The following is a 55982-nucleotide window of genomic DNA, read 5'->3' on the forward strand; positions in this document are numbered from 1 at the left end:
ACAAACACAAAAGAAATTAGCCTGGTAGCTTACCAGTTGCCACCATATTACCACAGTATATCGTGTATACATACTTTAACATATACATACATACATACATAGTTTCACATATGTCCATCCATACTGACAGACCAATGATCTCCTAGTATCCTACACATAAAAGGGTGAATGGCTATCTGTGTGTAGGGATGGTTGTTTTAGCCTCTGTAGATGTGTTTGTTTGGAGGAATGTGTCTTGCACCATCTCCGCTCATGATGATTGATGGAGTAGAGTTAGTGCTAATGGAAAACCTGCAGCCCTGTAGTTTGTGGTGCGGAAGCATTCTCTCATTAATCTCCAGCCTTTCTCTCGCCCTTTCCCTTATTTCCTGGAGCTTGTGTTCTTTTAAAAAACATAAATCAAGGGCAGCTACATTGATCGGGTCAGAGAGTAATGCGTCAAATAAGAATCCAATACACCTTCTCTCTATTGACAGTGTATTCTTGTGTGTGTGTGTGTGTGTGTGTGTAATTTACAGTGTACAGATGTTTATTTGGTATGTGTCAATAAATTCATATCTGTGTGTGTGTGAGTGAGAGTGTGTGAGAGTGTGAGTGTGTGTGTGTGTGTGTGTGTGTGTGTGTGTGTGTGTGTGTGTGTGTGTGTGTGTGTGTGTGTGTTTGTGTGTGTGTGTGTGCGCGCATGTGTGTGTGCGTGTGCATGTGTGTGCGTGCATTTTGCAGAAGTTGTTCAATATTTGTTCTTTGCAATGTAATTGCCCCCCAGCCACCACACCAGTTCTCTCCTTCCTCTGACATTTGGGTCCTCCTCTATCCCATCAGCACCTGGACCCTTGGAAGCTGTACGCCACTGTGGGCATTCTGTTGGTCATCGACATCACGTCCCTCATGATCTGGCAGATAGTTGATCCCCTGCACATCACTGTGGAGGTAATGCTTACCCCCACCACACACACACACACACACACACACACACACACACACACACACACACACACACACACACACACACACACACACACACACACACACACATACACACTCACTCACCACATATGCACCTTTTTATATCTCTGCTTCCTGTATAAACATCTATCTTCCTGTTGTGCAATTGCCTGACTTCCTGTGTGAACTACTGTGGTGGGAGATGGTGATGGTGTCATAATCGGGTGCACCTGCTCTACTCTGTCATTAGTATTTAATTTGTGAATTTGTAGTTTCTGGGAACAATTGGGAGTAATTTACATGTGCTTCACACCTGAATAACAACCCATGGTGTGAATAATGGTATATAGATCATATAGATGATAAGAGATAGATCATAGATCATAACATAGATCGTCAAAATGAGGCCTAACAGGCCTAACATGTTTGGGTGTGTGTGTGTCTGTGTGTGACTCCCCGTTGTGTTGGGTGTGTGTGTCTGTGTGTGACTCCTCGTTGTGTTGGGTGTGTGTGTGTCTGTGTGTGACTCCCTGTTGTGTTGGGTGTGTGTGTCTGTGTGTGACTCCTCGTTGTGTTGGGTGTGTGTGTGTCTGTGTGTGACTCCCCGTTGTGTTGAGCAGAAGTTCACCCGTGAGGCTCCTAAAGGGGATCTGGACGTCTTGATTGAACCCCTACTGGAGCACTGCAGCTCAGAGAAGATGAACACCTGGCTAGGTGAGTCTCACTCACACACACGGAAATCATATGAAGGAAACACACGCGCACACACACACACACGCACACACACACACGTACGCACGCGCACACACACACACACACACACACACATGCAAACACATACACGCGCGCATACACACACACACACACACACACACACACACACATATACATACATACACACACACTACTTGTCTACTTGTCCGAATTCCCAGCCAAATCAGCATTTGTCTGTTTTATACCCCTCATAACGAATTGAAACCATTATCTTACTGATTGAAAATGTCACTATGGAATTGTTGTGTCCCCCAGTTATTGGAAAGGATGGTTGTACTGCGTGGCTAGATGTTTCACTTGCAGCATTACTGCAATGTGGTCATTTCTGTATGGTGCGAAAGCAGCCAGCCAATCAAAGCTACTCCTCAATGTGTTTATTGGGAAGATGTGGGTGTTGTGACATATTTGTTTCCTCGCATTATGTGTTTCATTGCACGGAGCTTCTCTAAAGCGCTTCGCTCAGAACTTACTGTGCACACACAGATGCAAGCGCTGGAGCCAGAGTTGCTCGTGGCTTCGCTTGGGGACTGTGGCGTTTCTGATTGGCCACTCCGCATATTAGCTGTCAGCATCCAATGACTTCAACTACAAATGGCGTCTTCTACAGAGACTTTAAAGGCTGACTGTGTAGTATTTTGTAAAGGCTTTCTAGAGTGATAAATCAGATGTGTTTAGGCTACAGTGGAATGCTTTGTTACTTTATTTTTTCTACGCCGGAGGCATTTTAGCCACTTTATTCAGCACCATGAAAAATTGCAGAAATACTGTCTTGTCATAATAATGAAAACAGAAAAATATTGTATTATATTAAAATGATGTTATTAATAATCATGACCTGAACAATTGGTTGTGGAAGAGTGAATAAAAATAACACATTAGACATAAAATTGAAGTTTGCAAGAATTATAGTAACAATTTTCTTGTACTATATGCTTTTATAATACCATTATCAGAACTACATGCCCATTTTAAACAAATAAGAGAAATAGACTGACAATAATTGGCAGTTTTGTAGTGCTGCATTGTAGTGCAGCCCATAGAATTCCCCCTGTATATGAGACGTGTCATGTAAGTAAACTTGTATTGTGTTCCCTTAATGACCAAGTCACCTGCTAATGAGGGGATGGCCAAGTATGCTTTCATCAAAGCACAATTTATGCTGTTTAAGACTATTTGTTTGGTCACTTATTGGTAAGCCACAAGGGCTGACTAATATTCACTTTTCTCATCCTGTTTTCCCCCATTGTTCACTAAATTATACTTCTGTTCTCCATAATGAAAAATCTTTTTATATTTATCTATAAACATGGATAAAATTGACCCTTGACAATGGACCATATTTATTATGAGAACTAACAGATAATTAGGATTAACAAGGACTTTGATATTACTTGCTAACTGTGTAAAACCAAGGAGCTCAGTGGATGGACTTGTGAATGTGTTATGTGGCTCATGGAGTGCATTGTGTGTGTGTGTATGTGTGTGTTTCTGATCTAAGATCTTCAGTATGCGTTCGGTGTATTGCTGGTGTGGTGAAAATGAGAACCTGCAAACAGCTTGACCATGTGTGCAAATTGCCCACCCTTGATTGCAGGATTAAGGGATAGGGCTATATTATGGCCAGCGTTGCTTCCTGATTCCGTAGTAGTTGTCCTTAAACATTCCCAGAGTCAGAAGGTCAAAGCTTGTGAAAGTGCTGCGTTGGCCAAGACTTTCCCATCCTGCTTCGAGGAAGAAGTCTTGACTCAGGAGTAATTACGAATTCTGTGCAGACTGTGGCAAGATAATCACCGTCTTTCCAAGAACACATCCCCTTTTAAGATTCTGTCGGAGTCTAATCTTGCTGAACTTTCAGATACTTTCACTGCTTTTAAGTCAAGTGAATCATCAGATCTTGCGTTCTATTACTGTGTGTTTTATCATTTTAATTTAACTATAATTTAATTCATTCTGAGTATAGACATTTTTGGCTGTTCTGTGGAGAAATGGTTAGCTGTGATTTAAAGCACTGTTGCACAGAAGCTATTGCGATGTATTTCTGTTACAGCAGGAGATCAATTCAAGCTATCTCTCTGTGTGTGTGTGTCTCTCTCTCTCTCTCTCTGTGTGTGTGTGTGTGTGTGTGTGTGTGTGTGTGTGTGTGTGTGTGTGTGTGTGTGAATGTGTGTGTTTTTCACCTGCAGGAGTGGTGTATGGATATAAAGGGCTGCTGCTTCTCTTGGGCATCTTCTTGGCCTATGAGACCAAATCTGTCTCTACAGAGAAGATCAACGATCACAGGGCTGTGGGAATGGCTATCTACAATGTTTCTGTAAGTTTGTGTGTGTGTGTGTGTGTGTGTGTGTGTGTGTGTGTGTGTGTGTGTGTGTGTGTGTGTGTGTGTGTGTGTGTGTGTGTGTGTGTGTGTGTGTGTGTGTGTGTGTGTGTGTGTGTGTGTGTGTGTGTGTGCGTGCGTGCGTGCGTGCGTGTGTGTATTTTTGTGACAAAGTATATGATTTCCTGTCATGGTAGGCATACAGAAGATTCATTACAATAAATACTAGCTCACATGTCTATAGGCCATAGCCCAATTTTGTACTCTATGAACATACCAGATGTACTCTTAAGTCATGTTAACAAAAGCCAAACGCAATAGAGGAGCTAGACTTTGCCCCTTTTTTGGAACCATTTTTCATATGCACAAATGTCCATGCAAATTCATTCCCATTGTCCGTCCTCTGGCTTGAACTCTGCTGTGGGGAGAGAGCATGTGTGTGGCATTTGTAGGGGGGTGTTTGACATTCTGAAGGGTGTGTGTGTGTGTGTGTGTGTGTGTGTGTGTGTGTGTGTGTGTGTGTGTGTGTGTCTGTGTGTCTGTGTGTGTCTCTGTGTGTGTGAGATTCCGAAAGCCACATGGTTCTCTTGCCCGAAGTGCTTTTCCAGGAACCTCACTTTGCTTCCCTCTCCTCTGGTCCACCACCATGCTCGGGGGGGGGGGGGGGGGATTTGTCGGCCCTCTCCTGGTTAAATGATCTGGCAGCAGAGATGCCGCTGTTTTGATGAGCTCTAATTCACTTGGCTGCAGCTGAAAGAGCCCGGCTCAGCTGGCCAGCCCTGGACTTAAAGGCCATTTCTGTGATTGGTTGGACACACAAAGCATCGGCGGCTCTGATGTCCCATAAAAGGGTCTTTTAATCACCACCAAGTCTGCAGTGGGGTGTATCAGTCTTTCAGCGTAATTGAAAAAAATGAACTTTTATCTGAATGATTTTATGGTATTATAATTTTGTGCAAGCTTTGGAAATCTATTGTGTAACCGTAGTGAATGCTGAACTTCAACTGTTTGAATTGAATTGTTGAATTAGAGGAATGTCTCATGTCACTCTTTGTGAGTCTTGCTCTTTGTAGGAGAGTGCTCTCTCCTCCTATGGTGCCGTCTATGACCTTTCTTTCTTTCCCCTTCTCTCTCTCTCCCTCTCTCTCTCTCCCTCTCTCTCTTTACTTCTGTAGGTTTTGTGTATGATCACTGCTCCGGTCACCATGATCTTGTCGTCCAAGCAGGATGCCTCCTTTGCTTTCGCTTCCCTGGCCATCGTCTTTTCTGTCTACATCACTCTAGTGGTGCTGTTTGTCCCAAAGGTAAGCACAGACACACACACACACACACACACACACACACACACACACACACACACACACACACACACTACAGTGTTAGCGTCAAGTGAAAAAAAAAAACATTTCCATTTTTGGCACTGCTGCAAGTCGACCGTTAGCTGAGCCTATTTCTTGGTATCGGCTTATCTGCAGTTGCATTATGCGGTAGATATCTGCCCTGTAGCCTTCACACAAGCACGTAGATTGATTCCGGAGAGATTTTCAACAGTTTCAACACACATCCAATTACACTTTTTGTGATTGCATTCCTTCGAGAATAAAACTGATTTCTCAAATCACTGCTCTTGTATTACTACACACACTGAATACAAATCACCATACATACAGTATGCTGCTGAAACTACATGGGAAATTATCTTTTTATTTGTGTTTTGCATCACAAGCCTCACGTGTTCCTTCTGTGTATAAGGCAATTACGCCTTTGTATTTTTGGTGTAAGGCTTATACTGTACAGTGCTCGTCCAAAATACTGCACTTCATAATGTTGTCTAGTCATATTGTATGCCCTGTGCATCTTTACTGTACTTACATTGCACCATACAATGAGTGAATTGTCTTCTGGTAAGAATCATATGTCATATGAAGTGTATTGAACACAAATACATTTTGGGCAGGAATGAAGATATGCATACTGTGTTTTTCACATAATGTTTTAAATTGCTTGTGTTGCACAAATTGCTTGTGTTGCACAAATGCCTGTATTGTCCTTTACAAAATAGACTACTTAAAGAAATGACTATACACAGCTTCCTATATGTGGGTGATCAGACCAATGCATTTCTTCCATTACAACTAGTAAAGTAGACCATTTTGAATGTCAGTGTGAGGTTTTAAACTGTACACATAGTGGCCTTTTGCATCAAAAGGTTAAATTATATTAACATTGTCACACAACCTTTTGCATCACCAATAGTCATTTCGCCTCTAAAAGCTGAATTACGTTAACATTCCAAGGTGCCTCGTTGCTAGTCTCTTGCAATCAGAATGTGGCTATATGTATTGAATTGTGTTTGTGTTTCTTTAAACAGAGTTATAGAATTGCAAAGCAGGAAATGTACTTGCAGCTTTGCAGCTGTGGCTTAAGGTTTTGTGAGTTGCTGGTTCCAGTAATTGGACCTTGTGTTTCAATGTGTAAACAACTTTGGTAAACAGTAATGATTTGTTATCGACACACAGGCCACATTAACTGCTATGCAATGCTCATTATTTCTTTAGTGAAGTAACTAGAGCCTCAGATCTCTGCGGGGAAGTTGTTTACGAGTTGACGCACAGTATGTCATTAATATCCTCCTCCTGCTCCAATATAAAAAGTCTTTAAGGCTGGGGTTGATATGTCACTGCATAGGAGACACAAATTAGAACACCGGCTATTGGAGATCATAGAAGGACAGAATGAATAACAAACCATTTGAAATCTCAGTCACAGAAGCATTTATCTTTCACTATTAACAACGGTCGTGTGCTTGGAAGCCCATTTGTTTTCCCCTTGGAGATGTCGAGTCGCTGATGAGCGGTTCCGGCACAGCAGTGCTGCCCACTGGTGTGTGATGAGAGAGTGTGCATGTGAGTGCCCGGCGGAGATGGACACTCTCTCCACCCACGTCCACCCACCCAGCCTGCTCTCAAACAGAGAGGAGTGCCGTGTTAATAGCTACCCATTTCAGCTTATAGACATTTGTCATGTTGTCTGGGGCTGGGCTGTATGCTGAGGCAGTCATGCAGTATGGAACAGACTGTGCTTGAGTTGAAGTGAGATGTCGAGTGCCACGATATAATGATCCCCTCATTCACACCCACAAAAGCAAGCCCCTTGGTCAGTGTGAGTGTTAGAAAAGATCCACAAGAAAAGACATCAGGCTCATGGAGTGCAACGTGTGTGTGTGTGTGTGTGTGTGTGTGTGTGTGTGTGTGTGTGCCAGATGCGGAGGCTGATTACTCGTGGCGAGTGGCAGTCGGACCAGCAGGAGACGATGAAGACGGGCTCCTCCACTAACAACAATGACGAGGAGAAGAGCCGACAGCTGGAGCGAGAGAACAAAGAGCTACAGAGGATCATCCAGGAGGTATACACACACACACACACACACACACACACACACACACACACACACACACACACACACACACATACACACACACGCACACACATACACACACACACAGACACACACACACACACACACACACATACACACACAGACACACACACACACACACACACACACACACACACACACACACACACACACACACACACACACATACACACACACGCACACACATACACACACACACACAGACACACACACACACACACACACATACATACACACACAGACACACACACACACACACACACACACACACACACACACACACACACCACACATACACACACACGCACACACATACACACACACACACAGACACACACACACACCACACACACATACACACTACTGATGCACTTAGTCACACTAAGTGCACCAGTGCCCACATGCATTCTTTCCCGTTACATGTCTGAAGATGGGCATACAGGATGTGTATTTTTGGTATGGGAACTTGACTTTGTTAAGATTCACAGATTAAACAGGAAAAGGGTGTGTGACTAATATATAGTCCATGGTGCAATGGACTATGACCTTTAGAAAGCCAAAAGAATCTGATTGTGTGTATGTATGTAATCTGACTTGTGTGTGTGTCTGTGTGTGTGTGTGTCTGTGTCTGTGTGTGTGTGTGTGTGTGTGTGTGTGTGTGTGTCTGTGTGTGTGTGTGTGTGTGTGTGTGTGTGTGTGTGTGTGTGTGTGTGTGTGTGTGTGTGTGTGTGTGTGTCTGTGTGTGTGTCTGTGTGTGTGTGTGTCTGTGTGTGTGTGTGTGTGTCTGTGTCTGTGTGTGTGTGTGTGTGTGTGTGTGTGTGTGTGTGTTTTGTGTGTTCGCTCTGCAGAAGGAGGAGAGGGTGTCCGACCTGCGGAACCAGCTGTCCGAGAGGCAGGCTCTCCGCTCTCGCCGGCGTCCCTCCTCGGCCAATCAGAACCACAGCACGCCGCCCGTGTCTGCCCCACAGGGCGACCCCAAGGCCCTGCTGCCCCCTCCGGGCTATCCGCTGCCCTCGTCCGACAACCAAGCGCTGCCCCCGTCCTTCTCCAACTCCTCCAACCTCTACCAGCCCGACGGCAAGATCAGCCGCAACCACTGCCACACCAGCCGCCTGCCCCTGCTCTACAAGTGAGAGGAGATCAGGGAGGAGCAGAGGAGGAGAAGAGGAGACCAGAGAGGAGCATAGGAGGAGAAGAGGAGGCGTCAGGAGCAGAGGAGAAGAGGAGATCAGAGAGGAGCAGAGGAGGAGAAGAGGAGATCAGGGAGGAGCAGAGGAGGAGAAGAGGAGATCAGAGAGGAGCAGCGGAGGAGAAGAGGAGACAGAGTACGGGGGATTTGAAAGGGAGGACAAATGTAAATTTCTCTCTCTTTCTCTCTCTCTTTCCCTCTCTTTGTGCAGGATGAGACAGAGTACAAGAAACTTGAAGGGGAGGACAAACATGCATTTCTCTCTCTCTCTTTCTCCCCCTCTTTCTCTCTTTCTCTTTCTCTCTTTCTCTTTCCCTATCTTTGTGCAGGATGAGACAGAGTACAAGGAACTTGAAGTGGAGGACAAACGTGCATTTCTCTCTCTCTCTCTCTTTCTCCCCCTCTTTCTCTCTTTCTCTTACCCTCTCTTTGTGCAGCCTGTGAGGGGGTGGATGTGCCATTTTGGTTTTGATGGGGTGGAGGTTTGTGTTTGTTGTTCTGTTAGCAGGAAATCAAACCACATTCACAGTGAGATGACACAGATCAGACCAGAGGGGGAGACTTAAGGTGGGGGTGAACAGTTGAGTCATTACAAAAGGCTGAGTGATTTTCCATGAAACAAAAAAAAATCCATCTGATGCACTCTACCTGAAAACTCATAGGAGAACCTTTATCTCCCCCTTCTCACCTCACCACACCACACTACACCACGCTACACCAATGACCTCTCTGGAGGTCTGATGGGCTTTCACAACAGATGGTAAACATGATACAGATGAAGATTCAGTATACTGACTTGACTTATCTGACATAAAGTGCAGGAAAACCAATGTTGACTAATGTGTGTGTGTGTGTGTGTGTGTGTGTGTGTGTGTGTGTGTGTGTGTGTGTGTGTGTGTGTGTGTTTTGTGTTTAGAAAGGCATAAGTTAACAATCTGGAACGATTTGATGAGTGATTCCATGAAATATGGGCGAAACAGAAAAACATATCTGAACCCTCACCTTAGGTGAACCCTTCCTTTCCCCCAACCTGTGTCACTCATTGCTCATCCACTGACAGATCTGGAGGGCTGCATGGTTAGAGCCTGTCAGCAGCGCTCTTCTCCTGCTGTGCACCAGGCTCACCAGCTCCCTCTACTGGTGCAGAGCCAAGCAGCCGGGCAAGCATCGCTGAGGTCATATTTTAACACTATGAAAGCGGCACGTTTGAATGTGTCTGAATGTGAAATACAGTACTGTGCAAACGTTCTAGGCACTTGTGAAAAACTGTAATGTGAGGATGCTTTAAAAAATAATTACATAAAAAAATGCAAAAGTACAATATAACAAACTTATTTTAATATTTGAATATTTGGAGCAACCTCTCTGTTTTGAAAAACATCAGTTGAGGTACACCTGTACAAGCTATTTGGCAGGTAGGTTTTTCTCAAGCATTTTGGAGATATTATCACAGCTCATTAGTTTATTTAGTCTTGATTCTTTCTCTATATAATTCCAAATTACTCTAATTTCTGCCAGTGGCTGATGGCCTGTAGTTGTTCAATCTGCAACGTAGTTTGTGTTGATATTTTTCTTACTTTTGGACGTAACGTAACGTACTCACTGGAAAACTCAATTGGATGTTTAAAAAATATAAAATACACTAATACATTAAAATACACTAATACATTAAAATACAAAATACATTGGCGCACTAGTGCTATAATAACGACAGAAAACATCAGCTGAAGTTGTTTTGTGAAAATAAAAATGAAGTGCCCACTACCTTTGCACAGTACTGCCTGTCCAGTTCAATTGATTCTGCTGATTTCAGTTTACCTTATAGTTCTTGGAAAAGGGTGTGTGATGAGTGTGTATTTCTATCTGAATCTCTCTCGCACTCACACCTACACAAATACACAGACACACACACACATACACACCGGAAAGTGGTGCAGTGCAACAGCATTCCGTTGCATAGCGATCCCCTTTCTCATGGCTTTTCCTGCCTCCGATCGAAACTTTCTAAATGAAATCATTGCACCGTAGTGTCACTTTCAGTGTTCAAACCGCCGTGGCTTGCGTCTTCCATGTCTGTGTGCAAGGATGCGTAGATGTCAGTGTTATCTACTGAATATAGGACACAGCGCACAGCAAGCCATTTACCGCAAAAATGGCTTTATTTTATTTTACATTATTGTGATACTGTGTGAATCAACCTGCCAGATACTGTTCAGGTGTCACGTATAACAGCTTCACAGATCCAGCAACTGAACTAGGCAGTGTTTGGTCACTGCTAATTAGAATGAGGTCATAGTCTCGCCTGTGATGGATTTGAGGAACTGAAGGAAATTGTAGGCTGATAAGCAAAGTTTCATAGGAAACACTGAAAGGAAACGAAAGTACTGCCCCCCCCCCACACACACACACACACACACACACACTGCAGGGAAAGATAGACAGACTTTGCTCGTTGATTTTGTCTCCTTTATATAATAGAAAAACATATGACCACCATTCTCAAGGAACAGTGGTTGAACAGTAAACTCGCCTACAATCATTTCAAGGCATTTTAAACTCTTTGTGAATATTGGCTCACACACTTGTCTCTGATGATCTTGTTCCGGTTCCTGTTTCTGTTTCTGTCTGATGATAGATATCATTGATGTTTATATGAATAATGACATGCACAATTGTAAATTATATGTCTGTACATGATATGTATTCTTAAACACAGAAGTATAAATTGTATTCGCACATGCTATTAAAAAAATGATATTTATATTGACTGCTTTAGATGTTTAATCTAGAGACGATGTGAAATGTGGTTATTGTAGTTCTGATTTGGTGAATCAATAAACAAGTTGTTTTTTACTGAGAATTCATCACTACTGAATTGCTTTGAATTGAAATGCTTATTGGATGGACAACTGTGCATTTTGGGGGGTTAATAGTATAAGAGCCCCCTATGGTGGGGTCCTTCCAGTGATGTTTATTTGTTTGTCCATCTGTTATCTTTTTTATGTACATGTGGGAGTTAGGTTGAGTGTGTGTGGGTGATTTGTGGGTGTCGCGGGTGGGGGGTTTGCCCTGAAAAGCCCGAGTATCATAAAGAGGCCAAGCGCAGGAGATGGGACTTCCCCACCTCTCAGCCGACCGCAGGCTGCAGATCTGCCTCGAAGGAAACAGTTCTACAAATGGAAACCATCGCAAGCAGGCGTCAGAGAGAGACAGAGAAGATGAAAAACCCACAGTGGCAGTGTGGTTGCACAGGTCTCCATGGCAGATCCTTGTCCTGGGGGAGCTTCCCTCTGGGGGGGGGGGGCAAAATCAAATGGTGCGTTCATGAGCACCTGGGAACTTGGGAAGTGGGAGAATTCTATAGTTTAGCGGGGATATGTCAAACCTGAAATTGGAACTTCGGGCTTTGAAGTGGGAGCTTTGAGAGAGCCCCCAGGAGAATGTTTTGACGTCACTCAGTAAGAGATAAAAAAAAATGGACTTGTTACATCGCAAATAAGTCACTTCATTGTTTGTTTATGCTATACTCAAAAGCGCAGGCGATTGTGATATTGAAAAATATTGATATTCCCAGAATACCTTTGAATAACTACGGAATGTTAGCCTTCTGGCTAGCTAGCCTATTAACATTAACTACGTCGCCCGTTTGTTGATGTCAAGTGAACGCTGTCAGTTCGGAAGTATGGAGTTCCAAAGTGGGGACCCTCTCCGACCCTCCCTCAGCCACATGAACGCACTACAGTAAAAGTCACATCTAACATCACATGATGCTGTTCATCTCAGAACTACAGGCCAAGCACACATGATGATTGAGTAACATGACTTGAGTAACATGATCTTATGTGTGTGTGTGTGTGTGTGTGTGGTGGGGGGAAGTGTACCTCTGGAGGAGGTGGAGGAACTATACTGGTCATGAGTTTCAATAGGCCCCTGTTCTGCCACTGTATTAATAGGTCTGTGGGTGGGTGGGGGTCCTGTGATTACTTATGAGCAAGACAATGTATTCAGGTCTGGAAAGTTATGCAATTACTTTCTCTCCCAGCTTGCATTAGGGGGAGTCCCTGTTTCCGTGGTCCGACACAGGGTATTCCAATGAGCAAAAATAGTTCTTGCTTAGATTTAGGCCTAGTATACCTCCATGCACTCCAGACTGATGTTGAAGGAAATTATTTGAAAGCAATTTGTCTGATAGACTGACAGGATAGACTTGATGACCTGTTACACAAAGCAGTTGTGAAGGAAGATTGTGTGTGTTTATGTAAGTGTCTGTGTCAGGGTCCTGTTAGCCCTAATATTTATTCCCTTATAATGACTGGCACACAATACATTATTCCTTACTTTCCTTACTATGTGAGTGTCGACAAGTTTAAAAGCATCTGACAAATGCAGTGAAGTTAAATTTCATACATTTTTTATTTAAATAAATAAGTAATTATAAAACCCTTCCAATAAATATAAATATAAATACAATCAGAAATGTGCACAAATACAAATACATAAATAAAATACATAATTAAAATAAATAATAATGTCAGCTCAATAAAAATACATTCATTACAGCTTTGTTTTTTGTTCTTGAAACATTGGCTGTAATCTTATGTAGTGGTCAACAGTGATCACAGACATCACTGCAAATACTGCACAGATACATCAAGATGTATAAGTATACATTTCAAATGAAATAGATCATGATCCAGCATGATCTCAATGTAGAACTCTACAATGGAGATAACATTGTTTTAACATAAAACAAGTGTATTCTTAAAGACAACTTCACACATTGCTCTCCTTCTATTCCCGCCTTAGACATCGTTCAAAAACACATACATTCACACGCACACACACACACACACACACACACTGACTTAGAGAGCAAACACTCCAAAGAAGGTCTTTCCAGCAGATTCTTCCACGAAGGGCATGGGCCCAGTCGTGGTGCTCAAAAGGTCACCCTCCTCCAGGCTAAAGACGGCTCCCAGGTTGATGGCGCCATACCAGTGGTCATTGCTAGCCCCCTGGCAGCTGGAGCGCATTGCATTCAGCAGTGTATGCTCTCCCTCAAACACCTTCGACTTGCGCCGGACCGCGTGGCTCAGGTGCTCATGGTCAGTGGTGCTGCCACAGTCGACGTCGAAGGACACTTGGCTATAGACAAAGTACAAGCCCTTCTTGGGAATGACAATCTCATTGTTCACCAGTTTCAGGCCCCCATGATGGAATGCATGGTCAACGTCGTCCTTCCATTGCACCTCGTTTGCATCTTCACCCGTTTCGAGCTTGATATCTCCTGCAAGAGGAAGAGAGAAGGGATTAGTTTGTATCTTCCTTTACTAAGCAACATCCCAGTAACACCAGTAAACCGTCTTCTCATACCATCCATCCATCTAACCAAGTCTAGTCCTGCTGAGGTTGCAGTGGTAATATTCAAGGTCTCGTGTAGTGGTTAACTGTCTAATTACTGTCTGATCTTCACAGGTCTCCTTGCAGTATTGTCACATTTAGATTTACAAAAGTGAGACCAAATTTGGACATGACGCCAGAGGAGTGACTGTACAGAAACCGTGTTGCCTAGATGCCCTAAGCAGGCCAAACACCACCCTCTACACACCGTTAAAGCACTCACCTTCTAAATGAATGGCAATTTGGCTGGTCCCCGTGCGCCTTTTAGAGAGTTGCCTCAAAGTGTGGCCTAGAACTGTGGAAGAGAGAGAGGGAGACATTTTAGGGACATGGAAGCTGTCCAGAACATAGGGGCAATAGAACACAATGACAGCAGCTTCAAAAAAAAAAACAGGTCAGGAAACCACAGAGGAGAAACACAACTCACCTTCACTTCCCTGTGTGACATTTTGTTTCTGTTTTGACGACAATGTAGAGAAAGAGAGAGAAAGAGAGATCAATTTAAACATCATGCATGGTTGTGTTTATTTCAATTCATCCTGAATTCTATTTGCCCACTTTACGGTACATAAGCATAAGCATAAATACCTACTATCATATTTGTTCCATCATTATTTATTCTACATCATTGTGTCATCACACGTCTTCATGCTCTCAGGCATGTGTGTTTGTATGTTGGGAGGCTCACCTGGTTGTGGATTGTGAAGAAGATAGCGGAGGCAACGCACAGTCCTATGGCCAGTAAAGCCAAACCAATCTTCCAGCCCCCCGAGGGCCGTGAGGCGCCCATCTTCGTCTGCTCCTCCATGGCTTCAACTCCCTGCTGCCCAATTTCAAGATCAGCGCTCTTCCAGTCTTGTGCCATTCTTTCACCGCTGTAGTTTCTTAGCTGGAGCTTGAAGTAGATAATTTATGGTTTGATTGTCAGAGGGCTCTGAGCTGTTCTGGTTGTGGTGTGTCTGCCAGTGTGTTTTATATTCTCTGCCCGGTAGGGGAAACTCCGGTGATGTCACAGAGTCAGTACTGAAGAGTGAGTGAGAAGGCGTAGGGGAAACCATGAAGTTTTCAAGCAGAAACACGCATGCGTGCAGTGCCTTGCACTCACACAGACACAGACACACGGCAACAAATCCTGATCACGCTCATACACGTATTGAACTTCTCCCTTTGACAGAGAGGCACTGATATGGAAAAATTGTCTTGGTTTCCCTTGGGCTTTCCTTTCATTGTTCATCCAAGACTAAAAAGAAAAGTGCAATTTTGGTTTGTTGTTGGGGTTGATGGGGTTTTCTTATTTCAAGTTTCTGAGATCTTATTATAGATTGTGTTTTTTCTGTTTCACTTATTTGACTGTCAACATTTGCTCCCATTTAACCCAATAGTAATGATTATCCATACACCAGACCAGCTCTTGTAGCAGACTTCAAGAGATCATGATAAGTCTTTCAGGAAACATCTTCCAAGTCCATCTGCTTTAAAATGGTTGCCATTCACTTTAGGTGCGTGAATCATTAATCAGGTCCAGATCAATTATACAATATGAAATTTTTGCTCAGATGACGATGATGATATCTTCGCCACATTTTAAAATCCCATATCCAAAATCCCATAACCAAGACCTGCAATATTTTTGCAAGTGACATCACTCCTGGCTCATCCCTCCTGTTTTTTTTTATTTATTTATTTTTATTGTGGTGCTTCCGCCTCCATTCTAAATATAGGCTAAACGAATCATTGCATCACCCATCAATTGGTCACCACTCCTTTCTTTCTTTAAAATGTTTGGAGTTAAAATTATGTTATCAACTGTCTTATCTCAAAATTAATTAGCCTACTAACCATCCATTAATTAGAAACACATGTCATGTTTTACATTGATATGCATTTATAGTTTCACTTTAATGTGACAGCCTCTCTCAAAGGGGACTGGCGGGACAGTAATATCATTACCTGACTCAATGTTGTGGGTTTTGTTGTGTGTTATAGTGTGAATCAGTGTATTGTGAAACTTTTAAACGATGTTGGGCTCTGACAAAGTATGTCCTCATATATGATGTGTTTCTTTTCTCTACAGTATTATTCCACATATCCATGCACTCCTTTTGTCAAACTTCTTCCTTCTCAGTTCCATGGATTTTTATTTAGTCCTTGTTTGTGTTTTTTCAGTTCTCTCTCTCTATCACACACACACACACACACACACACACACACACACACACACACACACACACACACACACACACACACACACACACACACACACACACACACACACACACACAGTACAATTCATTTATTTGGAATGACCAATACTGATTACAACAATACAGCATTCCAAGTATTAATAAAGAGCCCATTTATGTCTCACACAGCATCACAAACACTGTGCAAGTAACGCCTTCTCCATATATGCAGACTGCCTATGATAGCTGACACAGATCAGTATTTGCTTAGATTTCTTCTTGTTAAGTCCAGCGATTTGCAATCCTCTAACACACCACGTGTCTAAGGCTACCATAAATAAGTACAACCAGTTTTGTGCTATAACCACCTGCTGAAAGAGCATGAGTTAATGGCTGGTATTTTAACATTTTTTTTTGAGAAACACAGGTCCATGTACATGTCAAAGCAACAATTCACTTCCAGAATCACTCACACACACACACACACACACACACACACACACACACACACACACACACACACACACACACAATCTCTCACCAAAGCCTGACCTCAGACCAAGTGGTTGCACAATCTAATTGGGGCTGTTTATGACTAATGTATGAATTGCACTAATTCCCTGATGATAAGTCACCATAAAAGGATGCATGCACTGTAATATTGCCATTCCACACTAAATGTTCAGATATGTAAATCTACTCAAGTAATATTCAGAAACTTGACTATGGTGTCCAAAGAGAATGTTGTCTTGCATGTTTGTCAAAAACATACTGCAGACATAGATAATCAATTGAAATCACAATTAGATTATATCAATGTGCAAAAACAGTTGTAAAATATATGAACCATGTTAAGGAAGGTATAGGAAAACCATCGTTGAACCATGGAAGTGCTAGATTCCACTAGTGACCACAGCAAGGAGTTGGTGGAGCAGATGTAGTCTAGCTATGGAAGGCTTTCTCGTGTGGTTAACACTCCTTCTGATTACACGCAGAGGGAAAAAATGAACATTACTCACACTACTTGTGTCACACTACTTGTGTCAGGTCCCCCTCTGTGACTTTTGAATGAATTACTACTAGTACTGCCGCTGGTAGCAGTAATACTAACACTCATGATTAAAAAAGCACCAACAATAAAATATGCATAACTTTTTTTTATGATAACATTAAACTAACTTGTCTTGTGGGCTAACTGTACAACATCATCTTTACATTTTACACAATGATTTACAATGTAGGTAGCAGACCTATCGGTGCACACTCCCTTGTGTGCACATAACCATGACGACCATGATTGTATTCTACTTATTGAACCTACCCGTATTCTGACCATCAGCAATAAAACATATATGTAACAATAACCTTATTAACATGGGATCATGTATGTCCACAGTGCCACTAAAAATGTTTACAATGTCAGTAGACGGTGCCTTTAAATGTTTAGTCAACCTATAGCTCCGCCACTCAGTTTTCCCACGTGCTCTCCTATCCTATACGCTCCTGTCCTATGCTGTACATTATCCGGTTCTGTGTTGCTGTCCAGTTGATGCTCATCTACGTGACGATGACTATACGTAGATATATTCACTATACATCATATCATAGTTTAACTAAATTGTCACTCCTTATACTATCAAACGCTTGCATGTTTGCCCTTTTATTTTTTGGTGATTGTATGGCATATCATTGTATGGCATATCATTGGTCATTGTTTGGCATAAGAGAACAAGAAATGATGTGGACCTTGAATTTAAATAGCAAAAGATCAAAAAGCTTTCCACAACAAGTAATTACATTATTCATGTGCTGTATATTTACACTCATTAATGTATGTTTAGATTAATAATTAAATGTATGTATTTATTTATTTAACATGTATTAATTTATATAGTTGTATCCATATGTATCCATAAATGGCAGCCCTGAATTTCATATAGTGGTATACATGCCACTCATTTCACACTCTTGCCCGTTCCCCTCGCTGCTTAAAATAGCACAGAGAGTAAATGATTAACTCACAATGATTAACTCAGTGAATAAGATTATGAGAAGGGAATCTTTGTGAGACATTTTCGTGGGGTTTATCCACCTACAGTGTGTATGTCTGTGTTTGTGTGTGTGCTTGCGGGTATGTGTGTGTGTGTGTGTGTTTGCATGTGTGTGTGTGTGTGTGTGTGTGTGTGTGTGTGTGTGTGTGTGTGTGTGTGTGTGTGTGTGTGTGTGTGTGTGTGTGTGTGTGTGAGTGTGTGTGTGTGTGTATGTGTGTGTGTGTGCGTGTGTGTATGTGTGTGTGTCTTTGCGTGTGTATGTGTGTGCGTGTGCGTGTGCGTGCGCGTGTGCGTGTGCTTATGTGTCTATGTGCTTGCACAGTTTCATTGTGTATGCCTGTGAGAGATGTGTGCTGAGATTGTAATGGGTTACCGTAACTTTTTTTGTCTCGCACATAAGGGTTGTATTAATGTAACAATATAATTCTTACTATACATTTTTGATATATTTTTTTATTAATCTTGGCACAAGAGTAGTATTCACATTTTACCTATAGGCAATCAAAAAGACATGCTAGATTTGAGGACATAACTTCAAACACATTATAGTCACAACATATAATAGTATAGTAATAATATCTTTCTAATCTTGCCACAACTAATATGATATTTAATGCATCAACAATCTGTTCAAGCAGTAAATAACTACTTAAGTATATATAGATGTATATGTATTAATTGCTTTCAATTTCTGTGATATCGATGTAATGGTATTTAAAAGTATTATTTAATTGCCAGTGGGCTGGGTAAGTGTGTATTGGGTTAAAGGCCCACCGGGGTTTCTATACTCCACCGACGTGTGGCTGGCAGGAAACAATACTCAATACTATAGAAAAGCCAAATATGTCAGTCCAGTTGTTTGGTCTGAGGCTCACCACATGAAACAGAGTAGCGGTGGAAAAAAGACAGCATTTGACATGAAATGAACAAAAGAAGTGAGACCTTAAGTGAAAGTAGGCCGTGAACGAAGATGTGCGTAAAACAAACACACAGGTGGGGGAACCCCCAAACACAGAGATACAGAGGTGTTCTTCTTCTCACATGAGCGACACACTCTCTCCTTTCATTACACTCATAACTAACACTTAGAAGTGGGAATTCTCATCCAAGAAGGTCATGACCTAAGAATGCATTGTTGGAGGATGGGGATCATTTCAGCCTCAACATTAACTCTTCTGTGGGAGTTTTTTGCATACAATGCAAATTTTACTGTCCATAATTTGGTAACCACTTTAGTTTAGGGAACACATATTAAATACATTTATCAGGTCTTTATTGAACAGTTTTTTTTTCTTACTTAATGGGTGATTTATTCTTGGTAAATCCTGAATATGCAAGTTGGTCTTGGTCTAAAGGTTACTGGTATATAGTATAGATGAAATTATACAGCTTTGGAATCCTAATACACAGCCTGAATATGTGACAGAGTGACATACTAGTTACATATTTAGACAATATATTAGAAGGCTGTAAAGTTTCTATTTTGATCCATATATCAATATCAATCACCTTAAATCAAGGTCAACTGCTTATTACAGAATACATCACCTTACAAAGAATAAATCACCTTTTCAGTAAGAATAAGAAACAGTTGAATAAATACCTAAGTTGTAATTACGCTTAATAGAGACGTTATTGAGCACTTATGCATATACACATACGTACACATATGTATTTGTTAGCCATTAGTTATGTATTAATGGCTAACATGTTCCCTAAACTAAAGTGTTACCAATTATTTTCACTTTATATCTCCAAAATGAAAATAGATATATGTCATTGACCATTAACATGTTTGTGACCCGTTCGACATGTTCTATACTAAAAGAAGGTCCCTGACCTTTTGGAAGACGTCTCAGGGACTGTTCAACATGCCAGATAGACAACTGCACTAGCCTACCATATGAACCACTGCTTTCCCATCAACACTTCAGTATGTGACATGTGACACACCATGGCATGATAAGCAGAGTATGTACAACTTGTGATTCCTAGACTGGAGAAATAAATATGTAAGAGGACTAACACGTGATGAAGCCCTGAAAAACAAAAGGGTTGTGGGGTTTGTGAAAGCTGTCACGAGCAGCCTTGGCTGACAGAAGACCAGCTAGCTGATGCCTTTACCGCCCGGGAGAAGCACTTTGAAGTGGAACAGAATGAGAGGGAGTCTGATCAAAGCAGCAAGTCTTACCTACCTCTGCTGGGGATGATAAGAGTTGGAATTTCATGAGGTGAGGAGGGGGGCGGTCCAGAACTCACTGTCAGTCTCCGCTTCTTCCTTAGTGGTCACTCTGGTGGCTCTGGGGCCCACCAAAGAGGAACTGGAGGCATCACTCGTCTGCAGATGAAACCAAAAGTCAGTGTTTAAGTATCTGAGATTTCAGCCCAATGTGAGAGGGATGAAATTTCATTTGTGATGTAAATTTGTCAGATCACAGGTTTAAGAAAGATACCCCATATTTCAAAGCTGCGAATGTTTCGAGGACTTTTGCACACTGACTGAGAGTGGTTAGGCTACTACTAGGCAATGGAGTATCTGCTATCTGTTTATCTTTAACTGTCATTAGCCATATAGCCATTAATAAAACCAATAGTTTGGTTTTATTTAATAAAACCAATACAAGTCTGGAGACAAATCATTCAAATGTTCACATTAAATGATATATACATTTTTAAAAAGTCTACTGTTGTTTTATGTTGTATCCAATTAGAGTGTATGTTTGGATAATTAAAGCCATTAACCAGAAGTGCCTTACAAGTGTCTGTAGCCAGGATGTGTGACACATAGACGTCTATTAGTGGAGATCATTCTAAAATTGGAATACACCTACGCTACAAAAGTAAGATTGTAGTGTGAACATTTACACAATTACCTATTTATGAAAGGGCTGAGTAATAGCCTACTGTATGTGTAAAGCACTCATGAAAACCCGCTGAATCAGTATGTTTGCGGTTTGTTTGAGAAGGGACAAACTGTGCCTTTTGTTTTATGCTTCAGCTCCTAAACACAGACACAGGTGAGGGCAATAGATACTACAACACACCTGGATGAAATATGATGTCATAGGCTTGCAGTGAGACAACGGGCTCCCTTTGTGAGTATTCACTCACTGGAACATGGAATACGGATACGATGCCTGAATAGTAACAATTCTCCCAGATCTTGTTGAGGAAAGAGGAAATGTGTGATCTAGTAGGCCTATGGTTGAGCTACTTCAAATAAATAGTTTTCATTTTATCATATACAAAACAAGCTTGAGCACATGACAAAACCAGGCTAGGATATTTGATAAAAAAAAAAAAAACTTAATGCTCTTTTATAGATCCATAAGTAAAAAGCATATCAGAGCATGTTTAAGACAGTGCCATGTGACCCAGATAAGGGGAATGGACAGTTTTTAAACAATACAAACAAAACAAAGTTCTCAATTTTGGTGTTTAAGCCTATGGTCTTCCTTCTGCAATGTTGGTGTAAGGTAGGCTATGCTCGCCACCGTGTGGGCAAGGCAAGGAAAATCGGGTAACACAGTGATTCTGGGGCGCTCTTGGCCCTGATGCGGAGCAGATCCGCTGCGTTCATTGTAGAGGAAGAGAGGGGGAGAGACCCTTTGGCGAAGTGCATTTCCCCGACTCGATTTGCCAACCACAAACGCGCGTAGCTGGAGTGGTGAGGATGGGTGGTTTATGCGTAATGCTCTCTAGGTGTGTGCGGGGAGTTCCCATGTCTCTCCTCGAGGGGAAGGTGTAAGCCTCAGGTGAGGAGTGAGTGGCTGTAGCCTAGTTCCTGATGGCTTTATGGATGGATGTAGGCCCACAGATGATAATAGTACAATAGTATGAGCAATATTCTGACGTCTGTGTTTACCCGATGAAAAAGTTTTGAGATCAAGGCAAGAAAACAGGCCGTGTTTTTCAATTACAAAAAGATAAGCCTACAAAAACGAATCAATATCCCCCACCCTACGTTAGTGTCTGAATACTATTTCCCCTGTTACTAAGATATATTTTAGGCCTACACAATTTAGTCCCAACTCTATCGAGGAAAAACAACTTATACCACATGACGTCAAAGCACTAACAAAACCACACCTTCTTTTACTTCAGTCACGTGACGAAGTCAACACAGGAAGTAATGATGGCGACCGCCTACGAGAGGTTCAATTTGTGAGTAATGCGTTTTCAACTTTTTACTCTTATCTTACACTTATTCGACATGATTATATATCGCGTTCAAATTATGTACCTACGAATTCCAATGGTGTATTTACTAAATAAGTTGTCACGCTTGTCCATAACATAAAACTCGGCGAGTTGTATGCTGACTTAGCTGACTGAGCTGCGCTTGTCTCGCAGCTTGCTAATTCATTCAAAAGTTCGCTGACAGTAGCAGCGTTTCCACTTCAGATGGAGTCTGCATCCTTTTATAGAATATGCCCCTTACATTCGTCTTGGACAGGTTTTTAAATATGGCACTGCTTCTTATAATAAACAGTGCAATGCTAGCTTGCTTCCGTTCACAGTCATTCAGTAGTATTGTAATGAAATGGGGCCAACGTTATATCTTTCTCTGAAACACACTCTCCACTCACGGTATTTTGTAGCTAGTTCGCTAGCTCGCTAACGTTATGGACAACCACGGTGGTGTTATGTGATGTTGTTGAACTGCTACGGTTGCTTTACCCGCAGCTCGGCTGCTTTGATGTTACTGTAAGCTTGGCTTTGCGATACAGTAGTCTGCAGATAGTATCCTTATAGCATCAAACAAGCCAGACGCCGCAGCAAAGGCCTTCTCGACAATTAGCTTTCCTGAACTTGCTCAGCAGAGTGTGTGCTAGCATTCATTTCTTAGCTGGCACGGTGAGGTTGACGCACTGCACCTGTCGCTGCTGTATGTTGAGTTCTCGGAGAGGCCTAGAGGCGGAGCTGACAGTGGAGAGACACAGGTTACAACATCTGAATTGTATGCTATCTGCACACACGCCCTGAGGAACAATGCACAAACTAAACGTACCTTGAACGCGCACCCTTCTCTTAAAAGGGAGCTGAATGTATGTATATACTGGATGTACTGGAACCACCTGTTCCGACCCAAACCCGAGAGTACCTGCTGTTTTAACTGCAATGAAACCAGACTATAATTTAGACTCAAGTACACCAAAATCAGAACACTTACTTCAAAGCATCATCTACATGTCAAACTGTTTGAAACCACTGAACTATAAATCATTAGATGGTGATTGTCATGGTGACAGACATGATGAGAATTGTCCTGATTTTGATCATTTTGATGCATGTTGTGGTGATTTTGGTAATGTGTTTTCGTTTGAGATTATTGTCTCAAATACTGATGATTTCATCTCCAGGCATGCGACTGTGGATAAGTTCTACATTGAAGCCTGTGATGATGGCGCCACTGATGTCCTTGTCATTGACCGGATTTCCATGGAGATGACCCTCACAGGTCTGCTGTGCTGCCAATGCTGTTTTGTGTGTGTGTGTGTGTGTGTGTGTGGTCATTGCATTATTAGTTTAAATGGCACAATTGTTGGCCACAAATGGGAAGTAAATCTAGTCATGTACTGCCAGTCCACTTTCACACACCGTCCATTGGATTCCAGCCTGGCAACACTGACTTTGCTCCACCTTGTATTGCTCAGTTCTTATTCTTAACCACTAGCCTGTAGCCTCGAAATAAAGTACACTGTTGCTCCGGGTATATAGGAGCACTAGCATTTCTTTATGAAAATGTTTCTTTGTTGTTACCACATAAATACACCACTCACCACAACTTCCAGATTAGCAAGCACTTGTAGGTATTAAATGAAGGGTGTTCTTTGTTAAACATTTCCAGACTACATGATCTCATTGAAAACTGAATTGGTATTGTGTCAGGCGCTTCATACAAGTGCTAGCAATACCAATTCAGTTTTCAATGAGATCATGTAGTCTGGAAATGTTTAACAAAGAACACCCTTCATTTAATACCTACAAGTGCTAGATAATCTGAAAGTTGTGGTGAGTGGTGTATTTATGTGGTAACAACAAAGAAGCATTTTCATATAGAAATGCTATTACTCCTATATACCCGGAGCAACAGTGTATTTTATTGTCAGGCGCCTGTGTCAGGCGCTTCATACTGACACTGGGATTGGAATATAGTGACCGTAGCATGTAGATCTCCTGTGTGTTTGTGTGTGTGCGAGAGAGACTAGCGGCATTTAACATGTGGGTTTTGTGTTGTTGCAGGAACTCATGACATCCCTCCATCTGGCATCACTCGGCCCATCTGTGGCATCATGGGAACAATCCGGCTGGTTGCTGGTATGTGTGATTTTGCCCATTCACACACACACACACACACACACGCATGCTCACACATGCAGACACTCACACACACACACACACACACTTACACAGACACCTTACAGGCACAGAGGAGAAGAAGAATGCGATGCGATCTAGGAAAACCCTTCAAAAATGCACTCAAAAATCCTCGATTTTTGTTCCGTTTCAACCCTCTCTGATACCATCCTAGCAACATTCTGGACGCCATCCCCTAGTAAAACCCTGGATTCCATCCTCCCAAAATCTTGGATGTTGCTGGATGGTATCAGAATCATAAGTTAGTAAATTTGCACCATGTGAAGGGGTTTTCCCAGATCGCATCACATATTGTTATCGATTGTGACATGCATACACTTCAGTGTACTGATCTGTGTAGCCAATAGCCTTTGTGAAAAAGGAGAACATTTAGTTAATAATGTTGTTAAATGCTGTAAAAGTCATTGGATGACCAATAGTTACAAAATCATGTCTTTGTTATGGGTAAACTGCAGAATTCAAATCCCACATCAAGGAACCACAGGTCTTGTTCATGAACATTAGGATGCCCAAATTACTGTGTGTGTGAGACATGGAAGAAACCCATGATACCTGTCTCTCTCAGGCATGTACCTTATCGTTATCACACGAAAGAAGAAGATGGGCGAACTGGCTGGCCACACCGTTTGGAAGGCAACTGAGTTTGACGTGATCCCTTACAAGAAGACCATCCTGCACCTCACTGAGAATCAGGTGATCACACGTAGTGGCATGCTCAGCCGGATAACATGACGCTGTACTCAGCTGTTTGTGCCTCATAATGAAATATTTAGATATGTACACAACATCAACTGTATTTTGGTTAACATCCCATCTCAACTGCAATGTTGGAAAAGGAACGTTCTAAAGAATATCTGGGTTCATGCCGAGCCATATAGCCATATAGATCTATCTATAAGGCTCTGGGTTCATGGAATTCAACATCGAATTTTAGAACCATGAATTGTTGCGGAATGGAATCTTATGTTAGAATGTTCAAAAACCCACACCTTTAAGGGTTAATGATCACATTTGATATGGGAAGAGTTAGCAAACAGTGGGTGTATGGGCCCCACTCCTGACCACCTCCAAATGCGGCTTGAGTGATCCACAATCAGTCAGATCACAATGTTTCCTTTATGCATTTACACCAGATTTATATTATGGCCAATCATGTGACATCTCATAGAAATAGAAGAGATAAATCAGAATATTGAGTTCAGTCTTAACTGATCATGTCACCATGTCAATTCTGTCATCCCATCTCATCTTAATGGCAAGCAATTGTTTAAAACAGTTTATCCTCTCTGTATTTACAAATCTATGACTGGACCCCAAAATGATGCACTAAGCCCTCCACTGAGCTCTCAGTAGGATTGTTGAGCTGTTACTCCCCCTGCTCACACACACACACTTTCCCACATTTGCCCATACAAAGCTCTGTTGTGTAAGACCCTACCGGTTGCCTTGACCTTTGCACTAATGTTCGTACCTGTGTTGGGGAGGTGTGTCCCTGGGGCGTAGGGAGAAGAAGTTTTCTTAAGAGCATGTGTGTGTGTGTGTGCGTGCGTGAAGGAGTGCGTGCGTGTACTGAGAAAGAGAGAGAGAGAGAGAGAGAGAGAGTTTGTGAGAGCGTGCGTGCGTGAGAGAGAGAGAGAGAGAGAGAGAGAGAGTGCGTGCATAAATGTCAGTGTATGTGCGTGCACGTGTGTGTGAGTTCCTGGTTACGCGTGCAGATCAGGCCCTCCCTCTCCCGCAGCTTAACGAGATTAAGTGGAGATCCTATTAACCTGTAAGGCTTGTGAGGGGAGTAAGTGTGCACACGAGTGTGTGTGTGTGTGTGTGTGTTTGTTACTTGTGTTACTAGTTAAAACTGTTTACACTGCGGGTGTCCCAATTGCAGTGCCCCCCCACCTCCCCCCAACATTCTAAATCAATTGTGTGCACCATATTGGTATGTTGCATAGTAATATTATACACTATTGAAAAGCTTGAACTCTTGGAAATCCATATATGACAACATTTTTCATGTACAATCTATATAGTGCTTTACATTGTCAGATTAATCTTACTATGTCTCAATTAAATTTGATCAGAAATGCCCCCCCCCCCCCCCCGCCTCCCTACTTTCTAGCTGCAGTGTATACCCCTTAGCAATAAGTAGATGCAGCATATTGGGTATTGAAATATTCACCGAAATCCCTAGAAATTGAACATTCATGTTGTTTTATCCAATATTAGTTGTGCAGATGTATAGTCCATTTAATGCACACCCATTGAACATGCAAAAGTAGAGACTTTTGTGTAATCATTCCATATTTTGTGTAGTCATTCTGTATCAGAACCCCTGACATACATTCCAAATATTCTACAAGAAACCTCAAGATGTTACCTTTCATTTGAGACCAGGATTATGCTTCTACACCAAGAGGTTGCCACACAGTAAGCCTTTTATTGTCAGTATGCATTTTGGGTAACCAAAAGCCCTAGGGGGAGTTTCCATAGGGCATTTTACAAACACATGAGCATACCTTGGCAAATAATGGTCTAAAGTACTCATATTTTATTCTATATTGATCTACTTTGAGATACAGATTCACAATACCTGGTAGTGGGCCTCAGTTGTGTTGTTGGCAGAATGTGGTCATTTCCAGAGATGTATAAAACCGCCTAAAGAAACCCTATCATTCTACCCTTTGCCACTCTCTGACAGTTCATCACACAGTCAATCTATTGGTACCAAAATAATCTACTAGGCCTCTGCTTTCAAAAGAGGACTTGAATATAAGTCAAAGTGTGTGGAAACAGGGCCATTGTTAGTAGGCGGTGTGCAATTTCGAGCAAAAACTCAAAATAGGGGGGGGGGGGGGGGGGGGGGGGAGTGTAAAGATTTAATGTTATTATAAAAAAAGTAAAGAAAAAATAATTATTGATACCAAATGCGTAGTTTATACTATCCTTAATGTCACTCTCTTTGCACTTTTTTAAAAAAAAAATCTAGAATCAAGATGGTTCAGTCATACTGAGAACATGTGTGTCTTCCACCCTAAAAAGTTTGGTCTGCCAATGAATAATACCTTTAATTATAATAATGCCCAAACATGGCTTCCCAGATAATGTGTGTTCCCAGATAATGTGATTTTCCTATCAAGACATAGGATTTGAGCAGAAATATTTTACAGGCCTTGGTTTTGGGACCAATTCTTGATATAGGCACAGTACAGTTTGAGACGGTGCTGCAACAACCTTATCTGATTTAAAAAAAATGTCCTCTGCAAATAGTCAGAAGGAGTGTTAACCACATTAAACCGCATTCCATATCTGCACTGTGTCTGCCCAACCAGGACCGCCACCTCATGTTCTAATGTTGCGTGCTTGGCGTTTTCTATGTCTGCTTATCAAAAGTGTGTGATGTGGCGCTGCCAATCTGCCAATCTTTTGCTCACATAATTTTTTTTCCTCACTGTATTGAATGGAAACGCTTCCAACACACTTGCGTGTGGCGTGAAAAATAGGCATGACTCCTATTCCTAGCATGCACACGTTTTTGGCGGAAATAAAAACGAACGCGCCACGCAGCTGACACACTCACACCACGCATCCAGTGTGTAACGGGCCTTTGAAAGCCTTTATATTCCCATCATCAGGGGATTTCAACAATTCACACATTAGTCATAAACAGGAAATTATGGTGGTAGCGTAGTTATTTTAAGCCATTTTAAGTGTGTGTGTGTTAAATCTACAAGCCTAAATGATCCTAAATCATCACGGTTATCGGCATTATTGCGCTACGATTAAAATGTGCTGAATTTTTCTCTAAACCTACCACCAATGTTGGGCAAAACTCAAAATTGACCCGTCCTCCATGCACAGTAGCAACAAAACTAAAGGTCAACAGAACAGCATTCATATGCCATACATAGTGTCATAAAAGTGGGGTGGCTCCTTTAAGACCATCCTTTGCCGTGAGTTCTGGAGCTATCCAACTTGGTTATATCTAACTATGCTCATAACTATACTATACATCACATTCAGGATAATGTGACTCTCTGATGTGACCAAGAGAGTGCTGAAGGCACACAGTCACATCCGCTCCTCTCCTCTCACTGTTGTGTTGTCAGACCCAGGACAACCGGCTGTTCCTCAGCATGATTACCAGCGTGCTGAATACAGATGGCTTTTACTTCTGCACCGACTATGACCTCACGCACACGCAGCAGAGACTGGCCAACACCAGCCCAGACTTCCAGGAGATGAGCCTTCTGGAGCGAGTGAGAACACACACACACACACACACACACACACACACACACACACACACACACACACACACACACACACACACACACACAAATACCTGAGGTGGAGATATAAAGACACACTAATATCCATGTATCTTTATTATTAACACTACACTACATTTTGTTAAGTTCCAGATACATACTCAGACGTCTGAGCCCATATTAACGAGTCAAGTAGTGGTAACTTTTATATATATAAAAATATATGTATATTTGTGGGTGTGTTTATAACAGGCAGATCAGAGGTTTGTCTGGAATGGCAACCTGCTCAGAGACATCATTGGCCAGCCTGAGGTGAGTATGTGCGATCTGAGTCCAACTGACCTATCAGATTAATGTGCTATATGTTCTTTTCAAACGCACACCTACATCTATTCTATTTCATGGTTTTGGTCTTCAAGTAATGCTCCCTATTGTTTTGTTCTGTCACATAGCTACACAAGTTTGCCTTCCCCGTCATCCATGGCTGTATCCTTCCAAAGCCTCTCATGGAGGCCACCCTGTGTGTGTGTGTGTGTGTGTGTGTGTGTGTGTGTGTGTGTGTGTGTGTGTGTGTGTGTGTGTGTGTGTGTGTGTGTGTGTGTGTGTGTGTGTCTGTGTCTGTGTCTGTGTCTGTGTCTGTGTCTGTGTCTGTGTCTGTGTCTGTGTCTGTGTCTGTGTGTGTGTGTGTGTGTGTGTGTGTCTGTGTGTGTGTTTTGAGTGCTGAGTGCAGTCGTGATAGCTGAGTGAGTGTCCTTAACTGGTGTCAGTTGTGGTGATGAAGCCCTGCAGCATCAATTCCAAGATCTTTGAGTGGATCCTCATCTCCAGACGCAGCTGCTTCAGAGCCGGAGTGCGCTACTATGTCAGAGGTACACATACATTACATTCATGTATATACGCACATACACCAGATGCAAATGCAGGTGTTCCAGAACTATAAGTATATAAGCAGTTCCAGCTATATGCATATTTATATATTACCAACCCCATATTCAGTGTGTACATACTGCATTTGCATGCTCTCTTGGTTGCTCATATACACTACCCCCCCCCATTCCTATACAATCATATACAAACTGTTTTCTATGTATGTCCCAGGCATTGACTCTGAGGGGCATGCCGCAAACTTTGTGGAGACGGAACAGATTGTGCAGTTCCAAGGGGCGCGTTCCTCCTTTGTCCAGGTGAGTTTTTGGATGTGGATAGAGGCAGCCTGGTTCGGCATGCCCAGTGTCTCATAGCTGAGGGAGTAACTAATGTGTAATGTTTCCTGATATACAGTAGCTTATGATGCATCTAATTCCATGTATATGTTGCATTGAACAAAAGCATCTGCTATGTAATCATAGCCATGAGCAGCTATCTTGCGTAGTAGTGCTGCAAAAAACGTCACCATCATTGTCCTCCATTGCGTTCTCAATCCATGTTCATGACTCGGCATATGTGGAAACTTTGTGGTACTCTTGCACATCAGAGTGGTGGTTGCACATCATGATCAGCGTTGCACATCACGGGGATGGTGCATGCTTGCTAGGGAAGTTTCGTACAGGATGTTGGACCTCATTCGAAAGTCTCTTTAATCTGTGGAGGCATGAAGGCATGAAGTGAGACACTGTTGCTGTACTTGTGTGGAATCTCCATTATTATCCACAGTTCCAAGATCCATATACAGTGTGGTTGGTTGTATCAACATTAGTGGTTGGTTGTATCAAAATCAGTTTAAGTGTATTTTGTGCAGTGAATGAACAAGATGACAGCCTAAAAGGTTATTTTGTGGCTGGGTGCGCTTCACTCTGTGCGTGTGTGTGCGTGCATGCGTGTGTGTGTGCGTGCATGTGTGCGCGTGCGTTTGTGTGTGTGCGTGTGTGTGCGTGCGTGTGTGTGTATCTGTCTAATTCCATCATCAATCACAATGACCAAATATGTGTGTGTGTGGTATCTATGTTCTCATGTTGACAGACACGAGGCTCAATGCCGTTCTTCTGGTCCCAGCGGCCCAACCTGAAGTACAAGCCCAAACCCCTGATCAGCAACAGCACCAATCACGTAAGGCCTGGGAGATGGCAGCCAATCAGATATGAGGATGTGAGGTTGGAGAGTACCGATCAGTAGATATGAATTATCAGTAGTATTAGTAATGCTCTTCGTTTGTTTGTTTGTCTGTCCTCACAGATGGATGGCTTCAAGAGGCATTTTGAATCTCAAGTGCTTATCTATGGAAAGCAGGTCATACTCAATCTGGTAAGTACTCACCTGCAGATGCTTGTTTGTGGCATACATAACAATCACAGACTTTTCCGTATCAAAAAGTTAGGGATACATATATAACCATGGTCAAATACAGAGGCGGACATTTTCAAATGCATTCATACACACACACACACACACACACACACACACACAACCACCCACCCACACACCCACACACACACACATAAGTCACTCCACAGTGTATGTGGCTTTTTAAGCAAATGTTTGATTTGCCTCAACCATCAAAGTGTGTGTGTGTGTGTGTGTCTGTGTGTATGATGGTGCATTGGGTTTCTTCATTCTTTGATGTCAGCTGGCAAACCAGTGTTCTGGTGAACCTTTGCCGTACTGCCTACATACCGGCAACCACAAACCACCTCTCCTTTCACAATGACGAATTGCACTGTCTGTTACCCTTTACAAAGTATCGCATCTGCACGGCGTGCCTCAGAGTTTTCTGACATTTCTTATCTCCGCTCAGATTTGCAGAGCAGCAGATGAGTCAGGTTTCAACACTCTCAAGGGACACCGTTGATTGTGGTTACACTGTTACACTGCATTTATATAATAGCTAGTCTCAGATAGGGATAACGGCATGGTGCAGGTTGAGATGCTAATCAACTTTCACTTATATTTCTCAGTATGCTCCTAATATGGCCTTGGCGAGATAGCTCTGTCACCACAGATGTACCCTTATATTATTTGTGGTTTCTGATGCTAAATAGATAGATAGATAGATAGATAGATACTTTATTGATCCCCAGGGGAAATTCAAGGTCTCAGCAGCATACATACAACACAAACACATTCTTTAACAGCAGAAAGAGTAATTAAAGTATATAATATAAAAACACAACTAAGCAATAAGGACAGTAGAATATAAAGAATATGCTAAATATACTAAAATACAAATTATACTAACTAACACTTAATACAATATATAAAAATATACTAAAATACAAATTACAAAAATACAAATTATACTAACTAACACTTAATCTAAATCAATTCTAAAAACAGTATCCACATAGTGGTGAGTAATCAATCAGAGGCGCTTGCAATGACTGAGGCAGGGACTGAGCCTGTGATTCTCTGTGCATAGTAAGGTATGGTAAGGTGCTCTAAGGTGCTCTGTGTGAATGAGTGTCATGGTGGTAGTGCAATGGTGATAGTGGTCATGGTGATAGTGCAAATGATTAAGTCCAACAGTGCAACAATGCAGAAATAAAGTAAAGTAAAGTCTATATATCTATATATTTAACTATTTAAGAAATATATAAGTGTGGCCACAGTTTGGCTGTGGCATGGAGGGGGGGTTATGCATATGTGCTAATGTGCTAATATAGCACGCAAACAGTGAGGCATAAAGACAGTGGTACAAGTGGCTAGTGGACAGACACTACCAAACATGGAGGGGGTGAAGAGGCAGACAGACTATGCAGAGAAGTCTATCTCTCCTCTTCCCTTAAGTGAGGCATTGAACAGTTCAATGGCCCTGGGGACAAATGACTTTCTCAGTCTGTCAGTTGTGCAAGGCAGTGAGCGAAGTCTCCAGCTGATCAGGCTCTTCTGCTTAACAATAGTGCTGTGGAGTGGGTGACACTCATTGTCCAAGATGTTGATCAGTTTGTTCAGGGTCCTTTTGTCAGATAGTGAAGTGATGCACTCCAGTTCAGCTCCCACTACAGAGCCAGCTTTCCTTACCAGCCTGTCAATTCGCCCCGCATCCTTCTTCCTTGTGCTTCCTCCCCAACATACTACTGCATAGAAGAGGACACTGGCAACAACAGCTAGAGGTAGCAACAGCTAGAGGTCTAAAAGCTTTTTTAAACCATTTTAACCTCTTGCTAAGAGAGAGAGTGTGTGTGTGTGTGTCTGTGTGTCTGTGTCTGTGTCTGTGTGTGTGTCTGTGTCTGTGTCTGTGTCTGTGTCTGTGTCTGTGTGTGTGTGTCTGTGTCTGTGTCTGTGTCTGTGTCTGTGTCTGTGTCTGTGTCTGTGTCTGTGTCTGTGTCTGTGTCTGTGTCTGTGTCTGTGTCTGTGTCTGTGTCTGTGTCTGTGTCTGTGTCTGGGTGTGTCTGTGTCTGTGTGTGTGTGTGTGTGTCTGTGTGTGTCCCAGGTGAATCAAAAGGGCTCAGAGAAGCCACTGGAGGAGGCCTTCGCTAAGATGGTGGACGGAATGGACAACGGCCTGATTAGGTAAGGCACTGCCTCTGCTGACCCCTGACCCCTGGTCTTTGACATCATAGCCTCTGTCTCTGCTCTTGTTTGTGAAAGGTATTAGTAACGCACACCAACTGATTTTTAGGGAGGTGCTAGCCACTGGCAATAAGTTCAAGAGGTAAAAAAAAGTGCAGCACACTCTGGCTCCATATCGCAAGTCTTTACTAAACTACGTTTCGGCCTATAAGGCCTTCATCAGATTTAAAAAATCTACCCTGGTGTCATCCACCTTGAAGTTATGCAGCAGCCATTACGGCCATTCAGGCACCCTCCGGCGTGTAATCTGAAGCAAGCTGCACATGCCTGCTCCCTCTCCTGGCCACTCCCTGGCCACTGTAGGGTCTTCATGCTTTGGCTCTTGTCTGGTTGGCTCTGTTGTTCTCTTTGGTAGCTGTCTGACCTCTGTTCCCTGGTGTTTGTGTGTTTGCAGGTATGTTGCCTTCGACTTCCATAAGGAGTGCAGTAAGATGCGCTGGCATCGGCTGCAGATTCTGGTGGATGATGTAGCAGAGAATCAGGATGAGTATGCGTAAGTCGACACACAGACACAGACACAGACACAGACAGAGACACATATTTCATGAACAGAGACCTCCTGATGGCATCTGTATGCATGTGTGCAGGTACTTCTGGGTGGACTCAGACGGGAAGGTGGTAACTCAGCAGAGTGGCATGTTTCGCAGTAACTGCATGGACTGTCTTGACCGGACCAATGTCATCCAGAGTCTTCTGGCCCGACGCTCACTTCAAAACCAGCTTCAGGTTGGGCAAGCACACATATAAACAACACACACACACACACACACACACACACACACTTGCTGCCTCTGTCTCCTGACCTTCGAGGCTGAAGGAGAAGTTCTCTTTAGACCGGACACACTGGTTTCAACCCTGATAACACACTCTCTCTCATGATGTCTGTTGAATGCAGAGGATGGGAGTCCTCAATGTTGGCCAGAAGATTGATGAGCAGGCAGACTTTGAGAAGATCTATAAAAATGGTGAGTTCACTGCTGCTAACTGTTAACCATGTGAAATTAGTGTATTGCTGTCTACACAAGATTTAGATAAAAGGATACAGACCCTTCTCTGTGTGTCCAGTAACCCAGTCTGACACTTTTGGCCTAACTTGGTATAGGTCACTGAAAGTGGGTAATTACAGTTAGCCTAGTTAGCTAAATGGGAAGGTGGGCTCAGGGAATGACCTTAGGCCAGATTTGACCTCGGGTTCCCGTGGGCATTGAGCCCCTTCCTGTCTGCTAGGCAGATGGTTGTGGAGTGTGTGGTGTGTGTGACCCACTAACGTGTTTGTCCATGCATGTGCATGCACGCACGCGTGTGTTTTGTCTCCTTTTCAGCCTGGGCCGATAACGCTGACGCGTGTGCTAAGCAGTATGCAGGCACCGGTGCCCTTAAGACTGACTTCACCAGGTAGCACTTCCAATGACTAATACATCTACAAAGTGTGTGTGCGTGCGTGCGTGCGTGCGTGTGTGCGTGCGTGTGTGCGTGCGTGTGTGCGTGCGTGTGCGCGTGTGTGTGTGTGTGTGTGCGTGCTTGCGTGCGGTGTTGGGTGGGTGGTTGGCTGTGATGTCATATTGTGAGGGGCAAACTTACCAGGTACTTCATTCCTCTCTTTAGTCATATTCTCTTCCCTTTAGTCATTTCCACTGTGAGAGGAAATGTGTTTGCGGTCACACGGGAACCAAGCAACAAGCCCAACATTGTGGGTTCCATGAACATACACAGAAGACTCCATTGTGCCCGTTTTCCTGGAGAGATTACACTTTGTAACATGCACGCTATTAGGAATGTGCAAGAGTACTGACTCACTTGTGTTGGCCATGTGGTAAAATAAAAAATGCTTGTAATTGTCTTGCTGACAATTATAAATATGTCTAATACAAACGAACAAACGGTTGAAACTTGACTATGTGTGTGTGCATACGTGAGGTAATACACTTCTCTGGTGTGTGTGTTTCTGCAGGACAGGGAAGCGGTCTCAGTGGGGTTTAGTCATGGATGGCTGGAACTCCATGATCCGCTACTACAAGAACAACTTCTCTGATGGCTATAGACAGGTTTGTGTGCGTGTGTGGTGGGCAACCTATAAGATGATTTACATGAGTCAGCATCCGGCAGCACATCTTGCAGGTCCTGACAGGTCACAGGTGACTCACTGTGGATCTGTAGATGTCTGGGTGGCCATCCGGCCCTTTGTGGTCGTGGTGGTGGGATGTATGACACCGATGTGACACCCACATATGACTTTGCTCCTATGCTGGGATGATGGTGCAATGATAGTAGGACGGTGAAATGTTCAGCGGAAGCTATAGATAGATAGATACTTTATTGATCCCCAGGGGAAATTCAAGTAAACAAAAGACGTAGAAACAAACACTAAGACACAGAGCTACTGAGTAGGCTGCCACTCTTGTCGGCGCCGGAACTGTAGCTTGGATGTGTAATGTCAGCAACTGTTTGTGTGCTTGTTTGTTTATATGTTGTTACTGTGTGGGCTGATTCAAGGAGGTGTAGTGCTAGTATGACTTGATGTTGAGATGATGAGTGTCACTTTGGCGTATTAGTGTGTTTAAGTAGGATAATATTGGGTAATGGCTTACAGAAGCTGATGTAAGTGTGAATAGTGATGTGGAATGGTAAGTGTGGCCGGAAGTGTAATGTGTTGGGTGGGTTCCAGGATTCTATTGACCTGTTCCTGGGCAACTACACTGTGGATGACACAGAAGGACCAACGCCCTTGCAAGTGCAGAAGGACTGGAAGTTCATGATGGTGAGCCGCAACTGTGTGTGTGTGTGTGTGTCTGTGTGTGTGTGTGTGACTATGTGGTTGTGGGTTTGCATGGTAGGATGATTGCATGTGGGTTTGCAGGGTTGGATGATTGTATATTAGGGTGCATCAAAAAACACAATTCTTGAATTTTTATATGGCTGGGTGCTAAAAGTGTTCCAATATATGTAGAAACAACACATGCAAAATATTTTTCCAGTACATTATGATTTAGGGGTGCCACCGCACATCTGTTTTTGTTGGATAAAGTGGTAACAGTGCTCAATGGTCGCCATGGAGATCTGAGGTAAACAATACTACAGCTCAAGAAAACTGAGGTGATCTTTCTGTTTGAGGTGATCTTGATCTGTGTTGGATGTGTTATTACATATTACTATCATATCTGTAGTTGTTTCCCCGCCCCCTCTGCAAAGCTAATTGCGTGCCCACAGCTGAACCACAAGCGCAGTGGAATAGTTAACCAATTGTGACATTAAAAAGAATCAAACTTTAGCGATCATACATGATAATAAAATGTCAACGAGCAGCGACATACAGAGTAGGCCTAGTAGTTCTACTAATTTACTTAAAAATACTTGAACTATTTATTGCACAATAAAGAAAACTGATGCTCTGAATACTTATTCAGCTGTCTCTAAAAGTTTCTCTAATTGACGCATTCAACCGCGATTTTGATTACACCTGCTTTTAACAGGCGCAAGTTTTTCACCGCAAAACAGACATGCGCTGTTTTCATTCATATGGTAGAATACCTAATCAATGCTATTAGCACTTGTCGTCTCCTGTGTTTGCGCGATACTCCCACTTTCCCCTGACCCTCCAATGAATGCATATGCATTGCCATGCTTTTACGTGCACTTTGCGAATGAAATATGCCTGACGTGGGCACAAAAACATACATCTGGCCCTGTCTCTCCTTTTTTCATTCGCTTTCTCTGGGTGTGTCTTTCTTCTCTCCTTTGTATCCCTTATTCTCTCTCTCTCTCTCTCTATGTATCTCTTTGGCTGTGGAGAACATGTGTGTGTGTGTGTGTATGTCTGTGTGTGTGTGTGTGTGTGTGTGTGTGTGTGTGTGTGTGTGTGTTTGTGTCTTTGTGTGTGTGTGTGTGTCTGTTTCTGTGTGTGTGTGTGTGTGTGTCTGTGTGTGTGTGTGTGTGTGTGTGTGTGTGTGTTTGTGTGTGTGTCTGTTTTTTTGTGTGTATGTCTCTCTCTGTGTGTGTGTATGTCTGTGTGTGTGTGTGTGTGTGTGTGTGTGTGTGTTGTGTCTTTGTGTGTGTGTGTGTGTCTGTTTCTGTGTGTGTGTGTGTGTCTGTGTGTATGTGTGTGTGTGTGTGTGTGTGTGTGTCTGTGTGTGTGTGTGTGTGTCTGTGTGTGTGTGTTTGTATGTGTGTCTGTGTCTTTGTGTGTATGTCTCTCTGTGTGTGTATGTCTGTGTGTGTTTGTGTGTGTGTCTGTCTTTGTGTGTGTGTGTGTGTGTGTGTGTGAGTTGAACATGACCGCAACCAACAGCCAAACCTTTGCCGCTGCAAACCCAAGCTAATCCCTGAATAGGACGGTTACTCTTGGGTGGCGGGTGGGGGAGACATATCTGGGGGGAGACACACTGGCTAGGTTCAGAGTTCAGGTTCCATTCCCTCTCTCTTTCTCCCTGGTGGTGTTGCTTAGTGGAGCAGAGACTCTGGCACAGACTGAGCAGTTAAGTTCAGAGTTTAGTTAGTGTCAGCTCTTACCATTAGGCCCTGTTAGTCAGTGAGTTAGCCACTAGAGAGGGTTTGTTCTTTTAAGTCTGTCAGTATTGCCCTTTGTGTTTAACAATAAAGTCAATAAAATGTTATATGTGTGTCTGACATCCATCACTGCTGCACAAAATTCAGGGTAAGGCCACGTGAACATGTCCCATTGACCTCCATTCATTTTGTCTATAGGACGGTGAATGGAGAATCTTGAAAGTTGAATTCTGAGAAATGCCCAAGTTGCCCAAAGGGCAAACAAACAACTTTTACTTTGATAACCCTATAGAACATGTTACTGTAGAAAAGTTCACTGTACTCAACATTTCCAGGTCAACTTTTGGCAATTAGACTAAAAATTGCACATTTTTCGAAATTTCGCCAAAGTTCATATGTTAGGTGGCACCCCTAAATCTCAATGGAATTACTCAAAACTGTGCAAAAGTCATTTTTATGTTAAGTGGAACAAAATGCAATGCCAGCCAAATTGATATTTTGAAATTAAAATTTCCCATTCAAATTTGATGCACCCTATTGTATATGTGTGTTTGCTAATGCTGGAATTTTCTGTAGAGGTATGGATGTCTGTAATGCATCCTTTGTGTGCACAAGTGTGTACATAGGAAGTGTGTTTTGTTGTGTGTGTTATGTTGAAGTTGTGTTGTTTCTTTCAGCTGCCTCTTGTCCTGTTGGTGGCCTTCTCCATGTGCATCCTCTGCCTCCTAATGGCTGGTAAGAGAAATGCACATCTATATATTGCAGTAATAAAGAGTGCATTTTTCTAGATTCCAATAGTGCAGATTACATTTTCTGTAGAGGACCTACTAAACTTTATTTAACTATTGATTTTAGTTTCTAATTTTTACCCGATTGGCCGATCAAAACCTAATGCACTCTTACACTTAATCACTATGATTTTTAATTGTAGATACACGGTTATATACCATGTCTAGAAGGCATTTACATCTGTGTTTACATTCAGTACACTGTAGCAACACAAAGTGTGATATAGCTTTAGTATAGCCTAGCAAAAATTAACTATAAAAGTAATAATGTAAGTGGCTGACATTGATCAATGGGAGTGTAAGTTTTATTCACTGATGCTACTGCTGCTGCTAATGATGATGAGGAGGATGATGATGATGTGTGGTGTTTATGGCTTAAAGGGGTTTAAAGGTTTTCTGATGAGAACTCTCCACTGTTTCCTAGGTGACACCTGGACCGAGACGCTGGCGTATGTGTTGTTTTGGGGCATGGCCAGTGTGGTCACCACCGCTGTCATAGTCTTCAATGGGAAAGACTTTGTGGATGCCCCCAAGTTGGTCCAGAAGGAGAAGATGGACTGAAACGACGTGTGTTAGTGTGTCTCTGTGTGTGTGTGCGTGTGTCTGTGTGTGTTTGGGTGTGTGTTCAACGGTTTGACTCTGCAGTTTGTACCTCCTCTCTACTGGACCTGCTGCCTCTCTTTTGAGTGGACCCTACACTTCCCAATGTCTCCTGTCTTTTTCCTAATTCTGTGTGGACACTACATCTCTCCTACCCTCTCTGAAGACCCCTGACAGTTTTTTTTCCCCCCAGCCTTCCGCTCCTGTGTGCCCTGTGAGCTTCAGCAGTCCTCCCCTCATGGCAATGACTTCCTCATTGCTTTGTTAAATCAGATGACCTGGAGCCTTCTATGTAGGCTTAGTAAAGATCAGAACTTTCCCTTCAGAGATCAGATGTGGTGGGAGAGATTCCCGACGACTCCAGACTCTCTTCCGATAGACTCTCGCATCCTGTGTGTGTGTGTGTGTGTGTGTGTGGGGGGGGGGGGGGGGGGGGCTACTGCTACTGGGGCACTGTTGAGGGCGTTCCATTCTCATAAGTTGAGTTTGCACTTTTTTCTGTGGTCATCAGTCTGAGGATTAGTATGATAGGTAAAATAGATTGTGTTTCCTGTGTGGTTCTTACTATTGAATGTAATTAGCCTTACTGAAGCATTCACTAGAAACGTATTAACCCTAATGTTTTAATAATGTGAAATTTGGGTGAAAAGCAAGGCACGCAGAGCTCATAGCACTGGTCCTGAAAAGCCTAACTCTAGCTGAACTCATCTGCAAGGCTTTGTTTGAATAGGGCATTCAGTTTCTCAAAACACTACATTACATGCTTAAGGTATTTGCTCCAGTAGAGTTGGTAAACGCAAGACTCTTCAGAGACAGATTTGCGAGGAAGTTTGATCAGATTTCCATTACCACTTTATTTGGACCAGTGCAGTGAAGGTTTGGAAAAAACTTTGCAAACTGTTTCAGGGACGTTGGGACACAAAATCAGAATGTACTGTAGATAACCCCTCAGTGATGCCTTCCGACCATTCCTCATCCAAAAGACCCAAGCTAGATCAGCCATTGGGGGAAAATAACATGACCGCAGGTTGGTTCTGATACTTTATTGTTAAATGTTACTGTTCTTTGAAACAATATCCAGCTCCAGCAGCTTTAACATGCACACAGCTCCTGAGTGCTCATGATTTAATGTCTCCTGATGTGGATATGTGTTTTGATGAACTATTACTTCAGTATAGTTAATTAAGTAGGTCATCTCAAACTGTGCTCTTCAATTTAGTCCCATAAAACGTATCCTTGTCAATCGAAACTGTAAATTGTACATGCAAACTAATCTGTGTAATTATGTATTGTACTCCTGTATTTTACCAAATTGTCCGTAAAGACATGAGCACTTGAGAGTTATTAGTAGCAATGTGTGACCACATTACTGTTGATACTGTTGAACCATGTTGATTTACCTCATGTTCGTGTACAGTATTGTACAGTGAAATGCCTGACGTTTGAATCATGCACATGTAGATCATTCCAGATTTCCTTAAATTTAAGCAAGCATGCTCCTCAATTGCATTCATGAAGGCTATAATTGATTATGATCGCTAAAGTCGTCCTCTGTCTAATTGATCAAGTTACTGTTGACCAATGAAAATGTGTCTCTCATTTTACTTCACGGGCAGTATTCACTTCCTGTAATGAAAAATGTAAGGAAACTTTAATCTGATAGTATTCTGTTTTACTCTCAGACCATTAAAACATTTTCCAGACATCTACTTGTTTTTGGTCATATTTATTTCTACTTTTATATTTTTTGGACACTGGTAAGGGTTGAAATGTTACATTCAAACACTCTTATCATGATTTACACTTAGGCTTCAGTGAATTCATTCAGTGAATAATGGCTTGTGAATAATTATACCCTGTTTAAGTTATGATGACCTACAAAAGCATTTGCCTACGGTGGCGCATTGCATTCACATCACACAAAAAAAAAAATCAGGTTATCTCATAATTATGAGATAATTATCTCATAATTACGAGATAGTATCTCATAATTATGACATAGTATCTCATAGTTACGTAATTATGAGATAATATGTCATAATTATGAGATACTATCTCGTAATTATGAGATAATTATCTCGTAATTATGAGATAAGGATAGGATCCGTGCTGAGGATGTAAACAGCCTTTCAATAAAAGCAAGCACATATTTCCTACTTATTTCCTGCTTTGAATGACTTTAAGATTAACATGTCTTTAAGTGGCATGAAACATAAGCCTGTCAAATCGCCAACAACCCCAAAGCAAAGAGTATAGAAGCTTCTAAAGCAGGGGTGTCAAACTCATACAGGCAGTGGGCCGGATTTGTTGGAATGAGACCTCACGGGGGCCGTCATTCTCATGGTCATTTTCATTTCTCTGCATTGGTATCAGAGTGTTGTTTGATTATATACTCATTTACTATACCCACTCATGAGCAAACAAGTACAAATCATTTACTCGTCATATCCTGCTCTTTCTCTCTTGAAACACCCATTTTCCATGTCAGTTTTTTGGCCTCTTCCTTCCTGAGGATGATTTTATTGTAGTGCTAGGTTTAATCAATTTATCACAGAAATTGCTTATTGCAAATTGTGGATATGAATATCTTTTCTTTCTAATTTTCCCTTCCCATCCAAAACTTCTTGGGGGCCGTATGAAACCTGCTGGTGGGCCTGATCTGGCCCCCGGGCCTTATGTTTGACACCCCTGTTCTAAAGGCTACTCTTTGCCCAAAGGCAATACAATGTTGCACGTTGACAGTCCTACCAGTAGGTGGAGGTACTACTACGCATAGGGCTACCTCCATCCACGTTGTCACACGCACGCCTATTGTTTATTTTGTGCAGCTAGGCTACTTGTTCAAGTGGCATTGATGAGTTAAACAGTCACATTTTTCCTACACGTATTATATTGAGAGAAAATAGTCAGTTATAAAAAAAGAACTCTTCTTATGTAACCCTTTCGTAAATGGACTGAAGTTGGCTCTAAATATCTACTTTTATTGATTATCCTAACCGTTAGCATCTCTATGGGATTTCTCATATACATTAGCCATAAGCTAACACATTAGTTTCTATTCTGTAACTTTAAATGCTAGTCTACCTGATTGCTCTTAAACAAAACATCGAAGGAAATAACTGAGATGTACTCTGTTGGTCTGCTTAGTTTTACAGTGAATCCTAAGTAAAGGTTTGAAAGGAACTTCAGCTTCAGACTTTCTCTTGGGAAGCTGATAGGTCTATCTTCTCTAATGTTGCTAGCTAGACCATGTCATTGCCACACACAAGTGGGGGCAGTAATTGGAAATGTGTCATAAATCATACTTATCTCGTAATTATGAGATAGTATCTCATAATTATGACATATTATCTCGTAATTATGAGATAATTATCTCATAATTATGAGATACTATCTCGTAATTATGAGAACCTGATTATTATTTTTTTTTGTGATGTGAATGCAATGCGCCACCGTATTTGCTTGTCTTTTGTGAGGTAATCCAATAACAGGCTCTAGAGGGTTTTACCAGACATTCTCTGGTTTTACTCAGATCCCTACGATAAAACTTCTGCATGCCTTTTGTGTAACTGAAGGGATCTGCTGGGAAGGGATTTCCACTGAAACCCCCAGGTAGGATACTGAGGAATTCTGATTTCTTAGGTTGATAGAATTTGTGCGTTTGTTTAATGTAATGTAATGTAGCTACATTTCAACATTATTTAGGCTACTCTTTCCTTCTGTCAGCTTTGAAAAAGTAGGCTGCTAAACGGGCATTTTAAGAAGCAATCCCTCAAGAATAAAATAATGCAAAAATAACATTATACAAAATACTATGGATTTGTATTCGCCTATGGACACAACACAACATTTATTTGCAATTCCAAATTTTTAGAGCATAAAAAATTGTTTTGGGTTCAAAGTTCAAATTGGAGGTTGCCACGACAACCATTGTTGATGTTGTCTCGTTGTCAAGAGGAAGCGGAAGTGTAACAATTATTATGTTGTTCAGTCAGAAACTCACCTGTTCTCAGTTTACGTCCTCTTACAACATGTACATGTTTTCATTGAGGTTTGTTTAGTCCGTGTCCCCTCATTCAAAATAGTTGTCTCGATCTAGGTAAACACAGATTGATGTTAAATGTTACTCCAGTTATCCAAGACCGTATCCCAAAATGTTCCGGCTGTGTTTATTACTGTTACTACGGCTAGTTGGGAGCGCCACTGACGCTGGAGGGAGTCACGGAGCCGACAGACAATGAACAGGCAGAGGGAATCTGACACAATGCTGCCTGGTATGAGCTAGCTGTAGACAGTTGCGGATTTTTGTTGAGCATTGTTAAAATAGTTTGACATGTGACATATATTAGACTGTTGCAAATAGTGTGGTGCGTTTTATAGAATCTCAGATGTATCTTGTTCTAGCAGCCTAATACCCTACTGGATTCTTCAGGTTAAGCTTGACTGCAGAGTGTTGGGACTGCACGGATTCTTGCTATCATGGAATTTCCTTTCGATATAAATGCTCTTTTCCCGGAGCAGATTTCAGTGTTGGATCAGCATTTGGCAGCGGGTCGAAAATCAACTGGAAGGTAAATGGGCATGTCACTTGATGGTTGCAAATTCTGACTCTTTCAGTTTCGTGTAGGATACTCTATATGATGTAGATATAGATAACTCTTGCGGCTTTCATTCGCCATAAATCAGAGAGGTGGGGTCTTGGTGGTCCTGGTAGGACAAAGCTACGTTTTGCTACGCTGACATTGTGTTGGCGGTGTTGATTATGACTTTGCTTTGGCCAGCAAATTCTTGAAGGACGCCATGCACAGTTAAAGACGAGGATTATATTGACGGCTTGCAAGCGCTTTAGCTAGTCAATGCAATATATGTGTACTTTACATGACATCGGATGATGCAGGACTATAATCGGTTAATCCCCACCATTATAAATTATGCATCTGAAAAACAGATGTGCGCGTTTAAGAGTGTGGCCATTTGTTTAACGTGCTAGTGTTAGCCTATTAATAGAGCGAGTCTTATCCTTGCCTTACTGTACCCTGTAAGTTGTGCCCCTCCCTCCCTGTTCTGTTTGTCTATAGAGGAGATCCTCAAGCACTCATTGCCAGAGTCATTGATGAGCTGGGGAAAGCCTCGGCCAAGGTGAGAAATTAGAGCCTATGAACACTATAATTCAATGTCTTTGTGCAGGTTGAGAAGGTTCAAGTTTGTTTGTGGTAGGCTTAACCCTGTGGTCTCTGTGCAAATTGAGAACATTTTGCCCCTTGTGTGTAGCCTACAGATTCAGACATCATACTGATTTCACTAACAAGTAAACAAATCATGAACCCCCATATAGATTTCAGCATTAGTTCAAGATGTCCGTCTGATGGTAGAAAATCAGTTGGATACACACCCACACAATGAGTGCAACCACGTGGGATGGTCTACCACTTTTCTTCATTGAGTGGAGATATTGAATAAGCTGATTGTGTATAACTTTTGTTGTGTTCCCTTTCTTTGCCAGGCCCAGCAGCTCCCTGCACCCATCACTAGTGCAGCCAAACTCCAGACTAACACACATCAACTGTACCTGCTCAAGGATGGAGAATTGAATGGGTAAACTCATAAACATAAACCAGCTCAACCTGCAAACCTTCATCATGCACACATCCACCTCTTCCTTTTTCTAGCCCTCAGTGGAGCTCAGTTTGATTTCCCTCCCAAACATTTGATAGCGCGGGGGTTGGTTCGTTGGTTCTTTGCATGTGGGGCACATACTGGCACTCTCAAACATTGGCACTTGTTGTTATACACACACACACACAGACACACACACACACACACACAGACACATATGTGCTGTGTAACAGAGGCCAGAGGATTAGAGAGCTGTGTGCTTTAAAACCTCATCCCAAAGCCTTTATAGATGCGGTGGTGACAAAGCTCTCAGCTGTGGCTTTTAGCCTCTTCACTGGCAAGTCTGCTTCCCATGTGCAGGGTTGCAGAATGGAGTCCAGTAAAGGACTGTGCAACACACAAGAGGTTTCACCTGCATATAACACTACCACCTCAGACCCAAACATGAAACCTACCCTTGCTCTTTTGTGATACTGCTCTGTCACACATACTCAGATCTGTAATGAAATATAAAAAGATTCACCCATATTACTGGGTGAATGACATAAACTGTAATGCATTTACTGTTGCTGCAAGTCTCAACTCTTCCATTTTCTGTTAATTACTTTTCACATCATCTCTTTGTCACATACACACACATTCGATTCACTCTCTCTCTCTCTCTCTCTCTCTTCCTCTCTCTATATATACTAGAGGACGAGGTGTGGCTGTTGGGTTCCTGAAGGTTGGATACAAGAAACTCTTTCTCCTGGTGAGTCCGCTGCACATCTCTCCTCACTCCTCATTTCACCACATCAGTCCTGTTCTGCGGATGTTGTGATTATTTGTTGTAATGTGACTCTAGGACCAGCGGGGGGCGCACGTAGAGACGGAGCCGCTGTGTGTTTTGGATTTTTACATCACAGAGAACCTGCAGAGACACGGCTATGGGCAGGAGCTCTTCAACTTCATGCTGCAGGTGGCTAACCACACACACACACACACACACACACACACACACACACACACACACACACACAAACACAGAGTGTTTCTATTCAATTAAGTCTTTTGCTTGTGCTATGTTATGTCTGACTGTGAGTCTGTGTGTTTGATTTCTAATTGGACACAGCATAAGAAGGTGGAGCCAGAGCTGTTGGCCTATGATAGACCTTCCCCTAAGTTCCTGGCATTTCTCAAAAAACACTATGATTTGAAGGAGGGTGTTCCTCAGGTATGCAGCTTTAATCTCACATGCTCTAACGGCCCTGTGTCATGGTGGCTCTCACACGGTGTCTGCTCATATTTAAAGTGCAAAATCGTGATAAAGCTGTGTGTTATGTCCGTCATTAGTTTTCAGTCTTTATGCTCTGTGCAAGGTCAGTGCAACTGAAATGCAAACAAACTGTCAGTTGAAGAGCAGAATTTTTACGTGTGCAGATTTTGCAGTCACGCATGCTGAGGAATCTCCTCTATAGACTTTAACTCAAGCGTTCATATCATAGAGGAAGAAATTCCAAAGACACACCTTTCAGAAATTGTAGCAATTGTAACATGAGTAAGAAAGTTATACCAGCAAGCCAGGGGTTTAATGGAAAAAGCAAATCGATCAAACAGCCGGAAGAGAGTGGTGTTGTAATTCAGAGACCAGGCAGTTCTAGAGTTGGCAGAGAAAATACTTCTGTGTTGACAGACGTAGACAGAGATACGCACACATGCATAGTTTCCAGTCAGATACCTGCATGGCACTCCCACACAGACACTTGCGCTGTCGAGTTATTTATACCGTCTGACAGCTGAGATTAAAATAGAGTTGTATTTATTCATTTTCAGTGCCTGAGTTATTTTGAGATTACAAGCAGCTTTCAAGTGTTGTCTTGAATAAATATTTATCAAACAGGCTTTGCCATGATGCTATCCTTTATCTTTTTCCCATTCCCAGGTGAATAATTTTGTAGTCTTCAATGGTTTCTTCAGGAACACCGCAGGTATGTGACAGACCTGTGGAACAGGTTTCTTTTCCACCAAACATAAGGGGCTAGGAAAGGGTGTGTGTGTTTTTGACTTTTGTGGGTATACCTGTCCCAACCCCCACAAACCAGCACAGGTCTCAGCCTGAAGTGCAGTGCAATTCAGAGTGGATAATAACATCCTGTGTAAGCAGTGGTTCCAGTGAACTTCTGTGTTGGTGGTGTCCGCTGTATCTGATCTCTCCCAGGCCTTATGTAGCATTAAGCGCTCCTCTCTGGATGAGCCTGATTTGTTATTAAGCTAGTAGAGCACAAGTGTTTACTGTAGCAGATTCAGATCACAAAGTTTAAGTTTGTAGAATACACTGCAGCAGGGCACACTAGTAGCTGAATTAAAATATGTTTTTTACAGCTACATGGGTTGAAGCGGGCAGGGGTGTATATGTATGTAGGATCTTACATAGAGTAAATTTGGTAAATAGGCTACATGCAAATGTTGGTGTTAAAGGGGAACTTGGCAACTATTTGAACGTAATAAACCCGTTTAGAAATCATTTGGATGGTTAAATGACCTGTTCCGGTGAAAATGGTGACTTTCCCCGCTGCGCCTAGCGTCCACAGGCGGAAAACCAACCTTGCAACATTGAGACCACCGTCCCGGAAAGAGAAGTGAGAAACAAGAAACTCGTTTTAAATCGTGTTTCTTACCTTGTAACATCCACATAGTTCTGCCAAACTTATGCTAACGGTTCGCTAGCTTGTAAACAAATCCATGTGCTTTATCGTTACCTTTTCCCACAGTTTGAAATAGCATAATGCACAATTTCAACAGCAGAGGGGGAAATCCTGCCAAGTTTCCCTTTAATATAGTGTGTTGTTAAAATAGTGTGGGCTTTCCATTCACAGCTTTATGTTTTGCTTTGGTGTGTAGCCAGCCATAGAGGTGTATAGGACTGCATTTCAGTAGGTGGTCTGAGGTGAGGGCAGTTTGATTTTGAGGCCAGCTTATAGAGGCATCGAGGGGTCGTGGTGGGTCGTGGTTGAAGGGTTAGTCTGTCGGCTAATGGGGCCTGAAGGGAACCGTTACGGTTTGATGACATCACAGCTTTTCTTTCACTTCAGGCTCGCCCCCTTCACCTCTGACGGATCAGAGGATGTACGGCTTCTTGTAAGGACGCGATCTCTCTTTCACCCTCTCTTCCTCTTTCTGCCTCTCTTTCTACACCCCTCTCCTAAACTTCTCTCTTAATCCCTCCCTCTTTTTCTCTCTCTCCCTAAACCTCTTTCATTCTTCTCTCTCTTTTCTTTCCCTCTCTCTCTATCTCTCTGTCTCTCTCTCACTCTCTCCCTCTCATCACTCAGCTTGTTAATTCTTCCCTCTCTCCTTTAGCGTCTTCATCCCCACTTCTCACAGGGTTCCCGTTGTTTGTGTCCGTCTACAACCCAGCATAAGTCCCTCTCCACCCTGAGCTCTTTAAAGTCCAGAGGTCCCACCACCCACATGCCCCTAACACACACCACCTGCTCCCTCTCCACCCTCAAGTGTGTGTGTGTGTGTGTGTGTGTGTGTGTGTGTGTGTGTGTGTGTGTGTGTGTGTGTGTGTGTGTGTGCGTGTGTGTGAGTGTGTATGTGTGTGTGTGTGTGCGTGTCTGAGTGAGAGAATGAGAGAAAGAGTGAGTGAGAGTCTGGGTGTGTGTGCATCTCCCTTTGGAATGTGTACACAAGTTAATGAACCTGATGCAATTGCAACATCAGCATGGCGGAGCTGGTTCATACATACATGGCAACCTTGTGTGTTCTGCTGTCTTTATTCCAAAGCTGTCTAATGCTCTGATTGTTGCACACAATGTTCCCACACTCCCAGTCACTGTAGATAAAGGCATGTGAATGTGAGAGTTCAGGGTTTTGTGTTGGACTATTTGTAATCATATTATAATTTATTGCTCTGCAGCGGTCCCATTGAGAAAAGTTCCCCCAAGAAAGCCAGAGGGAGAGATCAAACCGTACTCGCTAGTGGAGAGGGATGGTGAGTGTTGCGCGGGTTGGGAGGTTTTTTATGTGTGCTTTGTTTGTTTGTCGTGTGTTTATGAAGGATATTTTCGGTTGTGGAATGTTTGAGGGGGAGTGTGTTACACCAGTGTGTTTATATGCAGTTTGTTTATGATGCTGTTTGTGATGCTGTTTGTGATGTAGGGATGCACACGTGTGGAATGTCCATTGGTAGGTTTTAGTCTATACTGGGATGTCTGCTGCAGTCCGCAGTCCTTTTAGAGTTTCTTGGAAGTCCTAAGGTGACGTCATGCTGAAAACAGTTTCCAGCTCAGTTTGTTGGAACATTTGGAACAAAAGAAAAATAAAATTTCAGGGTGGGATAAGTTAGCACAAGCCCATGGCAGAGATTTCTCACAAAATATCTCGCTAGCTTGTGGGCCTCCCACTGGCTCTATTTTGGTTCAAATGCCTCTTAATTAGTTATGTCACAGCAGAGCTACACAGCCCTGTGTTCATATACACAGAAAAACAATGATAATTTGTACAGTTTCTTCCTTTTTTTGCCTCAGTCATTTGTACTAACAAAGTCAGTCACATCCTTAACTGAGTTGAACTCCCTCCATGAAGACTAGTTACTCAAGAGCTGCCATATCTCCATTAGGCAGCACCACACTGCTGTGTGGCACAGTAAACATACAGGGAACATTTGTCATTATTGACAGTTTTACTGCTAGTTTGTCAGACAGTTTTGACATTTTACTGCAGTGTTTCAGCGGTCTCTGTGAAACATCTTCATCTTGCTCAAGTTAGAAAGTCTTCTAATGAAAGGGCTTCATTGTGGGTATAGTGGAGTGTAGGGTCACTAGGGATGGTCTGTGCTGTGGTTCCAACTGACCAGTCTGTGTGCTTGTTCCCCTTCAAGTGGTCCGGGAGGAGCGGCGAGTCCTTCCCTGGCCGTTTGTTCGCCCCGGGGGTCCCCTCCCCTCGCCACCCGTGTCGCGCTCCCTCAGTGTGGGATCCTCCCCCAGCAGGACTCCCCCCGCCGCGCTGCACGCACACACCCGACTCAGCGACAACTGCAGGGCAAAGCGCACCAGGTACCAGTCTTGTGATTGTGACACATTGTGCACACATACAGAGTTAGAATAAAACCTAGTTGTGTGTGTGTGTGTGTGTGTGTGTGTGTGTGTGTGTGTGTGTGTGTGTGTGTGTGTGTGTGTGTGTGTGTGTGTGTGTGTGTGTGTGTGTGCAGTTGCATGCTCTGGGAGCCTCCATACTCGGTAGATTTAATCTGCATCCTTACATCACTGCTGGAGGCCTGCCAACCGGGCCACAGAGATAAATGTATCTAGTCAGGAGCCTCCATGCTCTTACTGGTGGGTGAGCCGAAGCTGATTGTGTGTGTACGGCACGCTTTGCTGGGCACAAGGAATGTGTGTGTCGGGTGGGGTGGGATTGGGGGGGGGTGCTTTTTATCTGTGTGTTTGTTTATGTACTCGGCTTTGTGCGGAGAACAAACAGGCCTCAGTTTCTGTGTGCTTCTCTTTATCTGACCGCTCGCTCTCCTTCTCTGCCTCTGTGTGATGACCTTCCTCTCTTGTCTTTCCACTCCTATAAACACGTCCACCCCACTAAAATCCCTCCATCACTGCTGTCCTCTCTGTCAATAACCCTCTAATGTTATTATTTTCTCCGTCCCACAACCCCACACCATCTGCCTTAATGCATTTGTTTGGACACTTACACAACACACTTGTTCACTCTTTCTCTCTTTATCTCTCTCTCTATCTCTCTCTCTCGCTCTCTGTCTCTCTCTCTCTATCTCTCTCTCTCGCTCTCTGTCTCTGTCTCTCTCTCTCTATCTCTCTCTCTTGCTCTGTCTCTATCTCACTCTCTCTCCCTCTCTGGCTCCTTCTTCAGTTCTCTTAATCGATCACAGTTCGGCTTCCAATGACTCCTCCTCTTCCCAGCCCATGCCACTGCAGGCTGTGGGGTTTTGCGGCCTTCAGTTCATCATTTTAGTCTTACCGAAATGGTCTAAATCGAGGTTTTCCACTGAACATTGATTACAGATTAACCTGTTGAGGAGTACAGTCACAAATATGTGATTAGAATGTTCGCAATCCGAGAGTTCCATATTATGATGCGACAATTACCCTCAGAGATTTTCCCCATAGACTGTATAAAGAACACTGAAACTATAGATCGTTTGCGTAGAAAAATAATTTACTCCTCAACAGGTTAAAACCATGATGCATTGATAATGAAATGCCTAAAGGAACAATCTGGGGCATGAAAAGTGGAGATACGTGTTTTTTTTTTTGTTTTTTTTAAAGAGTTTCTCCTGTAAGTATTCTGTGCAGGGCTCTGTGTGACATGTGCCCTTTTACAATACATCCACCTAACTGTAGCCATTTGAATGCTGAGTTTCTACTGGGAGCGTTTCTACTGCTGATGTTTTTAGTGTTTGGTTTTAACCTGAGACTCTGAGACAACGAGTGTGATAAAAAAAAAAAACAATAAAAAGAGATGATGTCACCTCAGTCCCGATCCAGTGATTTATGATTTCGTAAAAGAGCTTCATGTTTAGCTGACATGGCTGATGTCAGTTCCCATAATCCGGTAAATCTGGTAATCTGGTTCAATTGTAAAAATGCAGGTGCTAAGCGAGTTGTAACAGTAACAGATACAGTACCTGTCGCGCATTGGCTAAGGAGTCCGGGTCCAATTCAGGCTTCCACCGTTGTGCACTTCAGCAAGGCACTTAACCCCGAGTTGCTCAGAGAATGCCTCCTTGTAATATAATTGACATACATATGTATGTCGCTTTGGATAAAACTGGAGACTGGACACCTGTGAGGTCATTCAAAGACGTGATGAAGCCTTTCACAGTTCACTTTGACATCACATGATTTATCTTTATTATCCATATATGTCATTTACGTTGTTTTTATATTTAACATTATGTAGGAATTGGAATTGTTTATGTTACAATTTAATGTCATTTGTTCATTTTAAGTTGACTTCAGTTCATTGATTTTATTTGGTTCTGCTTTTGTTCTACTTTTATTCCATATTCTTTTCCCCATTCTGTTCTGTTTATCACTCCTCCCCCTCCCCATCTTTTCTGTCCATTATCCACCTCTCTCTGCCCCCCCCCCCCCCCCCCTCAAATGTATTGATGCTACACTTCCCTCAAATCACATCATCCGCCTGGAAGCCACTGGGGCCTGGTTGCCAGGGGCAACATGTACAGTCGCCATATCAACAGCCGAGGCATGGGGCTTCTGTTGGAGGACCAGCAAGCCACCTTCAAACTCCCAGGTGAACAACAAACCACACGGATATGCTGTATGTATAACCTCACTATACAAAAAGAATGGGCTCGATAAGAGTTCTGTTGATGTGATGGGAAGCATATAAATATAATCCAACTATGGGAAGGAATGGCCCAGTGATTCACCTTGCAAAGCGGGTTTCCAGAGTAATAAAATTCAGCCTGAAACAATGGGCACGCAGAGCCAGGCTAGCTTCAGGGAGAGGGAGGAAGAGCTGTAGGATCCTCTGTGTAATATTCCTCAAGCCTGAGGACCATTATCATTGATATGGAGTTATGTGTATTTGGTCCAGTGGTCTCACCTTTAGATTCTAAAAGATGATGTTCATCTTCGTTCAGGCAGGATGTTACAGGCAGTAGTGGGGCAACAACGCATGGAGAAGCTGCAACTTCTCTAAACCTATAAAGATTGAGCAGGCTGATTCTCATCATAAATTAACATGCCATTGCTCATTTCAGTAATATTTATCAGTTGCTGATTTGTCATTCATAAGAGCTTTACATAAACAAAACCAAATAATAATAACAAATAAAAGCATAGAAGGGCAATATAGTCAAAGAATAGTTCAAAAGGTAAAGATCATAATAAAAATAAAACACACTGTAAAATCATTTAAAACTAGAGAATGGTTAAAAAGACAAAATAAAAGACACAAGGTAGAATAATTTTCAGGACTTAAATTATAACTCAGTGCAGTTAGCAGAAAGCATCTGAGAACAGTTTGGTCTTAAGTCTAGATTTAAAACGGGCTACAGTTGGGGCCATTTTAATGTCATCTGAAAGTTGGTTCCAGAGCTGAGCCGCATAGCAGCTAAAAGCTGCTTCACCATGTTTAGTTCTAACAGCAGGTTTTACTAACAGGTTTTTCTCCTGAGACCTGAGAGGTCTGGAGGGTGTGTGTTTGAAGCATGTCTGAGAGGTATTTAGGTCCTGCTCCATTAAGTGATTTATAAACAAGCAGTAGTGCTTTAAAGTCAATTCTGTGACTTACTGGAAGCCAGTGCAGGGACTTAAGAATTGGAGTAAAGTGGTCAGTTCTTTTAGTTCATAACAATTTTTGTCTGAATTTGTGAGAAGATGAAGATGTAATTCACTAAACCAACAAAGTTGATGTTGACTGGACAGAAAACTGTATGGCAATGTGCTGTGATTTGAGTATCAAAGAAATGTAAATATACCGGTACACAGCGAGAAATTCCATAGATGTTGATAATGCTTAGAATATACATGCCTTTATGCATAGGAGCACAATGTAAACCCATTGTCTGCAGGATGGAGCTCACCATCATGAAGTATTCACAGCTTTTTTACATGTGGCCCATGGTATTCATTTCTACAACCCCAAAATAGCTTTATGAAACTGTCACAAATGATTTTGGCTGTCAAATCAGTGTGACCTGGGCTAAGAGCGTGTGTGTGTGTGTGCTTTCGCAGGTTTGCAGCCAGTGACAGACAGACAGGGTCAAACAGGGCGACAGGCATATATCGGATGTATACATTCACTCAGGTTAGCATGTATACACACACACACACACACACACACACACACGCGCAGACACACACACACACACACACACACAGATATCCTTAACAGATACACAGAGCAACAACTCTTGTACATATTCACATATAACAAGTCCCTGCAAGTTACAGCATCATTATCTGATTGAGAGTGACTCACACACATCATGACTCATGTTCGACCCCTGCATGTCCATCCATGGATACTTGTAATCAGAGCAGACGTTGTTCCCACACTTGCATGTTGCCCCAAGCGTGTGTTGATGTCAGAGAAGTGTACCCAGCAGGAGAGGTTAGAGAGGACATGACACTTGAACTTATCATCATTTATGCAGCTGTGTTCTCAGTCTGTGTTCTCTCTCTCCCTCCCTCTCTCTCTCTCTCTTTTTCTTTCTCTCTTCTTCTATCTCTCTCTCTTTTCCTCTCTCTATCTATCTATCTATCTATCTATCTATCTATCTCTATCTCTGTCTGTCTCTTTCTCTCTCTCTCTTCCTCTATCTATCTATGTCTCTATCTATCTACTGTATCTCTCTATCTATCTCACAGTGTGCTTTCCTCCCATCACTCTGCAGGCAAGAGCCTCCCCTTCCTCCACTCGTCTCACGGAAGGACTCATCGCTCACTCCGACCCCCATAGAGGCTCGGGCAGGTACAGGAGAGAAACTACAGCCTGAGGCCGCGGTGACCGGCGGTCTGCAAAGCGGCCAAAGCGTCTGGGGAGAAGCGCACCTCCACTCAGGAGTGATAGAGGGAGGTGGAGAGGGAGGGAGAAACGGAGGAGTGGAGACGAGGAAGAGGAGCGACCTGCCCGAGCAGCTGGTGCAGGAGCGTCCGGCGCAGGGCAGCTGGTCGTGGGTGGTGGGCGAGGGCCGCTGCACGGCCCAGTGGGTGCGGCAGAAGCAGGAGCAGCGGAGCACGCGGCCCTGGTGACCCAGCAAGCGCCCGCAGAGAGAGTGGCCCACATGGGGCACGAGGTGAAGGTGGCCTCAGGAGCTGCAGCCGTGCCAACCTCACCGGTCAGTCCCACTGCCCTCAGCCCTACCCTGCTCCCACTGCAGATAGGTGAAGGACGGACAGAAGACCAAACACAGGAGGAGTTGACCCTCTGCAGCTCCCACAAACACAAACACGCTATGCACAAGCTCAAGCTATGCACGGACTAACATAGCAATAGTGTCAACTAGATTATTTTTAATACCAGTTTATATTTACTGTAACTTATGCAATGAAATGACTGAAGTGACGGGTTCAAACTAACATGCTCAGGTGTTTTGTAACATAATTTTGTTCATAAAAGCGGACATCACCAGAGAACTGTGTAGTTGTGCTTTCTTAATAATTACAGTCTGAGTGACCCTTCCCAATATTTTTACTGAATCCAGATGACCAGTCTTCAGTGGTATGGCACCAGAGCCCTGCTCTCTAGTGGGAGAGATTAGTGCTAGTGGCTGATGTGACGTTAAAAGGAGGTGCGTCAATTCTTTGAACAGACAGCCTTTTTCCTGGTTCTTGCACTTGTCCTGATCAATGGAAAAATACCTGAATCATGATGTCACAAAGCTGATTGGAGTAAGCTGGCCAAATGACCCACAAAAGAGTAAAGGTGTGAGCTAAGGCAAGATGCTTCCTTTGTTGTTTCTGTTGGCGTTTTGAAAACTATCAACAAAAAGCATAGCTATCAGGGGCCTGTACTACGAAGGGAGCTTAACCTACCCAGATGTAACCCAGGGTTACTTTGTTAAACCAGGGTTGACAAAACCTGGTTATCTTAAGTGGTGTTAATCGGTACTACGACGCTGATTATGAAGTTGATTTGTTGAGCCGGGGTTAACCTGTGCGCGTTCACATAAAAGGGGCGGGTTGCAGCGCAAGTCACCACTTTCAATGATGACGCGATCACCTTATTTTACGGATGAGGAATGCACAATTATTATGACAAGTTATGAGGAATTACCTAGCGTTCATGGGCTTCGGAAAAACTTTTCTCCGAGTGAAAACATCATCATTCCGCGTCATTCACGTCACTTAATGTGTGAGTCAGAGGTCGGAAACTGGGGCTAGATTTTGCTAACAGAGTTGCCCAGTTAGGGGCTCGTCATCACTTTTGTCGTCACATTGTAGTTCGTTTGTAGTCCATGTGGCCTTTCATGTCCAACAGTTTTAATGTGAACTTGGGAATTTGCCCTTTTTATCACTTGAAAAGCTGCATATCTTTCTTTCACAAGCA

General features: G+C 42.7%; 4 protein-coding genes across 9 annotated transcripts in view; 3 read left to right on the forward strand and 1 right to left on the reverse strand.

Moving 5' to 3' along the window:
- The window catches only part of gabbr1b (gamma-aminobutyric acid (GABA) B receptor, 1b), a 93911-nt gene extending 85274 nt beyond the window's left edge, over positions 1–8637 (forward strand). For both annotated transcript variants that reach the window (XM_076301539.1, XM_076301542.1), the window contains 6 exons: positions 823–930; positions 1566–1659; positions 3903–4030; positions 5209–5337; positions 7296–7439; positions 8321–8637. In XM_076301539.1, coding sequence (XP_076157654.1) covers positions 823–930; positions 1566–1659; positions 3903–4030; positions 5209–5337; positions 7296–7439; positions 8321–8605 — 888 coding nt within the window. In that variant the 3' untranslated portion in view covers positions 8606–8637. The remainder of the gene's footprint in view (positions 1–822; positions 931–1565; positions 1660–3902; positions 4031–5208; positions 5338–7295; positions 7440–8320) is intronic.
- A 4473-nt stretch (positions 8638–13110) lies between these two features.
- On the reverse strand, positions 13111–15013 carry tnfa (tumor necrosis factor a (TNF superfamily, member 2)). Its single transcript, XM_076300938.1, has 4 exons — positions 14750–15013; positions 14489–14516; positions 14285–14356; positions 13111–13948 (listed from the first exon to the last, which is right to left on the reverse strand). The coding sequence occupies exons 1-4, from the start codon at positions 14924–14926 to the stop codon at positions 13527–13529; spliced, it is 699 nt and encodes a 232-aa protein (XP_076157053.1). The 5' UTR covers positions 14927–15013; the 3' UTR covers positions 13111–13526.
- Positions 15014–22402: 7389 nt separating this feature from the next.
- sacm1la (SAC1 like phosphatidylinositide phosphatase a) lies at positions 22403–41044 on the forward strand. Its single transcript, XM_076301543.1, has 20 exons — positions 22403–22459; positions 23659–23756; positions 24542–24616; positions 25242–25369; positions 28777–28926; positions 29191–29250; positions 29391–29424; positions 29706–29807; positions 30037–30122; positions 30898–30984; positions 31111–31179; positions 33305–33384; positions 33839–33937; positions 34032–34170; positions 34340–34409; positions 34767–34839; positions 35396–35489; positions 36110–36202; positions 38625–38682; positions 39160–41044. Exons 1-20 carry the CDS (start codon positions 22428–22430, stop codon positions 39294–39296), a joined length of 1764 nt encoding a protein of 587 aa, XP_076157658.1. The 5' UTR covers positions 22403–22427; the 3' UTR covers positions 39297–41044.
- A 2448-nt stretch (positions 41045–43492) lies between these two features.
- atat1 (alpha tubulin acetyltransferase 1) lies at positions 43493–55051 on the forward strand. 5 transcript variants are annotated; one of them, XM_076301545.1, is made up of 13 exons: positions 43494–43609; positions 43768–43906; positions 44414–44474; positions 44839–44930; positions 45645–45702; positions 45796–45909; positions 46063–46164; positions 46873–46918; positions 48853–48927; positions 49816–49990; positions 52114–52217; positions 53666–53738; positions 54328–55051. In XM_076301545.1, the coding sequence occupies exons 2-13, from the start codon at positions 43815–43817 to the stop codon at positions 54683–54685; spliced, it is 1350 nt and encodes a 449-aa protein (XP_076157660.1). In that variant the 5' UTR covers positions 43494–43609; positions 43768–43814; the 3' UTR covers positions 54686–55051. The 5 variants fall into 5 exon arrangements, with proteins under 5 accessions (XP_076157661.1, XP_076157660.1, XP_076157659.1 ...); XM_076301547.1 differs by adding an exon at positions 48023–48068 and having other exon boundaries at positions 43496–43906; positions 54328–54521; XM_076301546.1 differs by lacking the exon at positions 53666–53738 and adding an exon at positions 48023–48068 and having other exon boundaries at positions 43493–43906.
- Positions 55052–55982: the final 931 nt, after the last annotated feature.

This window comes from Alosa pseudoharengus, unplaced genomic scaffold (genome assembly GCF_046254945.1).
Source record: "Alosa pseudoharengus isolate Yale_2024_CS ecotype anadromous, Long Island Sound unplaced genomic scaffold, YU_APseudo_1.1 YU_APseudo_1.1_scf_23, whole genome shotgun sequence".
Lineage (NCBI taxonomy): Eukaryota > Metazoa > Chordata > Actinopteri > Clupeiformes > Clupeidae > Alosa > Alosa pseudoharengus.

Coding starts and splice junctions, on each gene's coding strand:
- atat1 (XM_076301545.1), top strand. CDS start 43,815: ATGGAATTTCCTTTCGATATAAATGCTCTTTTCCCGGAGCAGATTTCA. Junction 43,907..44,413: donor GGTCGAAAATCAACTGGAAG/GTAAATGGGCAT, acceptor GTTTGTCTATAG/AGGAGATCCTCAAGCACTCA. Junction 52,218..53,665: donor AGCCACCTTCAAACTCCCAG/GTGAACAACAAA, acceptor GTGCTTTCGCAG/GTTTGCAGCCAGTGACAGAC.
- sacm1la (XM_076301543.1), top strand. CDS start 22,428: ATGATGGCGACCGCCTACGAGAGGTTCAATTT. Junction 23,757..24,541: donor CATGGAGATGACCCTCACAG/GTCTGCTGTGCT, acceptor GTGTTGTTGCAG/GAACTCATGACATCCCTCCA. Junction 24,617..25,241: donor AACAATCCGGCTGGTTGCTG/GTATGTGTGATT, acceptor TGTCTCTCTCAG/GCATGTACCTTATCGTTATC.
- tnfa (XM_076300938.1), bottom strand. CDS start 14,926: ATGGCACAAGACTGGAAGAGCGCTGATCTTGAAATTGGGCAGCAGGGA. Junction 14,517..14,749: donor TCTTCACAATCCACAACCAG/GTGAGCCTCCCA, acceptor TCGTCAAAACAG/AAACAAAATGTCACACAGGG. Junction 13,949..14,284: donor AATTGCCATTCATTTAGAAG/GTGAGTGCTTTA, acceptor TTCCTCTTGCAG/GAGATATCAAGCTCGAAACG.